Source organism: Gopherus flavomarginatus, chromosome 5, assembly GCF_025201925.1.
Source record: "Gopherus flavomarginatus isolate rGopFla2 chromosome 5, rGopFla2.mat.asm, whole genome shotgun sequence".
Taxonomy (NCBI): Eukaryota; Metazoa; Chordata; order Testudines; family Testudinidae; genus Gopherus; species Gopherus flavomarginatus.
Genome location: NC_066621.1, coordinates 21,971,080 through 22,042,221, shown reverse-complemented (window position 1 = coordinate 22,042,221; position 71,142 = coordinate 21,971,080). Strand labels below are relative to the sequence as shown.

At 50.0% G+C, this 71,142-nt stretch overlaps 1 protein-coding gene across 2 annotated transcripts; it reads left to right on the top strand.

The window, feature by feature from the left end:
• The first annotated feature begins 38,744 nt into the window (after window positions 1-38,744).
• On the top strand, window positions 38,745-59,900 carry CSF1 (colony stimulating factor 1). Of its 2 annotated transcripts, none has more exons than XM_050956241.1 (9): window positions 38,745-39,047; window positions 42,479-42,607; window positions 48,196-48,258; window positions 49,562-49,741; window positions 50,942-51,119; window positions 52,784-53,961; window positions 54,728-54,783; window positions 55,093-55,148; window positions 56,674-59,900. In XM_050956241.1, exons 1-8 carry the CDS (start codon window positions 38,973-38,975, stop codon window positions 55,145-55,147), a joined length of 1,914 nt encoding a protein of 637 aa, XP_050812198.1. In that variant the 5' UTR covers window positions 38,745-38,972; the 3' UTR covers window position 55,148; window positions 56,674-59,900. The 2 variants fall into 2 exon arrangements, with proteins under 2 accessions (XP_050812198.1, XP_050812199.1); XM_050956242.1 differs by having other exon boundaries at window positions 38,898-39,047; window positions 53,828-53,961.
• Window positions 59,901-71,142: the final 11,242 nt, after the last annotated feature.

Below are 71,142 nucleotides of genomic sequence, written 5' to 3'. Positions count from 1 at the left end.
CCCTGCCAGCGTTTCCCCCGCCACCAAACAGCTGTTCACCGGCGCAAGGGAGGGGGAGGAATGAGGCTGCACCACGCTCACTGTTCAGGGGAGGAGGTGGAGAAGAAGCGGGGGTGGGGTCTTGAGGAAGGGGATGGAATCAGGGCATACCCCCTCCAGCCCCCTGCTGTGAGCTGCTCAGGGATGGGAGCAGCCCCACAATCCCAGCCCTCTGCCTGGACCCCTTCATCCCCCTCACACACCTCCATGACCCCAGCCCACACCCCCATCCCCCTGCCTTAACTCCTGCACCCCCTCACATCCCCAGCCCTCTGTCCTGACCCCTGCATCCCCTCGCACCCCCCAGTCCCCTGCCCTGACTCCTGCACCCCCTCACATACGCCCAACCCCCTGCCCTGACTCCTTCACCCCACATACACACGCAGCCCCTGCCCTGACTCCTGCACCTCCCATACCCCCCCAACCCCTGCCCTGACTCCAGCATCCCCCCCACATCCCCACCCCCACCCTGAGCACCAAACAGGAGCTCCTGCACACACACTCCACATTCCCCCCTGCACCCCTTGCACCAAATGGGAACTGACCCAGGTAAGTACTCCACAACCAAACTTCCTGCCCCAGCCCTGAGCCCCCTCCTTCCCCCTAGTTCCTGGCCAGACCCTGCATCCCAACCCCCATTCTGCTCCTGCACCCCCCTCACATCCCCCACCCCCTGCCCTGACTCCTGCACACACACCTCCCCACACACACCCACAACCCCAGCCCTGACTCCTGTGGAGCCAGTCAAAAATGAAAAGTACATTTCATGGGTCATTCAGAAAAAAACAGTCATTTTTATAAATTGTTTTATATGAAAAATATCTAAAGTTCCATTTTTTGACTGAAAACATTTATTCTGTTTTTTTGTTTTTGAAGGTGTTTGCTTTATTTTTCTCCATTTTTTCTTCACTTCCAAAAAATGCCCTTTTTGACCAAAGAGTAATAGCAATAGGCTTGGATGGACAGTTTTTGACCAGCTCTAGTGTAGGGATTTGAAGCCCAGGCATTGCAGACCCGGAAACCCAAACTGAAACTGACCCTGCACTTCTTCAAAACCCTAAAGCATCAGGAGCCTTGTGAGTGACGAGAAACCACAACAGTCATTGAAACTGAGCCATGTCACTAAGAAGCTTTAGTACAACAGCTGGTCAGGAACTTTAAAAAAATTTTTTTTTTTTTTTTTGTTGGAACATTGTCAGTTCCTTGAAACTGAAACTTTTCACAGGAATGTACCAGTTTTGATGAGAAGTTCACGGCTTCAGGGTGGAATTTCTGGACAGACAGTGAACCCACCTGTGTGTAGCCAGATGGTTAAGATGCTCATCTGCAGAGATGTATGTTCAACTCTTGCCGTAGTGAATATTTAATTATTTCTACAAAGTGGAACAGCTCCAACAGGAGAGTTTGAGAGCGCCTCACCCCCTATAGCATGGCGTCATTGGAGGCGCTCACCTGGGATGAGCAGATGCAAGGCCCTGCTTCAATTCTGATAGAGCAGGGATTTGAACCTGGGTTTCCTATCGCCCTGGTGAGTGCTCTAACCTCTAGGCAATTGGCTGTTCAGGGGTTTGTGCTGTTTTTTTTCCCCCACCAAAAAATAACCTGAAAAAGTCTGTTTCATCCCACTGTGAAACAGGAACATTTTCACAGGATGGGAAAACCATTTCTCACCCAGCTGTGTGGCCTAGTGGATAAAGCATTGGATTGGAACTTAGAATCCAAGTCTCCTATTCCCTGGTCTGCTGGGTGACCTTGGACAAATCATTTCCCTGCTGTATGCCTCAGTTTCCCCATCTGTAAAATGGGGATAATGCCTGTTCCCTCCTTTGTAAAGCTCTAGCTGAGTTATGCATGGACAGGACATCACAGGAAACTATGCAGAAGAGTCATATGGTCATTGGGTTGTCACGCAATCAACTCTATAAGTAGCTTGAAAAGTACATATGTGATATTTATAGCCCAGCTGTGTGATAACAGCTCTATCTCCTGTCTGTTTGCATCCATAAACAGAGAATATGGGAGAAAGGTTTTAACAGCTTCAGGGTCTGATGAGTGACCATACTACTAGTAAGTAGCAAAGTGATGATAATAACAGCTTGATGTTACACTATCATGTGGTTGGTTTATACAACATGTGTGACAGAGAAACTATTTTAGAAATGGTTTAAAATCTCTCACTAGCATTATTTTTCTTCTTCCTCCTCCTGTAAAACAAGTTTCCCTGACTTCCATGGGCTGGATCCTCAGCTAGCACAGATGGGCATAGCTCCATTAACTTCAGTGTACCTACACCAACATGTGCAATCTGAGATCCAGATCTGTCTTTAGCCCTGATGGTTTACCAGATTTTAAGCTATAATCTGGTTGCTGTTCCAGGACTGAATATTACCTAGTATGCACCTCAGACCAGTGAAACTTTGGGGGGAAACTGCACATTTTTGTGGGGAGGGAAGTAGGTTTGCTGAGAGGCTTGGAATGTTGGGGGTAGTCCCAGCAGAGCGAGGATAGTGGGCAGAGTACAGGTGAAGTTGCTAAAGGTGGATGATAAAGGCAGGTGATTATATGGATATCGTTTCCACAACATGTGTAGATTAACCACACCTGCACATATCCCTCTTGTTAGAGCTCATCGGAAAATGGAATTTTCTGTTCCACAAGAAATGCCAACATTTTGAATGAAACGTCAAAAATCCTCTATTTCTTGTGCAATGAAAATTCCAAACAAATTTCAATTTGGGGTTATCAGAATGTTTAGACAATGTCAAAATATTTTGTTTAGATAATGTCATAATATTTGGTTTTGATAAGGTAAAAATGCTTTGCTTGCATAGTATCAAAACTCTGTAATATAATGACCAGTGCTCCTGGCTACTACAATAATTATAAAATAACAATGATTTATTTTATATATCAGAAAAATGTATCTGTAGATACAATATTAAAATTTGATATTTTAAAGTTATGTGAAAGTCAAGAGGAAATGAACCAACATAATATCAAAACAAAACATTTTACCTCGTTGAAACAAAATATTTCACTGTTACCAAAACAAGAGTCAAAATGATGCATTTAGCCTTTTCCCCATCCAATTTTGTTCAAATGGACATGTTCCCATGAAATGTCTCGTTTTCAGCTAAATTGCATTTTCTGTCAGAAATTTTGTGACCAGCTCTGTGCATTCCAGCAAATCCCGGTTAACTGAACCTGCTAATCAAATCAGGGTGAGTCGCCATCCTGAACATCAGAGTTCGCCACATGTAACTCCCATGCTTATGCAAAAGTTCCTGAAACTGTCGAGCTGATTGGCTTGCAATTAGGGTGACCAGATGTCCCGATTTTATAGGGACAGTCCCGATTTTGGGGTCTTTTTCTCACATAGGCACCTATTACCTGCCCCCTCCTATCCCGATTTTTGACACTTGCTATCTGGTAAGCCTACTTGCAATGGATGTAAACAGAGAGGGTTAATTGAATTCAATGGATTTACACCAGGGCTGAATTTTGCCTAGAGACCGAAATTCACCCCAGGCCTACGGACAACACAAATTGTGTGCAACAATGAAATCCCACTTAATCTTAGATTCCAGGGGGACCCTTGTGTTGGCTCTCTGCACTGGAAGGGTTCCTCCCAGAGAGAGTGGTTTAGATGGGATTATGCCACACACATTAGTGCCACAAATGTGGCAGAACTCACTGCGCCTTGGTTGGAATATGCCAGCCATGAGCCTATGACATCTGATGCCCTACCCCTGGGAGTGTGTGCGCAAATGGATGTTGGATTAATAGATCCATCCAGTTTTTAAACCAGAGAACTTCATGCAGATATTCCTGTACTGAGCCTATAACTAGAAAAGATCTTTTAGAAAGGGATCTAGGCTCCATGTAACGACTGCAAGTGACGGCGCGTCCAGCACGTCTAGCGAAATTGTTCCAATAGTTAACAACACTCCTTGTTAAATGTTGTGCCTATAGGCTTTGGATAGGCTTATGGCTTGGAAATTAATCATTTACTCCTGGTTTTGGCACATCCACAGCTGTAAATTTCACTTCCATGGAAAAGGGTAACTACAGGACGCAGCCTGCCTTGTGGGTCCAGTGTGTGACCATGTGTCTGTGTTATGATTCATTGGGCTGGGAATGTAGAAGATGTTGAGTCCTGGCCCTAGGGAAAGATCACACTTTATCCTGAGTCAGTGGGGGTGAGTGTGTGTTGCTCAAGGGACAGACAGTGTGCCTGAGTGTGAATGAGGTTTTCATTCTGTGTGTGTATATTTATTTGTATCAATGTGGCTGTGGCCACATGCACAATCTCTGCACCTGTGTGCATGTGTCTCCTGTTGTGCATGTGCGGTGCCCATCCATGAGTCTATCTGTCAATCTGCTTTTGCAGCCCAGTTGTTGTTAACTTCCCCCCAGCCCCTGCTCCTGGGCGGCAGGCATGAGCTCTGAGTTACTTGGGGGAACACATGCTGCATTATGAATATCTGGTGGGGCTCTTTGGCCTGGTTCTAGCATGCAGAATGCAAGGGTCTGACCCACAGTAAGTAGCTTTGGAGTCGAATGCAAGCAATCAGATGTTCTCTGGCCTGGGCTCTGCAGTATGGTGGTCAATGGGATAGAGGCTGAATCCGGAACAAGAAGGGATGCTACCTACCACACACTTCCCTTGAGCTTCAGAATCAGAGACACTCATACCAGTCAGTCTTTGCTTATGCCAGCCCATCAGGGCAAGAATCCGAGTGGAATTCTAGGGAAGGTTCAGGGATGGGGAATGGCCAGGCAAGGTGAGTCCAGGACAGGGGTGAGGGGAATGCTCAGGGGTTTGGACAAGATGGGGTGGGAAGGGGCTAGGACAGTGGTTCTCAACCTTTCCAGACGACTGTATCCCTTTCAGGAGTCTGATTTGTCTTGCTTAGCCCCAATTTTCACCTTACAAAATTGGACACAAAAATACAAACATGTCACAGCCTTCTATTACTGGGAAACTGCTTCCTTTCTCAGTTGGTTTGTATGATATTGTAGTTTGTACTCACTTTTGCTAGTGTTTTTCATGTAGCCTGTTGTAAAACTAGGCAAATATCTAGATGAGTTGATGTACCCCTTCTCCCACCTCCCGAAGCCGTCTGTATACCCCCAAGGGTACATGTACCCCTGGTTGAGAACCACTGGGCTAGGATGCTGTGGGACAGCATTGGCCTTCTGCTTCTCTTGCTTACCCCTTTACTGTTACAAGTGTGGCTGGGTAACAGGATATTCTATTACATCACCTACAATGGTGATGTTTGGGGCGTCATTGCCTTCTTCTAGACCATGGTGTAGGCTGCTCTTACAAGGAGCAGTCCCTCAACACAGCTCCCTGGCTGGTGGTAGCAGTGGGATCCACAGCAGGCATGTCTCTGGTACATTTCACATATATGTTTGCTTCACTCAGGGAATTTCGTGCCCTGAGCTGAGCCTTCAAGGAACCTGCCAGTTGCAATTGCCAAGGGGGAAGCTTGCTTTCTCCAGTACCACCATAGGGAGAGGAAGCAGCCAGAAAGGAAACCACAGGCAGTTTCTATAGAGTTTTATTAACCTGGCACATGCGACAGGGCTTCTGTTTCCTGGTTGCCCCGACCAACTGCTGAGTCTCTGTGATTGCAAGGTCTGCTGATGATTCTTGGGGCTGGATAATGGGAGGACATGGGGTGGGGTCAAGGAGGGTACCAGGGCTATGAATGCCATATGGTGTGACAAGAAGGGGAGTCAACCACTTCAAGGCCAGAGGGCCTGGGGCTGGTCAGCCCTGTTCTGAAACAGAGCCCCTTTAAGAACAGGTGACTAGGCCTGATAGAGGGGATAATCAGACCCAGCTGGGAAGGGGTCAGGTCTGATGAGCATCTGATTCTTATAAATGCCAAAAGATGTCAGCTGAGGGGGCCAGCTACAGGAAATAGGCTGGCAGGGTACAGCTCCTGAATGGTTTTATCTGGAGGTTTGCTGAAGATGTTTGTTCATGGAGATGGGATGTATTGTGTTAATCGGGAGCAGGTTCCTAACAGGATTTGTAACTCTGAAGTCACAGGCAGGGTGTGGATGGCCAACAGCATGGGGTGCAGCTGTTGCTTCTATTGGCTGGTGTTAGACCATGACTGGGAGTAGGGGGAGCAAAGGGGCCTTGCTTGACACCATGTTGTTTACAGGCTGCAGGTTGGGGCCAGGTGCTGGGGCAAAGGAGAGAGGAACTAATATGTGAAGAGAAAGGGAACCACATTACCTGATGTAACTTAGAGAAGGCTGGATCGCCATCTGTCTTAAGTGGTTTAGATACATGTTGGCAGGGGTTTAGACTAGATGGCCCTGCTAGTCCCTTCTAACCCTACGATTCTATTACGTGAAGGTGTCCACATGAGAACAGCCAGACTGGGGTAGATCAATGGTCCATCTAGCCCAGTATCCTGTCTTCACTACCTCTGAAACGTCTGGCACCAGTCACTGTGGGAACAGAACAGAGCAATTCTCGAGCAATCCAACCCCTGTCTTCTAGTCCCAGCTGCTGGTAGTCAGAGGCTTAAGGACACCAAGAGCTTGGGGTTGCATCCCTGTCCATCTTGGCTAATAGCCACTGATGGACCTATCCTCCATGAACTTAGCTAATTCTTTTTTTTTTAACCCAGTTATAATTTTGGCCTTCTCAACAACCCCGGCACTGAGTTCTGCGGGATGACTGTGTGTTGTGTGAAGTACTTCCTTGTATTGCTTTTTAAATCTGCTGCCCATTAATTGCATCAGGAAACCCCTAGTTCTTGTGTTACACGATGGAGAAAATAACCCTTCCCTAGTCACGTTCTCCACACCAGTCATAATTTTATAGACTTCTATCGTATCCCCCCTGAGCTGCCACAAAACAGCTGGACACGCACCAATGGACTTAATGCAAAGACAAAGTAGAGGGAGGAGACAATGGGCTCCAATTGTCAGTGTGTGTAGCGTGGTCTCTTCGCCACGGACTATAGGGGAGCTGGTGCTATAGCAACTCATGCTTTTATCTTGGGAGATCCAAGGTTCACTCCCTGCCAATGACCAAGATGCCTATCATCATGCAGTCCTTACTCAGGAATGCCTCCTGATGACCTCAGCCCTGGTTTTGCCCAAATAAGAACTTCAGGCTTTGGTTCCTCCCTTGTGTGTGTGTGTGGGGGGGAGTAATACATGCCTGATGGAAGAAAAGACTGAAGCTTTAATTTGGGGGAAATGACTTCAAGCCCTGCTTCTTCCCCCTACTTAAGCAATGATAACCTTGCTGCAAGGCATTGGGGGATTTACTGCCGCCCTGGAGGAAGTGACTAATTCTAATGATGTGTCATTATACCCTGGGAGAGGTCCCCCATTTTGGCCACTGAGAACTATTTTTAAGTAATTTCCCTATTCCTTTCTGCGTGGGGCATGTGATTAATAGAATCCAAGGCCAGAAGGGACCAGTGTGATCAGCTAGTTTGACCTCTTGTATAGCACAGGGCATAGAAGTTCCCCAAAATAATTCCTAGAGCGGAGCTTTTGGGAAAATATTTGGCCTTCATAGGCACCAACTTCTGCTGGTGCCAGTGGGTGCTCGACCCGCCCTGACCCTGGCCCTGCCCCAGCTCCACTGATGCCTTACCTCCGCCCCGCTCTAAACGCCGCCTCTTTCCCACCTCTCCTGAGCATGCCACGTTCCCGCTCCTCTCTCCTCCCTCCCGGAATTTGCTATGCTGCCAAATAGCTGTTTGGTAGCTGCAAGCACTGGGAGGTAGGTGGAGGAGTGGGGATGTAGCACGCTCTAGGGTGGGGAGGAGGAGAAAGAGAAGGAGGTGGTGGGGTGAGGGGAGCTTGGCTGCTGGTTGGTGCAGAGCACCTACTAATTTTTTCCCCTTGGGTGCTCCTGCTCTGGAGCATCCACAGAGTCAATGCCTATGCTACCCTTTATGTTAAAATTGTCACTGATGGAGAATCTGCCACAGCCCTTGGGAAATTGTTTGAATGATTAAAAATTTACACCTTATTTTCAGTCCAAGTTTGTTTAGCTTCAACTTCCAGCCATTGGATCAAGTTACACTTGTCTCTGAAGAGCCCGTTATTAAATATTTGTTCCCCATGTAGGTGCTTGTAGACGGTAAACAAATCACCCCTTAACTGTCTCTGTATTAAGCTAACCAGGTTGACTTTCTTGAGTCTATTAGTGTAAGGAATGTTGTTAATCCTTTAATCATTCGTGTGGCTTTTCTCTGACCCCTCTCCAATTTATCAACAGCCTTGTTGAATTGTGGGCACCAGACCTGGACACAGAATTCCAGCAGTGGTCACATTAAATTCATACATCCCTGCATGAGTGATGAAGGCGGACCTTTCTTTGGCGGGTTCATCTAGCAGTACTTGCCAGTACCCCTTGGTTAAGTCTATTGTAGAGATGAACTGGGCACGTCCCAATTTCTCCAATAGCTCATCGGTGCGTGGCATTGGTCGGGATGAGTTACAGCATTTAGCTTACGGTAGTTCACGCAAAAGCATATTTCCCCATCTGGTTTGGGTACTAGAACCACTGGAGATGCCCATGCGCTGTTAGAGGGGCGGATTATACCCATCTGTAGCATGTTTTAGATCTCCCGTTCTATAGCAGCTTGGGCATGAGGAGACACTCGGTAGGGTGGGGTTCTAATTGGGTGAGCATTACCTGTATCAATGGAGTGGTATGCCCGTTCAGTCCATCCTGGGGTGGCTGAGAATATTTGGGCGAAGCTAGTGCACAGCTCCTTGATCTGTTGCCATTGCAGATGTTCCAGGGTTGTGGAGCGGTTCACCTCTTCCATGCCACTGTCACTATTTCCTTCGTAGTAGACACCTTCAGGCCACTCAGCGTCATCTCCTCCCTGGCTTGCAAACTGACAAACCTTTAAATCTCTGGAATAAAAGGGCTTGAGAGAATTAACATGGTACCCTTTAGGGTTGAGATGGGAAATGCTATGAGATAGTTAACAGCTCCCAGGTGCTCTTGGACCGTGAATGGCCCTTCCCATGACGCCTCCATCTTATGGGCCTGTTGCGCCTTCAAGACCATAACCTGATCTCCTACTTTGAAGGAACGCTCTCTGATATGTTTATCATACCAGGCCTTTTCTCTTCCTGAGCATCCTTTAAGTTTTCTTTAGCAAGGGCTAAAGAGTGTCGGAGGGTGCTTTGTAGGTTGCTTACAAAGTCTAGAATGTTAGTTCCTGGAGAAGGCGTAAACTCCTCCCATTGCTGCTTCACCAACTGTAATGGCCCCTTAACCTTGTGGCCATAAACAAGTTCGAATGGTGAAACCCTAAACTGGGATGTGGTACAGCCCTGTAGGCAAAAAGCAACTGCTGCAACACTAGGTCCCAATCATTGGAGTGTTCATTTATGAATTTACGTATCATGGCCCCCAAAGTTCCATTAAACCTCTCCACCAGGCCATTGGTTTGATGGTGGTATGGGATGGCAACCGAGTGATTCACCCTATGAGCTTCCCACAGATTTTTAATGGTCCCTGCCAGGAAATTAGTTCCCAAATGTGTAAGGATGTTGGAGGGCCAACCTACCCTGGCAAAAAAGGTCTGCTAAGTCTTAGCCCTGGTGTTGCTTAGAGCTACTGCTTCCGGTCATCGGGTAGCAAAATCCATGAAAGTCAGTATGTACTGCTTTCCTCTGGGGGTCTTTTTTGGGAAAGGACCCAGAATATCCACAGCTACTCGCTGAAATGGGACCTCAATTATGGGGAGTGGCTGGAGAGGGGCTTTGACCTGGTCTTGGGGCTTTCCCACTCTTTGGCACACCTCATAAGACCAGACATAATTAGCAACGTCCTTGCTCATCCCCTCCCAGTGGAAGGACTTCCCCAACCTGTCTTTGGTTCTGTTCATCCCAGAATGGCCACTGGGATGATCATGGGCTAAGCGTAAGAGCTTTACCCAGTACTTAATTGGAACTACCAACTGTTTCTGAGGATGCCAGTCTTCCTAGTGTCCACCAGAAAGAGTCTCCTTGTATAAAAGTCCTTGTTCTACAACAAACTGGGATCGGTTAGAAGAGCTGAGAGGCGGTGGGGTGCTCCGTGCCGCCGCCCAAGCTTTCTGAAGGCTGTCATCTGCTTCCTGCTCAGCCTGGAACTGTTCCCTTGAGGTTGGAGACACCAGTTCCTCCTTAGACTGTGGACTTGGGCTTAGTCCCTCAGGAAGCGATGTAGGTGCTGGGGTTGTTTTCGTTGATGGTGAACCGCTTTCCGCTGGTGCACTATGTGATATTTCAGGCTCAGGCTGAGCCTCTTGGGTAGGGTTGTCTGCTGCCTCTGCCAGTTCAGGCCCGCTGGTGCCCTCTGGCGTTGGGGTTGGAGATGGGTTTGCAAGCGCTGGCGTCAGTGCTGGCAATGGTTCTGGTGCTGGTTGCTTTTCCAGTTCCGGTTCGGGGACTGGATGCACTATGATGGTTGCAGTCGTTGGCAGGGGATCCAGGTCCACCACCTCTGTCTGGGTCTCTGGTAACACAGACGGGGCCCTTGTGGACAGCTCAGGAACAGGGATGGGTCTGGAAGCTTGCCTGGCTTGGCTGCATGTAACCATCCCCACCCTCTTGGCCAGCTTCACCTGGTTGGTCAAATCTTCCCCCAGTAGCATGGGGATGGGATAATTGTCATAGACTTCAAAAGTCCACATTGCTGACCAGCCGTTGTACTGGACAGGCAGTTCAGCTGTAGGCAAGTTTACAGATTTTGACATGAATGAGTGAATTGTCACTTGGGCCTCTGGGTTGATGAATTTGGGGTCCACTAAGGATTGGTGGATAGCTGACACTTGTGCCCCCATGTCTCTCCACGCGATAACCTTCTTTCCGCCCACTCTCAAGGTTTCCCTTCGCTCCGGGGGGTATTTGAAAGGCATCTGGGCCTTAGGATCCTTGATGTGATGGTGGTGTAATGAACTGTACTCGGTTGGCGTTCTTGGGGCAGTTGGCCTTTATATGTCCCAGTTCATTACATTTAAAACATCGCCCAACTGACTGGTCACTGGGCCGAAGTGGGTTGCTGGAGACTGGGGAGGTGGGACAATAGGGTGTCTGGGGCTTTCCTTGGGTTGTAGGTGGGGTCTTGGGTTGCCCCCAGAGGTAGGGTTTATTTTCGGCTTGCCCCCTGTGATATTCGCTCCTCTTTCTAGTAGTTTTTTTCTTTTCTGCCACTTCCACCCATCTGGCTCCAATCTCCCCCGCCTCTGTTACAGTTTTGGGCTTCCCATCTAGGATGTACCTTTCTATTTCCTCACGAACACCCTCTAAGAACTGTTCCATTTGCATTAGGAGGGACAGCTTTTCCAGAGAGTTAGCATTTGCTCCTGATATCCAGGCATCCCAATTCTTTCCAATGTGGTAGGCGTGTCGGGTAAATGACACATCTGGTTTTCACCTTAGGGCTCTGAACCGCTGACAGACATGCTCAGGTGTTAGCCCCATTCTGATTCTGGCCTTGGTTTGAAAAAGTTTATAATCATTCATGTTTTCCCTAAGCATTTCAGCCGCCGCCTCTGCTAAGGTTCCACTGAACTGTGGCCTCAGCTCTATCATGTACTGGTCTGTAGGGATGTTGTACCATGGCAGGTCCTTTCAAATTTTTCTAAGAAGGCCTCAGTATCATCACCTGCCTTGTAGGTGTGGAATTTTCTGGGATGGGAAACAGTACCTGGAGAAGGGTTGTTAAGGTTGGCTGGTACATCCAGCTTAACCATTGCTAATTCCAGGGCCTGCTGGTGGGCCTCCCTCTGGAGCTCCAAAGCCCTCCAGTGGTCAGCCTCTTTGGCTTTTTCTTCTCTTTCTCTCATCTCCATCTCTTCTTCTTTCATCTCTATCTCTTTCTGTTTTATCTCCGTAGTTCTCCTGTGGTCAGCCTCTTTGGCTTTCTCTTCTGCGTCCAGCCTAGCCATTTCTAGTTTGTTAGTTGCTCCACTGGTACTCATTTTTCTGCTTTCTTGTGCTGGCCACACTCTGCTCTGCAGCTCACTGAAACCTGAGATGTACTCCGCTCAGGGCTGCTTGGTTAACAGCGATTTTCTAACTAGCTATACCCTAGAGGTAGAAAGAAAGAAAACAATTCAACTTGTAAATTCCTTTTTGCTGTCTGCTTGCTCACAGCTTGAAGCCTCCTCTTAACAAAGACTCTTGTTAAAAAACTTAACCTCTGCCCTTAGGCTGCTTTCCAAACAGCTAGAAAGGAGAGAAAAAAATCCTACTGGCTTTTGGTTCCTAAAAAATCTCAAACCGCTGCTCACCATGTCAAGGTTTCTTTCCCCAGTTTGAATTTTAGAGTACAAAAAGTAGGGACCTGCCTGAACACTTCTAAGCTTAATTACTAGCTTAGATCTAGTACACTGCCACCAGCCAGAATTTAGTGTCTGGCACACTTTGTTCCCCCAAAACCTTCCCTGGGGAACAGAGATCCAAACCCCTTGGATCTTAAAACAAGGAGGAATTAACCATCCTCCCTCCTTTCCCCCACCAATCCCTGGTGAGTTCAGACCCAATCCCTTGGATCTTAAAACAAGGAGAAATTAACCATCCTCCCTCCTTTCCCCCCAGACTTTCCCCTCCCTGGGTTGCCTTGAGAGGCTTCACACAGATCCAAACTCCTTGGATCTTAAAACAAGGAGGAATTAACCATCCCCCCTCCTTTCCTCCCACCAATCCCTGGTGAGTTCAGACCCAATCCCTTGGATCTTAAAACAAGGAAAAATCAATCAGGTTCTTAAAAAGAAAGCTTTTAATTAAAGAAAGAAAAGGTAAAAATTATCTCTGTAAAATCAGGAAGGAAAATGCTTTACAGGGTACTTAGATTTATATAGCCCAGAGGAAACCCCCTCTAGCCTCAGGTTCAGAGTTACAGCAAACAGAGGTAAAAATCCTTCCAGCAAAAAGAAACATTTACAAGTTGAGAAAACAAAAATAAGACTAATTCGCCTTGCCTGGCTATTACTTACAATTTTGAAACATGAAAGACTGATTCAGAAAGATTTGGAGAGCCTGGGTGTATGTCTAGTCCCTCTTAGTCCCAAGAGCGAACAACGAACAAAACAAAAAGCACAAACAAAGACTTCCCTCCACCAAGATTTGAAAGTATCTTGTCCCCCTATTGGTCCTCTGGTCAGGTGTCAGCCAGGTTTACTGAGCTTCTTAACCCTTTACAGGTAAAAGAGAAATTAACCCTTAACCATCTGTTTATGATAGTACCTAAGGACTGCATTAGCCCTTTCGGCCAGAGCATCACACTGGAAGCTCATGTTCAGCTGATTATCCACCATAACCCCCAGTTTTTTTTCCCCAGAGTCACTGCTTCCCAAGATGGAGTCCTCCACCCTGTATCTATGGCCTACATTCTTTGTGCCTAGATGTCCACATTTACATTTAGCTGTATTGAAAAGCATATTGTTTACTTGTGGCTGATTTACCAAGTGATCCTGAACTGTCCTTTTCATTATTTACCCCTCGCTCGATTTTTGTGTCTTCTGCAAACTTTATCAGTGATGATCTTACGTTTTCTTTCAGGTCATGGATAAAAATATTAAGTAGCATAGGACAAAGAGACGATCCTTGCAGGACCCCACTGGGAACACCCCCACTCAATGATGATTCCCTGTTTTACAATTATATTTCGAGACCTACCAGCCAATTTTTAATCCATTTAATATGTGCTATGTTAATTTTATATCATCCTAATTTGTAATAAAAAAGACATGTAGTACCAAGTCAAACACCTTACAGAAGTCTAAATATATTTACATCGGTACTATTGCCTTTATCAACGAAACTTGTAATCTCATAAAAATATTAAATTAATCTATTTTCCACAAACCCATGTTGATTTGCACTGATTACATTACCCCCTCCACCTTAATTCTTTATTAATCAACTCCCATATCAGCCCTTCCATTATCTTGCCCAGAATTGATGTCAGACGGACAGGCCTATAATTACCCAGAACATCTCATTTATCTTTCAGAAATATTGGCACAACATTACCTTTCTTCCAGTCTCCTGGAACTTACCCAGTGTTCCAAGACTTACTGAAAATCAGCACTAAGGGTATGTCTACACTACCCCCTGGATTGGCGGGTAGTGATCGATCTATTGGGGATCGATGTATCGTGTCTCCTCTAGACTCCACCAGGGTGAGAGGTGGAAGTGGAGTTGACAGTGGAGTGGCAGCCTTTGATCCAGCGCTGCAAGGACGTGAAGTAAGTCAATCTAAGTTGATCTAAGATACGTCAACTTCAGCTATTCTCATAGCTAAAGTTGCGTATCTTAGATCGATTCTCTCCCTCCCCGCCCCCAACATACACCAGGCCTTACAGTCCAGTGAGCTCCCAAGCCAGCTCTTTCAAAACTCTTGGATGCAAGTTATCTGGACTGGCTGATTTTTAAAATGTCTAACTTTAATAACTGGTATTTAACATCCTCCTGAGCTACTAGTGGAGTGGAAAGAGTGTTATCATCATTACATGTGATATGATATAACTATTTTTTCCCCAGATTCAGAACAGAGATATTTGTTGAATGTTTCTGCCTGTTCTGCATTATTACTGGTAATTCTAACATGTCCATACACTAATGGACCAATATCACTGTTAGGATTCTTTTTATTCCTTACACATTTTAAAAAAAAAATACTCCTTATTGTCCTCAGCTCTGCTGGCCTTAGATTTCTCCTTGTGTCCCTTTACTTCCCTTATCAATATTCTACAGGTTTTAGCTTCTGATTTAATCAGTGGCAGAACTAGAATGAAGCCTCTGATCCTCCTGGCTCCTAGTTCAATGCTTAACTCATTAATGTGTGTTGCATCTTGACAGAGATGGGCCAAATTCTGCTCTGTGTGATGCCAGTGCAACTCCACTGCTGTAAATGAGAAGAGAATTTGGTCTAAGTGTATATAAGCTGCACTTCTTGCTGTAACATGGTCTGTCTTCTCAGTTACCCCGTAGTCAAATTCAGTCTCCAACCCGTTGCACCAGTGTAGGAATCGGCTGCAAGCAGATTAACCTGTAAAATGCCAATACCCAACATTAGACCTTGCACAGTCAAGGAAATGGTGTTGTCAGACCATTCTGCAAACACAACAGAGCAAAGCCAGCTCCCAGTTGTGTCATGGAAGGAACCATTTATTCTGTAGAGAAATGCCAGGACCCCAACCCCTTTTCTGTGCTCTGGGCAGCAGGCAGATGCTGGAAGAGTCCCTGGTGCTGCCTGACCTGGACAATAGCCTTGACCCTGAGATTTTGGCATCTCCTTTGAGGGCTGTAATGGAGTCTCTCAGCTAACCTTACTCTGACTTAAATCTGTTCCAGGCCCTGGCAAAGAAGGATTCTGATTATGCATCAGGTTCCTTTGAGCTCCTATCTGGTGCAGCAGATTGTGCACCAATACAAGTCCAGATTTCCTCTCCCTCATCGCTGCTGTCATCACATGAGGGGGAGGCTTTCTTCCCTCCTTGTACTGACTCCCTCAGGGTCACCATGGAGACACACAATGAGGAACCCTCATGACCGGATGTTTATTGCACAGTGCCCATTTAGAAATCTAAGCAGGACGGCTACAGGGTCGTAGATGACAAATGAGTTCCACTGTGTTGCAGCATTGTGTGGTATTTTGAACCATGACATTGCATTGATGTGTGCGGAAATTATGTTACTGTGATGCAGTGCGAATCTAATCTCATCTAGATATCATCCCCGTAGACATCCCCCTACCACGCTATGGATTATTTAGCACCAGTCCCCGTGACAGCTAACATAGTACCTGCGTGGTGATACTACATTATCGTCAAGTAATGACTACCATGACATGAGACACCTCATCCTAGTGTCAGACTGCCTCCTGAGTCTACCTCATAACAGCTCAAGGCCCAGAATAAATCCAAGAGTCATTAACAGCCCTGCAAGATGAGTTTGGGGGAAAATATGAAATAGTCATGACAGCGAGGACTGTCCCATGCAGCTTTATGATGGGTGGACATCTTTACGTATATGCGGAGACTGATCAGGTGTTTTGTTTTGCAGTGTCCAGTGTTTGAATTGCTATTGTTGGGAGGTGATATTGATAATAATAATTGATATTATTGGGACGCGATACATCGATCCCCAATAGATCTATCACTGCCTGCCAATCCAGGAGGTAGTGTAGACATACCCTTAGTGCTGATTTTCAGTAAGTCTTGGAACACTGGGTAAGTTCCAGGAGACTGGAAGAAAGGTAATGTTGTGCCAATATTTCTGAAAGATAAATGAGATATTCTGGGTAATTATAGGCCTGTGCCCGGGGCCAGGTGCATGTCCCTGGCCCCGGGCATGTAGGCAGAGTTTGCTTACGAGAAGTTAGTTCTGTAGGGTGGGATCTTCAAAAGAGCCAACTTGGCTTTGGTGCACATGTTCCGTTGACTTTTTTTTTTAATGGGATTCATGCTCCGAAGTCACTTAGGTGGTTTTTGAAGATCTACCCCTTGAAGCCAACTCAGGGACTTGCCTCAACTTCAGTGGGCTCTGGATCAGGCTTTGCAGTAGTATATCCTCTCTGCTAAACATCATGCTCCTCTGGCCATCACAGCAACTGCCCATATGTCCCAACTATGACTTTCCATACATCCAAGTGGCATTGCCCAGCTTACATTCCCCCAGGGCCAACCCAGCATGAGAAAAGCAGAGAGGAGAAGGGTGCTGACAGGGCCGGCTCCAGGCACCAGCATTCCAAGCTGGTGCTTGGAGTGGCAATCTGCAAGGGGCGGCAGTCCCTGTTGTTTTGCCCCCAAGCAGCACACCGAATTGCCGCCGCGGAATTGCCGCAGCGGCTTCAGCTAAATGTAGAAGCTGCCACCGAATTGCCGCCACCGCCAAAACGCGCCTGCTGCCCTAAGGGCACACGGACTGCCCCCGCCGGCGGCGGCAGCAATTCAGCACGCTGCTTGGGGTGGCGAAAACTGTAGAGCTGGCCCTGGGTGCTGAGGATAGAAACCCAAATTGCCTTCCAAGAATGGAAGGAGTCTGAGCCCACATGGCCCTCTGTGGAATGCTCAGCGCACTAAGACCCTCATCCAAAGCCCATGGAAGTGTCTCCATGGACGTCACTAGGTTTTGGGTGAAGCCCTTAGCTATTCCAATAAGAGGTGCCTTTGAGAGTTTGGATCAGCTTTGCTTCAGGAATCAAACAATTTCAATAGCGAATGGACAAAATCTTGCCACTCTCCACTTAGCCAGAGCAATTCCCAAGGGATCTCTGTTCATCACGCCATTAACAACAAAACATGAAATCCACTGGGGCAGAGCCAGCATGCTGCTAGTTTTATGAGGTGAATCTAGGCCAAGTGTCATGAAAAATAATAATTTTAAGAGGCTTATTCACTGGTCCTTCAGTCTGATGAATCTACTGTCGAGGATCCAAAACACTGGACCACAAAATATAAAAATTGAGTCATAAACAGACAGAATCTATGATCACAGCCATATTAGAACAGAGTTAGCCCTTTAAATGATCTAGTTAAACAAGGAGCAGGCAAGATTAGCTTGCTCTCCCTCTGCAATTTATCATCCCACACATTGGAGATATGAACGGTGGGGAATAGTCCATGTTCACCTTAATTTTCTCTGCATTTAAATGGACACGTGATTTTCTTTCCAAGTGTGGCTTCCAGTGTCCTCATGGTTACTGAAGGACACTGGGAGCCAAGCTAGTTACAGTTCTTGGCTGTTCACTGCCTCACTTCAGGACCTTGGATAAATCAGTCCCCTGCCTCAGCATCTCCAGCTGTAAAACAGAGATGATATTTCTCTGTTTCACCTGGATTTTGTGATCATTACAGCATGGGCCAAAGTGAGCTCTCGGTGACACGGTATAAATCAGGAACGATCCCAGGGAAGAGAACCAAAAGCATTGGAATTGTATCCTGGCGGCATGTGATTGTGCGGCAAGGATTACATGGGAGCTTTCTTTTTTGGTTGCTGCCTTTTACTGGAGTGGAGCCAGAAAGCCTTGCTAAGGCCATTGAGTGTCTCGTGTCGCTCAGCTGGCCTCCCCACTAGGGCCCTTTCTCTGTGCGTGGCCCACTAAGCAAAATCCTTCCCTCCAGGTTTGTTCTGGTCCTTTTGCCTGCCCAGCAGCTGTTTAAACCTGGGCCAGCAGAGTGACAGGCGTGTTTGGGCTGGAAAGGCTCTTTTAGAACCGATCCTGTACAGCAGGGGTCGGCAACCTAGGGCACACGTGCCAAAGGTGGCACACGAGCCGATTTTGCCTGGCATGTAGCTGCCGGCCGGGGTCCCGGACGCCAGCCCTGCTTGGTGTCCTGCCAGCCTGGGGTTCTGTTCACTCAGCCAGCAGGAGGCTTTTTGATTGTTGAAATATGGTAACCCTAAGCAAGGGAGGAGCCGGGGGGGCACATGGGGGCTGGTGCCCGCGTACATCCACTGCAGCCCGCAGGAGCTCCCTGGGGGGCTCAGGCCCGCAGCCTGGGCAGGAGGTGCGGGGAGGGGGGGCACGGCTGCTCTCTGCTAGCGGCGCTGCAGCCTTTGCAGGGCTGCTGACCCCCTGTACCACGCTGGCTCCTCCATGGCTGGGGTTCGCTGCTGCCGCAAGTGGGATGCTCTGGCTCTCCAGTGCCTCCGGAAGGCGGCTCCTCTCTGCTGAGCTGCTGCAGCAGCCCAAGCCTGGCAAAGCCAGTGAGTGGACTCAGGGCAGGGGCCACTGGGATGGGGTGGGGAGGGCTCGCGGGGGGGCTGTGCACCCTCCAGGGGAGTTCAGGGGTTGGGGGGGGAACCTGGACTGGGGAGCAGCCCCTGGGCATGGCTGGCCCCTGGGGTCTATAAAGGCTCATTGGGATTTGCCCCTCAATGAACCGATGTGTGTGTGGGTGGAGGGGGGAGGACAAGGTGGAAGTTTTGCCTAGGGCGCAAAATATCCTTACACCTGCCCTGCCCTAGGGGGTGCGCGCACCCCACGTTAAGAACCACTGCACTAAACTGATAAGATCTGCATTTTAATTTAATGTGAAATGAAACTTCTTAAACATTTTAAAAAAACTTGTTTACTTTACATACAACAATAGTTTATAGATTTATAGAGAGAGACCTTCTAAAAACATTAAAATATATTACCGGCCTGCGAAACCTTACAGCAAAGTGAATAAATGAAGACTCGGCACAGCACTTCTGAAAGGTTGCCGACCCCTGGTGTAGAGGAACAAGGAGCGGGGTCAGGTTGGCGTCAGGAACAGAGAAAGGGAAAGAGAAAGTGTCAGTCTGGGAAATCTACAGTGAGGGAAGAGCCCGGGGCCGAGGGGATGTGATTGTGCTGGACTGGCCAGGCCCACATGTAGCGAAATCCTTTGCCAAGAGAGTGCATTGGCTTAGAACAAATCCAGGCATGGGGCCCGCTCTGTGGTCTGAAAAGAGGGAGGTACGTAAAGATGGCACAGAGCCTGTCACTTTCCCCTAGTGGGGAGCCAGGGGATTTTCCTCCTGGAGGTGTTGGGGAAGGCTAAGGGGATGATACTCACAGCTCAACACTTTGGCCCAGATCCTCAAAGGTCTGTATTGAGTCCCCAGAAGGTCACGTGCTAAGATCCAGAATGCCGGGGTCTGAGAGGCTTGCCTGGAAAGCACTGCTGTTCACGCAACTAAGAGCAGGGGTAGAACCAGCCAGTCAGCTGGCTCTGTGCATGCACACATGATATGCACTGAGGTGGATAACTCACTTGCAGCTGCTCACCCACGTTGGGCTGAGTGTAATCCGTGCATCTCTGTAGTGAAGCCAGGCTCTTGGACCCAGATCCCAGCTGCCTAATATCTTTCTGGGACCTGGGCCGTAGCGTGTCTACCCTTCTGAGGTTCTATCAGGCTCAGGATGGGAGTCCTCACACTCCCTCCTGAGTCTGTCTCAGCTCAGGCAAGAACATATAGCAATAACCCACCACTGGGCTAACCATCCCCCACAGTAGGCTCGCTGCTGAATAAGAACATAAGAACGCTCTCCGCTGCTCGGAGCAAGCGGGGGATCTCTCCGCATCTCCTGGTTGCTGAGCGAGGAGATGGGCCTCCCATGATAACGGCTGCCTCTGATGAACGCCGGGCTCCCCCAGACAAAGTAGGCTGCTCTGCCCCTGCAGCTGCTTGGGCCATGCTTGGAATTCCAGGCAAGCATCCATTTCATTTCAGTGCCAGCCAGGCAGGGCTGCTGGGGAGGGGAGGAATCAGGGATTTTTCTCCTGCAATCTCTGAAGCATGGGTTGTTGTTTTTTGTTTGGGGCTTCCCCAGGGCACCCCCCTGCTCTGGGCAGGCGGCTTTCAGAGGAACCAGATGGGAGACATTGTCTCCCTGGGGGACTTTTTTCATCCAGCTTCGCCCTAAACTGTGGTGGATTTTGGTTTTTGTTTTTTTTCCCCAAGATCTGAGCACCAGGAAGGTCTGCCCCCACCTTCTTCCTGGCTATCCCCTGGAGGAGGGTTTTCCCACATGGGGTGCACATCACCCTAGTGTGGAGAAGCTACACCAGGCTTTCCTGGCCCTTTAAGCCTTGTGGTGGTGGTGTCCAAACGGGCTGCTCAGGGCACCTTTGCGCCCTCCTAGCCTGCAGACGCCAGCATTCTAGCTTACAAGGCTGAAGCAGGACTGACAAGCTGGGTGCGGGGGACATGGAGGAGCCAGTACAAATTACCGGGGCCCGGGGGTCCAGAAGGGGGCCCGGGGCCCATCTTCGCCCCCCTCGTCGGCCCTGTTTAGCTAGTCCGCCCTTGCTGGTGGGCCTGAAAGAAAAATGTTCATCAGGGCCCGAACCCACTCTTGATAGCCCTGGGGTGAAGGATGGTCTTGTGGATAGGACGTTAGCCCAGGAGCCTCTAGTTCAGTTTGCTGCTCTGCTGCAGTCCTCCTGTGTCATCTTGGGCAAGTCCTTCAGCCTCCCCGGACCTCAGGATCCCATCTGTACAATGGGGCTAAGACAACTACCCCACTTCCTGGAGCTGTGTGGAAGGATAAACATGGTAAGGACTGAGCTGCTTGGATACTCCAGGGGCAGATAACTATCCTAGATAGGGCAGGGGACGCTGCCCTGGGTTCTGAGCTTCACTGCCCCTACGCTTCTGCTGTGTGACTTGGGCTCCCAGGTGCTTTGGTACCACTGCTGATCAAGCCAAACAACGGGGGCTTTTTGTAGCTGTTTGTGCAAGTCTCTGCAGTCAGAATGAGCAGCACTTTGCAGCCCACGCGACTTTGTTTTAAATCCTCCAGCGTTGAGTCAGAAGCAGTCGAAATCTCTACGGATCCATTGGGCGACTTCATCATCTGTTTATGTAGAAACTGGTGGATTTCCACTGTTCTCTGCTTAGAACTTGTTTCAGACAAGTATTGACATCTAGCTGCTATTCCCTGCTTTTTGCCCAGGTCAGTATCTGTCTCTGGCCGTGCACACCCCTCGATGGACCAATCCAGTGTAGGTACATAGTATGGCCCCCAGTACCATGGTAGAGAATGTGGTGAAGAAGAGTCAGTGTGAGAGATGAACTGAACTGCTTAACAGCTGAAAATGCTGTCAACTAGTGTGTGAGCAGAGCACCTAGGGAAGAGAGGACAGCTCTGAGCTCTTCCAAAGAGGCTGGAATAGCCCAGTATTGTAAAATTTAATACCTGCAAGGGGGGTGGGTGGAGTGGGGTGAGAGTTCTGGAGGAGAAATCACAGGTGACGGAGAACACTAATACTTAGCACTTATGTAGTACTCTTCATCAAAGGATCTTAAAGCCCTTTAAAGAGGAGGATTGGTATTGTTCACTCTATGCTGAAGATGGGGAAACTGAGGCACAAGGGGATGACAGGACAGATAACCTGTATGATGGATCTGAGATTATGTTGACTTCAGTGGAGTTATACTAGAGCTATCTTGGAGTAACTGACATCACATCCTGCTCCTTTGTGTCACGCTGAGCAAGGTCCCACAAGGAGTCAGTGGTCGAGTCGGGAATCGACCCTGGATCTCCTCACAACCCAGCCAGTGTACTGATCACCAGGTGCGATGCAGAGCAGGGGACTGAAGGATCACCTTTGGGGACCAGAGACCTAGGAAGGGCCAAAATGACGTTCATGCAAGGGAGTGAAACTGACCACAGTGCAGAAGAACAGCACAGGGCCATGTATCACTTGTGCCCTCAAAGTAAGAGTTAAGTAGCGCCTAGGTTGTGTCAGTCTCCCTTCTGGAGAGCAGCTGTTGGGATGTCTGTGCCCAGCAGCTCCCCTCTCTTTCCCCCAAACTGGATCTGACCAGTTTTCCAAAGGTCTCTCTTGAGGCCCATCAATGACACGGTCTCTGGGATCTTTCTCCAAAATGGCTTGTGCTGTTTACATGGAAGAGTCTGGGCTAGCTCCATTTCCTGGCAACATCATCCCTCTCTTTCTCTATGGGGAGGGAGGGGAGTTAGAGAGGTAGTGTGTGGTCATCTCCTGGAGGAGGGTTAGACACTAGTGGTGCTCTGTGAAGGCTGCCCTAGTTGATGGCAAAGTGCTAACTAATCACAGGCCAGAACCAAACTCTGGATCTGGATTCCAAACCCAGATCCAAATCTTGCTGCTCCCCCATCTCATTAAGGGGACAATCCAAAGCTGTGTATCTCAGTGTAATGCCTCCCCTCCCCCATGGCAGGTTGTAAGACCTCTCTGAGCTAAAGGAACAACTTCCTTTACTAAAAGAGTAACAGCAGTAGGCTGTTATCCTACACACTTGAATTCAGCTCTGTGTAGCAGGGTGGTCACCCACTCCTTCCTGGAAGGGCTTAAAACAGCCCTGGGAGAGGGCTGTGGCAGGGGAAAAGCTGGGCTGATTGGGGGAAAACAGCCTCAGCTATGGCCACACCCCAGATAGACCCAGCTGGCCCTACAGAGACCAGGGAAGCCAGGAGCAAATACTCTCTCTCTCTGCCTTTAGAGGGAGAAGGGCCTGGCTGCTAGGGAGTGTACCTGGGTACCTAAGGTGGAGCGGGGGAGCTCTGGCCTGGAAACCCCCCAGGCTGCAGGCCTAGGGTAAGGTCAACTGGGTACTGGGGTTGCAAAGGGGCAGCCCATGGGTAAGCAGAGGCAGCAGGTCCAAACCCCTTTGCCTGTGATGAGTGGCTGATACACTGCAGCCTGCCCCCGTGAACGGGGGCTAAGTGATGACTGGCAATAGCCAAGACTGAGGTGAAGTGGGGATAGTGGGTAGGGGTTCCCCTGGGAGGGGGAGACCCAGAACTGTGGGTTTACTGCCAGGGGGCAGCACCCCAGATAACAGGGCACTGGGTCCTGGAAGGGACACGGGGGGCAGCGGTAAGGCAGATCACCAGCCTGCAGGGGGTGCTCCAGGATGCTGGAAGAGCTAATTCCCATGGACGACCAGCAGGAGGCGCCGCAGTGGTGAGTCCACACGTTTACACTCTGCCACTGAATTGCCTTGTGCCCTGGCACAAGCCTCTTTCCCCTATCTGTGCCTTGGTTTCCCCATTGGTTCCACAGGGATAATGATACCCACTTCCACAAAGCCCAGTGAGACCTCTGACTGGGAAGCACGATAGAAGGGCAAGGTGTTATCAAGACATCATGGAGACTTTTCTCTAACACAAGCAGAAGTTACAGGGCCCGGTGCAGGAATCTCTGGGTGAGGTTCCCCAGCCTGTGTTAGAGGAGACTGGACTAGATGGTCCGAATGGTCCCTCCTGGTTCTAGAATCTATGAATCCTCTCCGTGGGTCAGTCATTAGACATGGACATGAATCCTTCATGACAGATGTGTTGCACAGATGCCCCTGAAGCATTAGGGGTGGGGCAGTACAGAGTCCGGATCTGGCCCATTGTGGGAGCCCTTGGGTTGTCGGGCACAACAGGAGCCTCCCAACCGGACCGTGGGAAGTGAAGGGCCCTGTGGCCTGGTTTCGGGCCCAGACTGAGGGTGGGGGTGTGGACAGGCTTGTGCCAAGCTCCATAGTCACTGCTCTGTTCATGGCACTGGCTGCAGGTGGCTGATGTAAACAGCCTTCTTTGCAGATAAACAACCAGCCCGTGGAGGATGAGGAGAAACAGCACCTCTTTGTTTGTGCTGTTCTCTGAACTGGCTTCATCCCATCCCTGCCCCAGAAGCCTGCTTTGGGCCTTCACCCATAGTCCCAGCCTGTTTAACCAGGAGGCCCAACCTTGGGGCAAACAGCAGCCTCTCCTTGAGTCAGACTGGAGGGACCAGCTGGGAAATGGGGTTCATGGAGGGCAAAAGGGCTGGAGTCATCGGCAGGGTTAAATGCGCACAAGGGAGGAATGGTGAGCAGAGAACCCCACTGCTCAAGAGGGACCCAGCAGGCTGTGCATGGGTGAATAGGTTTTCTCCCCATCTGCCAGCTAGCAGCCAGACCCTGGAGGGAATTTAACCCATGGAGAGCTTCCCTGCCTGAGGGCCACATGCACCATCTGTATGTGACCTTCTATAACAGGGAGGGCTCAAACCGGGAGCCTTGTGAACTTGCTAGCAACAGAGCAATCCCCTTGCCCACTGCTGAGCTTTCTGGACCCTTGCTCAGTTTCTCTTTGCATCCCAGGTTCACCGGGTTCTAGTTTTATTTTACAGAGATGGGATCAAGAGCCGAACAGGACTGAAGCTGGGCAGAGTTTGGATCAGGATCCCCTTGGGCCCGTCCCGTGGGCTCCAGCCATGTGTTGCTGGTGTGTTTCCAGCGCTGCACAGTGAAACGTATCCTGCCCACAAGCAGCTGCGCCAGCTGCCATGACACTCTGCCTGGTGAAATCTGCTCGCATTCGCCACTGCTTTGTGCCGATGTCATTGTTTCCTGGAGAGCATCCAGCTGTGTTACTCCATGCTACTGACGCCTCTGCAGGTTCCCTTTGACACAAAGTCATGCTTCTCCGTTCACATCTTCCCCCACCCCTCAATACCACTCACAATACTGCACATGCTGGACTATGTGGTGCTACACCTGCTCCTAGCCTGCCCAAGATCCCTCCTGGCCCTCATTCCCCAGGATTGGGCACAACTGCCACCTGTCCCACAAAAAAACAGCCTAGTCCTGCTGCTTTGATCCCGTTAGTGGCTGGGATGTTGGTGGAAGATGCTGCATAGACAGACTGACAAATGCTATCCTCAGATTAAATGCACATACCTCTGTACTGCCCCCAGTCAGTTAGAGATTGGGTGGGCCCTAAAATGAGTGAGTTTATACCCCTTCCCAGCCTCTAGGCTATTACTGAAAATTTACTGTTGTGACTCTGGATGTTCATATTATTCACATAAATGTCCAGTCCTTTTTTGGAATCCTGCTAAATTCTTGGCCACATCGATGTCTTGTGGCAGTTAGTTCCGCAGGTGAACCTTTTGTCTGATAGGCCCGTATCCCTATGTAAAAAAGGCTGTGCACTGATAAATGGTTTGCCTGAACAGAAGGACAGCTCAACTGCATCTCGCAGCATCCAAAAATCTGAGGGCCAAATCTAGCCCTGGTGTAAACAGGAGTAACTCCCTGGGCTCAAACATCTGCTTTCACCACAGCTAGACTTGGCCCATGATCTCTGTGAGGATCTGGGCAACTTCTTAAATGTTTGGCCCCTTGTCAGGGTCCCACAGAGTATTTTCTAAAGGCAGCTACGGTGATGGAGAGCACAGTGTAGGCTGCATTTGACCAGTATCGCTGAGGAGAATAAGGCTGAGAATATATTATTGCCCTTATGTGAATCCATGGTATGCCCACATCTCGAATACTGTGTACAGATGTGGTCTCCTCACCTCAAAAAAGATATTCTAGCACTAGAAAAGGTTCAGAAAAGGGCAACTAAAATGATTAGGGGTTTGGAGAGGGTCCCATATGAGGAAAGATTAAAGAGGCTAGGCCTCTTCAGTTTGGAAAAGAGGAGACTAAGGGGGGATATGATAGAGGTATATAAAATCATGAGTGATGTTGAGAAAGTGGATAAAGAAAAGTTATTTACTTATTCCCATAATACAAGAACTAGAGGTCACCAAATGAAATTAATAGGTAGCAGGTTTAAAATAAATAAAAGGAAGTTCTTCTCCACACAGCACACAGTCAACTTGTGGAACTCCTTACCTGAGGAGGTTGTGAAGGCTGGGACTATAACAATGTTTAAAAGGGAACTGAATAAATTCATGGTAGCTAAGTCCATAAATGGCTATTAGCCAGGAAGGGTAAAAAATAGTGTCCCTAGCCTCTGCTGGTCAGAGGATGGAGATGGATGGCAGGAGAGAGATCACTTGATCATTGCCTGTTAGCTTCACTCCCTCTGGGGTACCTGGCATTGGCCACTGTCAGTAGACAGATACTGGGCTAGATGGACCTTTGGTCTGACCCAGTACGGCCGTTCTTATGTTCTTATGACAGTCTAGAATTCGGACCTCTGGAGCCCTGGCAGCAGGCTGGGGACAGGGAGTGACAGCACAGTCTCTTCTGTTGGGCCAGCTTTTGTCTCACGGTGACCTATTGGGTCTGAGTGAATTGGGCAGAAATGGGGGAGCTCTGCCCCAAACTATTGGGGCTGAGGGATTTTGTGAGAGCTGTGATGGAGGAGCTGCCCCCTCCTCCTCCCCTCACCTCACATCCTCTTGGGTCTGCAGGATCCACCCCAGGCTCTGAGCAGGGAGCTGCTGCCCATCCTGTGAGGATTAGAATGAAGACATTAGGAAAAACTTCCTGTCAAGGTGGTTAAGCACTGGAATAAATTGCCTGGGGAGGCTGTGGAATCTTCATCACTGGAGATTTTTAAGAGCAGGTTGGACAAACACCTGTCAGGGATGATCTAGATAATACTTAGTCCTGCCATGAGTACAGGGGACTGGACTAGATGATCTCCTGAGGTCCCTTGCAGTTCTATGAGGGGTCGAGATCATGAGCAAGGAGCTGCACCCCACCTACTGGGCTCGATCCATGGCCGTTATCCCTTGCACACCAGTGGTAGGCTTTCATGTGACTCTGCAGCTGATCCCTAGGCTCAGCGAGGGGCTGGCGGAAGGAGTGCATTCCGCAGCCTTGACAGGACTGCCTGCCCGTGGGAGGGTCCAGGCCGGCCAGCCGGCAGCCAAGCATGACTCAGCGGTAACGCCTTTGCAGAATGGCAGGAGGAGTGATGAGTGTGCCGGCTTTGCAGAGACCCTCTGCCCAGTCCCCTGATTGCCGCTCTGTCGTCATCCTGCAGTCGGGGCTGAGGGAAAGTGCTGGGTCACTGTTGGCTGGGGAGGACGCATGGTCCCTGTCAAGTTTGGGACATTGTCTGGGAGAAAGGGGAAGGGACACCCCAGCAGCAGACGACATTAGGAGCCTCCTGCCGGATGCCTGTTTAGGAGGCGGCTTTTCCTGTTTGATAAGCCAAATATTTATCCTCTTGCCCCATCACTCTGTCCTGCCCCAACAGTCTCTCCCAGCACACTGGGGATGGTCCCTGAGAGTACTAGTGGGAGAGGAGAGGAGAGGCAGGGCTGGGCTACATTGGCTATAAAGAGCTGCTGGACTCAGACAGAACCTGTGGTTCTCTCTAGCTGCCAGCCTGTTCTGCCTACTGTCACCACACCAGGGCCTCCTTAAGTCCTGGTCTGGGCTCAGCAGCCCTGGGATGTGCATGGTGACTTTACTATAGGCCTGAGTCCTGAGCCACAAGTGACTGTGGGTGCTTCCATTCTGGGGCAGGGGCCCACCTTGAGACACCTTAAGGGGGCCCAGTTTTCAGAAAGTGCTGAGCACCCGCCACCTGAAAATGTCTTTAAATCATGAGTTCCTAACGCAAACCTTGTCCCTGAACCAAATGACTGCTCAGATCTGAGCCCGTTTCCAAACATCTCTGCTGCCCCTTTGTCTCAAAGGGGCAGAACCAGAACCCTGGATCCAAAGTCTCCTGGACTCCCACATGGTTTGCATCTGGCTCTGATCTGCTGTGAGGTGGGTCCTATTTATAGCTCTCCAGATCTGGCACTCCCCGCGGGATTCAGACAACACAATGGGAAGCTGATCAGCCATGCAGTGGGAAAGTCCCTGTGGCTCTAGAGCAGGGGGAGGGGGTTGTTGTGAAGTAGCAGTGGGTTCCCACTTTTCTGGGTGCTCTCTGCATTGGGAGCTCTTCCCTAGATGAAGGCTCCCTGCTATGCCACCTTGCATGCTTGGCAGTAGGGAAGGGTGCCAGAAGGAAAGGTCAGGAGGCCCTGTGCTGTGCTGTTAACCATCTCATCTCTGAGGAACTCCTCCTGCTGCTGCATGATGTTGGAACAGACAGCTGGCAGAGCTCCCCATGTTGGTGGATTCACATCAATCTGGTGCAAACGTTCCTGCCAGCAGGAGCCAGTGGTTCAGATGCTTGTGGAATGTCAAAGCGGCCATGGATGTGGAATTGTCTGCAGGTCCAAGTGCAATGAGCTTAGATGGAGGAAACCATAGGAGCTGGGCTATTGGCATTTGCAGTCTGAGTCCCAGGCAAGCAGGTGGGTAATGCAAACCACTCCTCGTGAATATCCACTTGAACCTGCAGACAATTCCACACTCATGCCTGCTTCACCATTCTGTGAGCATCTGAGCCATCGATTTCTGCTAGACAGGAAGATTTGACTGATCTGAATGCCCCAGCACAGGGAGCCCTGCTGGCTACACTCATCCAATCAGGGAGAAGATGCAAAACTATGTGACTTAGCTGGCCAGTGTCTGCAAAACAACAGAGCTTGACTATTGGTGATCGATCCATGGAATAAAGATTTGAGGAGGCAGCCATGCATTAAATTGCAGCCATGAGTGAATTGGAGGAAATTGCAGCCAGACCATGGATATCCTGCCAGAGAGGAAAGAAACTATATTCAGTGGATTCGTTAGCCATTGCCATTAATAAATTCATGTCTAATCCTGATTAACCTGGATCCATGAGGAGCAGAGAGGCCTTGGTACAGCTCATCAAAGCCTCCACTGAGCCCTGGAGGAAGGAGGATTCTAGGGAGGTATTTTCCCCTCTGCTACACAGCACAGTGCCAAGGAACTGCTGTCATTGAGATACAACAGACAGGAACCTGCAGCACCAAGACATGACTTCATCCCTCTATTATCAGGCTCCTAGCATTCTAGGAGGGGATTTCCAGCTGGTGGGACATGTGACTATTCAGTGGGCTGTGGAAGTTACCTCTGGCTCTGCCTATCTTGTTTCTGGAGACCTCTCTTTACCAACTCCCCTCTTGCACAGTCACCTCTCATCAAGGGTTTGTTTTTCCATGAATACATAATCCACTTTCTCCCAGCTCCGGAGAGAGACACACACAAACTCCTTTCCGCTGGAACACCTCTTCTAGCTTGAGCTTGCTCACGCCTTCCTTGGTTTTGTGAATGTGTTGGCTTGTCACCAGCTGTTTACAGCAGAGATGCCATGACTGACAGATCTGAGAGATAAGAAAGGACCAAACTGACTTGTCTGATTTCAAATAATGGCTCTCTTTTGCCCTCGCTGTAATGAATCATCAAGGAAGGAAATTAACTAAAATCTCAGACACTTTCTCTCTAAAAATAGTCTACTCTGAGAAAGGCTGGGCTGGTTTTCAGGGATACGAATTCCTGAGATGAAGTTCAATGCTGATTGTTCCCGGTCTGAGACAATGCAAGGGCTGAGCAGCCAGGCATCACACCTATCCTGAAGAGAAACTGGAATCTCTTCCCCCAGCTCATTCTTCATCCGATGTGGATCTGCTTGCAGCTTTCCACCAAGAATCCAGCCTGTCAGGTTATTTTAATGCTGCACATAATGCTCCCCAAAGACTGAAGCTGTTCAAATGTAACTACAGAGAAAGGTATGCAATTGACCCTGGAGCTGGACCAACTTCTCTCTGCATTCACATTAGTGTTAATGAGGAGTGTATCCCCCCTGGAGTCAATGGGGACTCAGGGCGCTGAGCACCTCCAAAAATCAAGCCACTCAAGGCTTGGACCAAAGCCATTTGAAGTGAATGGCTGACCAATGGGAGGCAGTGTGATGTAGTGGTTAGGGCACTGGCTTGTGAGATAGGAGACATGAGTTCTATTCCTGGCTCTCCCTCTGACCTGGGGCAAGTCATAAGAATGGCCCTACTGGGTCACACCAAAGGTCCATCTATCCCAGTATCCTGTCTTCTGACAGCAGCCAATGCCACATGCATCAGAGGGAAGGAACCTCATGCTCACATTGCACATCTGACAGAGATCTTCCATTTTGCATATATGCCTTTGCACACCCAGCTCCATGACTATGCACTGGTTAAATCTATTCCCTGGGGCCCTCTGACCCTTGGGAGGGACAGGTCCAGCTGTGCACGGGTTTCCATGGGAGCTCTAACTCCGTTTCCTGCCAGAGGATATCAAAGAAGTGGTGGATGGAAGAGGGTTCATTTGAAAACCAGAAGGTGCTACATGCCTGAAGAATACTTACTTCAAAGGGCTTTGGATCAGGCCTTGTGTGAGCACAGCATAGGGGAAGGTCCATATCTTGTGCATATAGACTAAGAGAGAACTCACTCTTTCTCCCAGCTTCACTGATGCCTCCCCAGGAAAGCCAGCGGATGGGGAACTGTGCTGGCAAATTGAATCATACTAAAGGCCAAGCTGCAGTGTGAAGTTGCATGTTCAGATGATGCTGAATTCTGGGAGGAGAGGGAAGGGTTGAAGAGGAATGCCCAGAGCTCAGTTGCAAAGCCATTGGCTTCAACCTCAGTACTGACAGAAAGCCGGGCAAGCACAACAAACCCCACGTCCTTTGGACAGTCACTGGACAGGGAGCTGCAGAGCCGGTGAAGGGCCCTAGCCTAGACAATGAAGGGCAGGCAATTGAGGAGCTCCAGGAATGTCAGAGTAAACATAGCCAGTGAGGGAGGCAATGCCCTGGTGGGATTGTGCTCCTGGTATAAATCAGTGTCACTTCAGTGCGAAGCGTTATTCTCATCCAATCAGGGATCACAAACGTGCCATATGTGCTCGGTGTTCCGGCAAAACTATCCCACGCCGATCAGCGGTTGACGATTGAATGCTCACATAAACTGCCCACACGTAGCCTATAACCACAAACGCTCTGTGGCAAGTCTCCAGCAAATATCACGTACGGCAAATAAACACACGACACTCCCATACTGCCACTGCGGGAGGTAAGTATTATCATCAGCCCCGTTTTACAGATGAGGAACGCAGCGCACGGGGTCTTGCCTAAGGACCCTCCCCCATGTGAGTCAGAGGTGAGATGAAGCCCAAGGTCTCCTGACTCCTAGTCTTATGTTCTAACCATTAGACCAGGCTGTTTCCTAGAAATGTGAATGAGGATCCTTCTGCATTTCCGATGACTGAATTTGAACTGGCCTACGTCATTCACACTGTGAAGATGCCGCCCTATAGTAAGACATTCGCCATGGCCCATGAACGTGAGGTATTACAGAACACTGACATGTCATATACACAAACCACATTTTTATTGCTATGAGTTTCATTTCCTCTCCTCGGGGTTCCTGCCCATGGTCGCAGAGACTGATTTTGTGTTTTCTTAATATTCCCACTACCAGTCCGAGAGGAAGTACAAACATATATGCAAATACAAAGCGGGAGGTATTTATAGAAAGGAGCCTAAATCCTAGGTTTGGAGCCAGATTCTGATCTGGAAATGAACTTTGTGGCTGGTCAGCTCCCCTCACCATGAAATTTAGGGAAGTTCAAATCCCAGTCTGCCCTGCAGCTCAAGGTGAGCTCCTCAGACGAATGTCAATTTTATGATCATTAGTAATAACTCAGGAACATTTGGTACCCAGTACTCAGCTGCTTCTCCATCAGCTACTCCCCTGGGCCTTCCTGAAATGGTTAACGTGTTGACATTTTTACATCTGATGTGGATGGGAGAAGACGATCAGGAGTCGGTTTGTGCAGGTTGGCAGATCCTAGAGCAAACCCAGAAGTGCCAGCCAGAAGAATAGCGTTGGCTTCTCTTCAGTGAGTCGTATGAGCCCGCAGGTGGATGATCAGATATAACACAGTGCAGGGACTTCCTCCACTTTGCCCTAAATAGCCTGCAGCACAATGAATACACAACAGGTAGCTCACCACATGACTTTGGATGTGAGTCTTCCAGCCACTTAAAAGGAAACAACTTGGAGAAATTAAAGAAATAGGGCCAGATCCTCAGAAAAAGTCAGCTTCATTCGGTGGAAACATGGGCAAATGAGTCCACAAGACTAGCATGAGCATGTAGGGACAAAATGAGAAAGGCTAAGGCACAAAAGGAGTTACCCCTAGCAAGGGGCACAAAAGGCAATCAGAAGAGATTATATAAAAACAGTAGGAACAAGAGAATGATGAAGGAAAGTGGAGATCCTCTACTTAGCAGAGAAGGAAACCTAATAACAGATGAGATCTAGAAGGCTGAGATGTTTAATGCCTATTTTGCTTGTTTTCACTGACCAGATACTTGACACAATTCAAACAAACAAGGGGGAAGGAATGCAATATTTGGATGTATTCAAGTGGCAGAGGCTGATGAAATTCCTCTTCGAGGAACCACCTGAAGCAATCTCAGAACTGTTGGCGATTGTCTTCAAGAACTTATGAGGGATGGGAGAGAACTGGAGAAGGGCAAACATAGAAACTATCTGTAAAAAGGGGAACAAAGCAGACCTAGGGAATTAGTCAGCCCAGCTCTGATACCTGGAAAGATATTGAAACAAACTGTTAAACAATCAATTTGTAAGCACCTAGAGGATTACAGGGTTATAAGTACTAGCCAATATGGATTTGTCAAGAACAAATCATGTCAAACCAACCTAATTCCCTTCCTTGTGGATGGCGGGACGGAAGCGGTAGATGTGATGTATTTTGCTTTTAGTAAGGTTTTTGACACAGTCCCACGTGATGTTCTCATAAGCAAACTAGGGAAATGCAGTCTAGATTAAATTACTATAAGGCAGGGGTGCAAAACTGATTGCAAGACTGTACTCAAAGAGCAGCTATCAATGGGTTTGCTGTCAAACTGGGAGGATGTATCCTGAAGGGTTTCACAGGGGTCTGTCCTGGGTCTGGTATTATGCAATGTTTTCATTAATGATTCCAGTACTGGAGAGGAGAGCATGCTTATAACATTTGCAGGTGCCACTAAGCTGGGAGGCTTACTAGCACTTTGGAGGAGAGGGTTAGAATTCGAAACAACCTTGACAAAGGATCTGAAATCAACAAGATGAAAGTCAATAAAAACAAGTGAAACGGACTGCACTGAGGACAAAAAAAAATCAAATGTGCAAATATAAAATGAGGGATAATGGGCTGGGCAGGAGTACTGCAAAAAAAGGATTCGGGGGTTACTGTAGGTCACTAATTGAACGAATCAACAATGTGATGCAGTTGCAAGAAGGGCTGCTATCCTAGTGTGTGTTAACAGAAGCGTTGTATGTAGAACACAGGAGATTATTGTCCAGCTCTAGTTGGCACTAGTGAGGCCTCAGCTGGAGTATTGTGTGTAGTTTCAGACAGCAGACTTTAAGAAAGATGTAGACACATTGGAGAGAGATCAGAGGAGAGCAACAAGATAAACATTTTAGAAAACCTGACTTATGAGGCAGGGGAAATGGGCACATTCAGTGTTGAGAAAAGAAGTCTGAAGGGGGACTCAGGGCTGTTGTAAAGAGGACAGTGATCAATTGTTCTCTTGAAGGTAGGCCAAGAAGTAATGGGCTCAGTGCCGTAACAAGGGTGAGGTGAGTGAGGCACTTGCCTTGGGTGCGCAAAGCGGAGGGGCGCAGCTCTACTGTGATTGGCGGCGCTTCGGTGGCACTTCTTCAGCGCCGCCACTTCTTCGGCAGCGGATCCTTCTCTCCAAGAGGGACTCGGAGACTTGCTGCCGAAAAATGAATGAAGTGGCGATGGCAGTTCAGCGGCAGGTCCTTCCCTGCAACAGGGACTCAGGGACCTGCCGCCAAAGTGCCTCGGAGACCCGTGGTGGGGCATCCTCCCCCCCGCCGAATTACCACCAAAGCGGGACCCGCCACCAAAGTGCAGCCGGGTCTTCGCTGGTAATTTGGTGGCGGGGGACCCCTGCCGCGGGTCTCCGGGGCACTTCAGCAGCACGTCCTGGAACGGAAGGGCCACCCGCCGCCAAAGACCCGGCTGCACTTCGGCGACGGGTCCCGATTCAGTGGTAATTCTCTGGTGGAGGGTCCTTCCGCCTTGGGGCGAAAGGATCCCCTGCCAGAAAAGACTGAGAGCAGAGGAAGCTCGGGCGGCCTGGACCCCACAAGAGTTTTCCGGGGCCCCCGGAGCGAGTGAAGGACCCCACTCCAGGGGCCCCGAAAAACTCTCATGCGGGCCCCTGTGGGGCCCGGGGCAAATTGCCCCTCTTGCCCCCCCCCCCGGGCGGCCCTGCATGACCCCAGCTGAGGCTCTGGTTCCTAGGTTGTACAAATAGTTCCCTTTCTCTAGCCTTTGGACACCACCCCTACCACTACCACTCTGCCACTTCCTTGGTGTCAGCTGAGTTCTGTCCCTATGATGTTACCCTGTGAATCAAAGAAAACACATGTGATCAGATTACTGAATGGAAAAACTTGACCTTCTGGTTTGGGGGGTTTTCCCTGTCATCGTTTCTATTTTTAATATAATAACACTGAGCCCCGAAGATGAATTTATCCAGAATCTCTCTGAGTCAGCCTGGGGCAGTTGTTAAAACCAGTGTTCATGCCAAGTGTCGGGGGTCATGGAACCAACCCAAATACACCCCAAGTCTCACACAGTTCTGCCTTCCAATTCTAGCCCTGGGAACGAAACAACACATGGGAATAACATGCATGTATAATGTATATGTATGTGGATGCATGCCCACGAACACAGGTCCACATTCATTGTGCACATAGAAGTACAGGAATCTACATTTTCACACTGACATGCTCACACCTTTGCATGCCTTATCCATGTTTACACATACAATACACACACACAAGCACGGTCCCACACAGATGCAAATGAACACAGATGAACAATGCACATGCAGATGCCCTGGCACACGCACAGACATATGGAGATACACAGACATTCCTTGTGTACGCAGCCGTTGATAGGCGTCAGCACATATGCACCTATAGACACATATCACACCCGTAGACATAGCTGCGCGTAGATACACAAACACATCGGCTTGCACACCCACATACATAGATGCCCGTGATCAGATACACACATACTTGAACAAATTTAATAGAAGCTGGGAATGGGCAATATGAGGTGGATCACTCGATGATTACCTGTTCTAGCCATTCCCTCTGGGGCACCTGGCATTGGCCACTGTCAGAAGACAGGATATGGGCTAGATGGTCCTTTGGTCTGAGGCAGTATGGCCATTCTTATGTACTATCAGTATGACAAGGGAATATTATAAGCAGACACATTAATTTCCCTAAAGTACTCATCAGACCTTTAATTATTTAAATCTCCAGTCATTTTCAAGATCCAATTTGAAGCTAACTCCTGTCTTTGTTCTTGGCCTAATACAGTTTCCTCAAAGCATGTGGTTTATGGGAAATCTTGGGCAATGCAGTTAATTTCTCCCCTCTCAGGCAGTGAGAGTCAATAAAGTCAGTTTCACTTTTTCGTATGGTCCATTCCATTTTGTGGTATTCACGACTCTTTGAGCTGCAAGTCAGCAAAGATATTTCCTTCCTTACAAACAGCTGTTTCCCACAAGCTTTTTAAAGAACAGAATAATAGAAAGATGGTTTCTATTGTTCTTAAAAACCACCTGTGTGTTAAACCAGATTTGGTCTGACAGGTGACAATGTTCCTCTACTACTTGAGCAAGTCTCTGCCCTAGGACTGTAACAGCGGGTTTCTGTGATATTTGTGCATGATGTCATAGATCCATGCTCACTGATATTTCCTACATATCCTATGCACTTTCCAATCCGGACACATGCTCTCACACCCACACCTGCCAAACAGACATGATCATTCACATGCACATTGCACACACATGTACACACATACATATATGCACACGTCTCTCACACACAGACACATGCAAACTCATAGACGTATGCCTATACTTGTGCCAATGCAGTATTTTTGGACTGAAACTGACCTGTGCTCACTAAGGGTATGGCTACATGGCAAAAAATCCAAACCCCAGCAGTGAGTCTCAGGGTATGTCTACATCTACAATTTTGCAGCGCTGGTTGTTACAACTGTATTAGTACAGCTGTATAGGGCCAGCGCTGCAGAGTGGCCACACTTACAGCAACCAGCGCTGCAAGTGGTGTTAGATGTGGCCACACTGCAGCGCTGTTGGGCGGCTTCAAGGGGGGTTCGGGGAACGCAAGAGCAAACCGGGGAAGGAGACCAGCTTCGCCGCGGTTTGCTCTCGCGTTCCCTGAACCCCCCTGCAAACCGCAGGGAAGGAGACCTGCTTGCACGGGGGTTCGGGGAACGCGAGAGCAAACCGGGGAAGGAGACCAGCTTCGCTGCGGTTTGCTCTCGCGTTCCCCGAACCCCCCTGCAAACCGCAGGGAAGGAGACCTGCTTGCTCGGGGGTTCGGGGAACGTGAGAGCAAACCGCGGCGAAGCTGGTCTCCTTCCCCGGTTTGCTCTCGCGTTCCCCGAACCCCCCTGCAAACCGCAGGGAAGGAGACCTGCTTGTTTGGGGAACGCGAGAGCAAACCGGGGAAGGAGACCAGCTTCGCTGCGGTTTGCTCTCGCGTTCCCCGAACCACCCAGCAAACCGCAGGGAAGGAGACCTGCTTGCTCGAGGTTCGGGGAACGCGAGAGCAAACCGGGGAAGGAGACCTGCTTGATTACCAGAGGCTTCCTCAGGTATGCTGGGATACCTGCTTATTCCACGAAGGTCAAGAAAAGCGCTGGTAAGTGTCTACACTTGATTACCAGCGCTGGATCACCAGCGCTGGATCCTCTACACCCGAGACAAAACGGGAGTATGGCCAGCGCTGCAAACAGGGAGTTGCAGCGCTGGTGATGCCCTGCAGATGTGTACACCTCCTAAGTTGCAGCGCTGTAACCCCCTCACCAGCGCTGCAACTTTGTGATGTAGACAAGCCCTCAGAGCCCAGGTCAACTGTCTCAGGCTCACACAATGGGGCTAATGATAGCAGTGTAGATGTCCCTGCTCTGAAACCCAGCAAGAGGTGAGAGGTCTCAAAGCCCAGGCTGCAGCCCATATGGGAACATCTATAAGCTGTTTTTTAGCCCTGTAGCCCGAATCAGTTGATTTTTTTTTTAAATTTGCCGTGTGCAGATGAATCTGAAAACAAGCCCTAGACTTCAAATGTTGGCTGGCAGAGTAATGTTGGCCACCGGTGTGACGTTTTGATGGCATTTTTATATAGACCATAGCCCTAGTCTAGACACTGTTGTAACGGCATAAAAGAGTTTTCCCCAGTACAGTAGAACCTTAGAGTTACGAACACCAGAGTTATAAACTGACCAGTCAACCACACACCTCATTGGGAACCAGGAGTACACGCTTAGGCAGCAGCAGAGATAAAAAGGGGGGAGGTGGGGAGGAAGGGGAATATAGTACAGTCTTGGGTTACCAGTGTGTTAAATGTAAACTACTGCAAAAACAAGGGAAAGCTGCATTTTGCTTTGGCACAGTGACATTTCAAAGCTGTATTACATCAATGTTCAGTTGTGAACTTTTGAGGGAACCACCAGAACATTTTGTTCAGAGCTGTGAAGGTTTCAGAGTCACGAACAACCTCCACTCCCCAGGTGCTGGTAACTCTGAAATTCTACAGGATAGCTTATTTCCTCTGGGGAAGTGGGGCGAGCTATAGGGACCAAAGCCCTCTTCTGCTGGTACAAACTACAGCTACACTATGCCCCTAACCCCTGCACCCCGCTTCCTGTGCCCACGTGGGGAAAGTGACATGGATGCACAGAGCAGCTGGCCTTGCTGCTCCTCCCCCATCCACACCCCCTACTGTTCCTCCATGTCCCCCTAGGGACTGTGAGGGGGGAGCAACACCAGCTTAACTCTCCCTGCATCCAGGTCACTTTCCTCACCTGGGCTGTGTAAGGGGAGGGCAGGAGAGCAGCAGCTCCTGATGCCTTCCAGCACAGCCCAGGTGGGGAAAGTGACCTGGATGCCCGGAGCGCTTGGTGTCGCTCCTCGCTCCCCCCATCACAGTTCACTACAGAGCCATAGAGGAACATTAAGGGAGGGAGGGCATGAGTAGTATCTGTGCATCACCTCCACCTCATGTTCCTCTGCCAGGAGGAAGCAGGGAGAAATCAGCCCCCATCCCCCATGCAGCGCTCCCCTGCCAGCCGGGAGCAGTTTCTGACTCTACATCCTTGCCCCCTGGGCGGTCGCCCCAGTGGCCCATCCCCTAAGGCCAGCCCTGCCGGGGTAGGGTGACCAGATGGCCTGATTTTATAAGGACAGTCCTGACATTTGCGGCTTTGTCTTGTATAGGCACCTATTACCCCCCACTGCCTGTCCCGATTTTTCCCACTTCCTATGCTGGGGGCACATTTCACTCCAGATAGCAGCATGGCTCAGCTGGCTTCAGGCCCTGCTCCTCGCCTGCACTGCATGGGGAAAAGCAGCCTCCAGGCTCCGCTTGGGGAGGGGCAGGGAATTCCTACCAGGCGGGGAACGCCCCCAGGGTGTGGGGGGCAGCGGGGGAGGAGTATGAGGCACGCTGCAAGGTAAAGCAGCTCGCCCTTCCAGTCCCGTTTCGGCCCCCACGAGCGGAAGCAATAGCCCAGGCCTGGGAGCACGCTGCCAAAGCTGGCCCGCGGCCAAGGTGATTTCCCATAAACCACATGCTCGGGAGAGGCAGTATAAGGGCCGAGCCCAGGAGAAGGGAGGCAGGAGACAGCCACCTCCTTCCCTCCGCGCTGCGCGAAGTGCAACTTCCTCCCAGCTCCCCGGGGCAGCCACGATGACTGCAGCGCCCCGCGCCAAGGAGGTGGAAGCCCCGCGGGCGGCGATCCCCATGCCCCGGCTCAGCCCCAAGGTAGGGGCGCTGTGCGCGCAAGGGACCCGCTGCCCGGCTCCGCGGCGAGGCGTCCGCGCTGGGAGATCCGGGCTGCAGCTGGCGGCTGCACGTGTTGCTTTTCTGCGCTCCCTGCTCTGCCTTCGCGGCTGCTTCTCCCCCCCTGGCTCTGGGGCTGGCTCGCCGCGCTCTCTGCGCGCCCCTCCGCCCGCCCGGCTGCGCTCCCGCGGCGCCTCCTGTCATTCGGCCGCGCTTCGCTGACAGTCCCGGCGCAGCTACGCAGCCTGCGAAAAGCCTGGGATGCACCAAGGGCGTTAGGCGCCTCGCTCCAGTCCGCCAAGGTATTGAAGCGCCTAAGTCCCTTTGTGACGCCCGCCTCATCGTGTGCTGCTGTTAGGAGCGATTCTGGTTCTTTGGTCCCGTTTTGGTTTTGTGAGGATGGTCCTGGCTGGCTGAGTGCAATCCTGCAGGAGCAAACTCAGACCAGCTCTCTCTGCCTTTGCCTGGCACTCCTTCTTTTTGCCCTTTTCTTGCTCCTTCGCTCTGCTGGGCATTGCCTTTGGATGGAGACAACAGGTCCTCTCCTGCCTGCGCTCTCCTTGTTGCACTGTGTGCTGGCAGGGCAGGGGCTTGAAGCGAGGTTGGGGCAAATTTTTCTCTGTGCCTTGTTTTGTAAAGTGCAACAGGGATTAAGCCAAGACAGAGCTCTTCGTACCAGGGAGAGGGAGCGGGTGCGCGCAGGGGCATGCCCAGGGCTGGGAAGACTGTGCAGTGCTTTTTGTCACCTGTCTGGGAAGCTTGTCATGGCCTTGGCCTCACAAGGAGCTTGAGGATGGTTTGGAGAGAACTCATCCCAGAGGACTGTGTTTGACCCCTTTGAGTGGGCTGCTTGCCTGGGATCCCCTCAGCCTATTGGAACGTAACACTAAAGACCAAGTCTATCTAGCTAACTACCTGTCCCTGGATACTGTCCTAGGATACTGATTCATCAAATGATCTAGCTAGCTAGATCAGAATACTAAGATCTAGGACGATTGATAGGTAGCTAACTAGAACGGTGTACTAAATGTCTGTCTGTCGGTCTGTTTATCTATGCTCTTAGGTCTTCATAGTCTGATCAGTCTAGACTGGTATATTAAAATCTAGGAGGATCAATAAGTAGTTAGCTAGCTAGATAAGTATATTAAGATCTAGTAGGACAGTTAGCAAGATAGGATACTGATCGGTCAATTGATCTGTCTATCTAGCTAACTCTCTTCCTAGATCGTAATGTATTTAGCTAGCTACCAATCCATCCTCCTAGATCTTAGTATATTGATCTAGCTAGTTAGCTAGCTAGATTGATTAATCGGTATTCTAAGATCTAGGAGGATAGTTAGCTAGACAAATATATCTTAATATTCTCAGCTGCCTACCTAGATCATAGATCAATCAGTATACTATGATCTGTCTCTCTATCTATCCCCATACACCACATCAACCTATCCCCGTACACCACATCTCTCTCTCTCTCATTATTATTATACAGTGCATAGATTGGATGGCTATTTTCCACTTATCTCATTTACCCATCCATTTGTATCCCATTGGTTTCAAGGGAGTCACATTAGGGTTGCCCTGTGTTTTCCCTGTAGCCCTTGGAAGTTGGACTGCCTGGCTGAGGAATCTTCTGCCATGTCCTTCAAGAGCATGGCCAGGATCACTCCTGACAGCATGTGGATCACAGTGCAGGAGGTCCCGTGCCCTGCTTGGAGAAGGCATTGCTATACTGTTCTGGGCCTGTTCCTAAGCCCACTGGAGTTAATGGAAGGGTCCATGGGTCCAGCTCCCTGAAAACATTGGAGTTCTAGGGTGGGAGGTTACAGCTAGTGCCATAGGACCATAAGAACGGACTTTTAGCCCTGGATCCTGTGTCAAACTGTGAAACACACCAGCTGCTTCAGAGGAAGGTGCAAGGGACCCTCCAATCCTGGGTTAACCTTCCCCTGGGAATGTTTCCTCCTGACTCCAGTCAGTTTGAGGGTGGTTGTGCCATGTAGCAGGCAGGTTTATAGAACCTTCCCAGCCTCTTGGTTATTTCTTTAGCATTTGCCTTTGTGAGTCTGGGTGTTCTCATTATCCACATAAATGTCCAGTCCCTTTTGGAATCCTGCTAAGATTCTGGCCTCTCTGCTACATTGTGGCAGTGAGTTCCATAGGCTAACTGCATAGTGTGTAACAGAGTTCATGGAGTTAACGCCTACCCTCAGTTTACACGGAGAGACATGACTCAGTGATGGGGCAATGTGAAAGGAGGGGCAAAGAGAAGCTCAAGGCTGGGGCAGAGGGGCAATGAGGAGTCCTGGAAAGGGAAGACACATTTGCAGCTGGCTCTGAGGTGGATGGATTTGAGGAGGTCAGTGAATTAAGATTCTTCTCAGGAGAGGAGAAAGGGAAGGGAGAGACTGCAGGGACAGTGAGAGCTGGAGGGGTGGTGGGAAAGAGAGAGTTGGAGGAGACGAGACGGGGTGCAGAAGAGGTTGGAGGAGGGAAGAAGAAGGGGCTGCAATTGTTGGGAGGTGGAGCATGAGAGGGGGGTGAGAAAAGGAGCCTGAGGATGCAAAGAGCAATGGAGGGAGAGGGAAGTGATGGATAAGTGATGGGGCGATGGAGACAGGACGAGATAGCGACTGGTGGAGGCATAGGTGGTGTAGGCGCGGTTTCCTGCTCTGCATGGAGGGGTTGTACACACTTGCGTCTGTCAGCAGCCTGGCTCTGAGAGAGCAGCTCAGCTGGCCCCGGGAGAGCAGGGCTGGGGAATTCCCAGCAGGGGTTGCTCAGCTGACCTGCTCCTTAAATAACAGCAGACTTGGAGGGGGAGAGAGCGGGGAGGGGAGAAGTATTCACAGACTGAACGCTTGGGTGCCCACTAAGAAGGATTCGTGGCCCGAGCTCCTGTCACAGCAACTTGGGCAGATCAGTGCAGCTTTTAGCCTTCCAGTGAAGTGCCACACAATCCCCGTCTACCACGTCATGCCCGCAGCGCCCATGTCTCTTAGCCATCTCTGCATTGCTAATGGTGCTAACTCCAGAGGGAGAAAAGGATTTGTATGGCAGAAAGACAGACAAACCAGGCAGTTCCTTGGGACATGCCATAGATCAGGAATCCATAGGGCTCTCCATGGGGCCTGGCAGCATCATTCTAAGTCCACTGACTGGCACAACGAGATCCACAGCAAAGGCTTCAGAGTAGCAGCCGTGTTAGTCTGTATCCGCAAAAAGAACAGGAATGCTTGTGGCACCTTAGAAACTAACACATTTATTTGAGCATGCGCTTTCGAAGGCAAGGGGATAGCCACAGGAAACAGTGCTGGGATACTGCCCTGGAGCCTGCTAGCCATAGGGGCAGCAGGGAGCCCAGGGACATGGATTCTCTGATGGCAGGTGTTCCTGACAACTTCTCCCTTCCTCAGGCATGCCCGGTCTCCTGCACCCTGCTGACTTTCTTCTTCCTCGCCGCCTGCAGCATCTGTGAAACGGAGCAGAAAGGCTACTGTGAGAATATCATCACCAAAAAGCACCTGGATAAGCTGCAGGAGCTGGTGAGTATCATGCCCAGCTAGCATGGCTGGTGGAATGGGATCTAGAACATTAGGGGGTGAGGCTGGGGCCTGGTCCTTGCCAGGTGTCCATGCAAGGTGAATGCGTGGTGTCCTTCAGGTCCACACTCGACAAGATCAATGCCTCTGCCAGGTGAGAATGGTACCTGCTGAATTTGATGTCTGAGCCAGGTAGTCATGCCATAGACTCTAGAGTGACTAGTGGGCCAGATTAGCTGAGACTGCAGATCTGACCAGCCCCTGCCCCAGATGAGAGCAGTATTTGTGCCCCACATGAATGAGACCGATGATAGGCCATCCAGAAGCAAAGCACCCACACAGAGCAAAAATTCCAGGGGAGAGACCTATCAAAACAAAGGGGGAGGTGGGCAGTGGTGATAGCTGCGGGAAGCAGAGTCTCCTGGACGGCCTCTCTGCTCACCGGCATAGATTGGGATTTGCTGTTAGTGAGCATTAGCTCCAGTGTAGAGGATGGGCTGGATCACTGGGATGGGGATGTGAGCCCGCAGTCACTGGCAGGGAAGGAGTGAGGATGGAAGAGAAAGGGAAGGCGAATGTGGGAGAGATTGCAGAAGTAAGGAAAGAGAAGGATAGACAGGAGACAGATGTAGATATCTTCCCATCTGTCATCATCTGGAGGATAGAGAAAAGGTTGGAGTGGGGTAGGAATGCCTTTCTACCTGCATAAAACCCTACTGACACAGTTTGCAGGGTTATGGGTTGTGTGCAGGTGCATTCCAAGCTGTGCTGATTGCAGGCTGGTCTTTTAAGTCTGGGATCTCCTGTAGCCCCAGCCTCATATTCCTCTCTTCTGCATTGGAAGGGAGAGGGAGACTTTCTAGCCCTTCCTTGAAATGAACCCTGGCTCAGTCCGGATTGCGAACCTCGTGAGCATTTAGGAGGAGGATGGAGCACTTGAGATCTGCAGCTGCCGAAGGGTTAACCTTGGGAATCTGGCAGTCCCCTAGCAGGATTAGTTGCAAGGGGACTGACCCAGGAACCTTCCTGGTCTTCCAGTACTGGGAAGAATTCCCCAGCCTTGTTTCTTGCACAGCTGCTGCACAGGTTAATGGCTGAATACTGGTGGATGCTGACAGGGCGTCAGCGGCAGAAGGCAAGTACAGAGAGGGCACACGGGGCCACTCAGGGTTTGGCAGGCACGGTTTTTTCTCCTTGGATCACAAATGATTTGTGAGCGGATCCAGCTGATTCGGGGTCAGAAATCAAAGGAAGTTCCTGCGATGTCTCCAGCTCCCCCTCCTGATTCTCCCTGACTGCTGCAGTGGATGTCCTTAAATTAAGTTAAAAATTATTTAGACAAATTAGATGTCTTCAAGTCACCAGGGCCTGATGAAATGCTTCCGAAAATACTCAAGGAGCTGACTGAGGAAATATCTGAGCCATTAGCAATTATCTTTGAAAAGTCATGGAAGATGGGAGAGATTCCAGAAGACTGGAAAAGGGCAAATATAGGGCTTGTCTACATCAGAAAGTTGCAGCGCTGGTGAGGGAGTTACAGCGCTGCAACTTAGGAGGTGTACACATCTGCAGGGCACCACCAGCGCTGCAACTCCCTGTTTGCAGCGCTGGCCGTACTCCCGTTTTGTCTCGGGTGTAGAGGATCCAGCGCTGGTGATCCAGCGCTGGTAATCAAATATAGACACTTACCAGCGCTTTTCTTGACCTCCGTGGAATAAGCAGGTATCCCAGCATACCTGAGGAAGCCTCTGGTAATCAAGCTGGTCTCCTTCCCCGGTTTGCTCTCGCGTTCCCCGAACCCCGAGCAAGCAGGTCTCCTTCCCTGAGGTTTGCTGGGTGGTTCCGGGAACGCGAGAGCAAACCGGGAAAGGAGACCAGCTTCGCCGCGGTTTGCTCTCGCGTTCCCCGAACCCCGAGCAAGCAGGTCTCCTTCCCTGAGGTTTGCTGGGTGGTTCCGGGAACGCGAGAGCAAACCGGGAAAGGAGACCAGCTTCGCCGCGGTTTTCTCTCGCGTTCCCCGAACCCCGAGCAAGCAGGCTCCTTCCCTGAGGTTTGCTGGGTGGTTCCGGGAACGAGAGAGCAAACCGGGAAAGGAGACCAGCTTCGCCGCGGTTTGCTCTCGCGTTTCCCGGAACCACCCTGCAAACCGCAGGGAAGGAGACCTGCTTGTTCGGGGAACGCGAGAGCAAACCGCGGCGAAGCTGGTCTCCTTTCCCGGGTTTGCTCTCGCGTTCCCCGAACCACCCAGCAAACCGCAGGGAAGGAGACCTGCTTGTTCGGGGGTTCGGGGAACGAGAGAGCAAACCGGGAAAGGAGACCAGCTTCGCCGCGGTTTGCTCTCGCGTTCCCCGAACCCCGAGCAAGCAGGCTCCTTCCCTGAGGTTTGCTGGGTGGTTCCGGGAACGAGAGAGCAAACCGGGAAAGGAGACCAGCTTCGCCGCGGTTTGCTCTCGCGGTCCCCGAACCTCCCTTGAAGCCGCCCAACAGCGCTGCAGTGTGGCCACATCTAACACCACTTGCAGCGCTGGTTGCTGTAAGTGTGGCCACTCTGCAGCGCTGGCCCTATACAGCTGTACTAATACAGCTGTAACAACCAGCGCTGCAAAATTTTAGATGTAGACATGGCCATAGTGCCCATCTATACGAAGGGAAATAAGGACAACCTGGGGAATTACAGACCAGTCAGCTTAACTTCTGTATCCGGAAAGATAATGGAGAAAATAATTAAGCAATCAATTTGCAAACACCTAGAAGATGATAAGGTGATAAATAGCAGTCAGCACGGCTTTGTCAAGAACAAATCATGTCAAATCAACCTGATAGCTTTCTTTGACAGGGTAACAAGACTTGTGGCTAGGGAGGAAGCAGTAGACGTGGTATATCTCGACTTTAGTAAAGCTTTTGATAATGTCTTACATGACCTTCTCATACACAAACCAGGGAAATGCAATCTAGGTGCAAAACTGGGTTGGATGCAAAACTGGTTGGAAAAACCTTCCTAGAGAGTAGTTTTCAGTGGTTTACAGTCATGCTGGAAGGGCATATCAAGTGGGGTCCTGGAAGGATCAGTTCTGGGTCAGGTTCTGTTCAATATCTTTCATCAATGATTTAGATAATGGCATAGAGAGCACGCTGATAAAGTTTGTGGATGATAGCAAGCTGGGATAGGTTGCAAGTGCTTTGGAGGATGGTATTAAAATTCAAAATGATCTGGACAAACTGGAGAAATGGTCTGAAGTAAATAGAATGGAATTCAATAAGGACAAATGCAAAGTACTCCACTTAGGAAGAAACAATCAACTGCACACATACAAAATGGGAAATGACTGCCTAGGAACGGGTACTGCCGAAAGGGATCTGGGGGTCATAGTGGATCATAAGCTAAATATGAGTCAACAGGTTAACACTCTTGCAAAAAACGCAAACATCATTCTGGGATGTATTTGCATGAGTCTTGTAAGCAAGACACAAGAAGTAATTTTTCTGCTCTACTCCACGCTGATTAGGCCTCAACTGGAGTATTGTATCCAGTTCTGGGTGCCACATTTCAGAAAAGATGTGGCCAAATTGAAAAAAGTCCAGAGAAGAGCAACAAAAATGATTAAAGGTCTAGAAAACATAAGCTGTGAGGGAAGATTGAAAAGATTGGGTTTGTTTATTCTGGCAAAGAGAAGACTGAGAGGGGACATGAGAAAAGTTTTCAAGTACATAAAAGGTTGTTACAAGGAGAAGGGAGAAGAATTGTTGTTAATCCCTGAGGATAGGACAAGAAGCAATGGGCTTAAATTGCATCAAGGGTGGTTTAGGTTGGACATTAGGAAAAACTTCCTAATTGCCAGGGTGGTTAAGCACTGGAATAAATTGCCTAGGGAGATTGTGGAATCTCTGTCATAGGAGATTTTTAAGAGCAGGTTGGACAAACACCTGTCAGGGATGGTCTAGATAATACTTAGTCCTGCCTTGAGTGCAGGAAACTGGACTAGATGACCTCTCCAGGTCCCTTCCAGTGCTATGATTCTGTGTCCTTATTAATTAGCCAGGGTCCTGTTTAGATCTCACTTACACTGTCATCACTTTATGAGGTTAGTCCCGAGTCACACCAGGGGGAGTGAGAGGAGAATCAGACCCCGTGGAGTTACTCCAGATTGACACATGGGTGAGTGACCGGGCAATCAGGCTACCGCCGTGCAAATACTGCGCTAATGATCCCCATGCAGCACTACCCCTTTAAGCACTTTTATACTGTGCCAGGAAGCCAGGCTGTGAATTCAACTGTTGTGCCCCCAGGCGAACATTCGGTCACTAATCCAGTTGTTGCTGTCCCAGCTCTGACAGAGTCCAAAGTCGAATGTTCCCTTGGTTGAATGGCTGCCACTGTCCTCATTGCTTTGGGCACAAAGGTCAGAGTTGGGAGCGTGAAATCAACTCGAAGATAGCTGGGCTGGTCAAAGGATTTCCCTCCTGTGTTCTCCGGCCTGCTGCAGCGATCACAGCTGCACACCCCCTCCCTGGCCCACCTCAGCCAGCTCTACTCTGTATCTCATAACTGTTTGCTAGCAACTGCCTCACTACAGGCCCAGTGGATAATGAAACAATTGTTCCCAATAATACACACTCTCCTGGCAGCCCTGTTTCTTCCTAGCCTGGATCGCAGACTCGGAGTCGTTCCCGTACTCCCCGGAGGAGAGCTTTTCGTCCTAAAAGTGAAAACCTCTGCCGGTCAGAGCCTTTTCAGATGCAGTTGCTGTTGCACTCAGCTCCCCTGCAAAGTTATTCTGCAAAGCACTGAGTCAGCGTGTGAAGAGCCAGGGGCAGCGGGGTCGATTTTTATGGCCTTTTGCTTTCCTCTGACAAGGCAGATCCTGGCCCCCTGATGAAGAAGGACGACTGCCTCTCGTTTGTTTGGCCGAGGATTGGGAATGCTCATAGCCTCATCAGGGCTACGCCTCTCCACAGAACTGCCTGTTCCTTCATTATATCTGTTTACCCTTCGGACCTCCAGTGAATTGCATGGAATAACATCATGTCACAGTTATATTGTACCTTCCAGCAACAAGGATCCAAAGCATGTTACAAAAATCCCTGCATCCACTCCTATAATGCAGCGGTGTATGGGGAGATGAGCCGCAGCTGAGTGACATGGAGGAGAACATTTTGGCCAGGACAGTAGGGCAAATTCCTCTGTGACGAGAGACTCTGTAATGACGAGTGTGTCTGCAGAGCAGAGGGGGGGAACTGGTTTTAAAACCTGGATGGAAAAATGATAGATTGCGTGGAAGAATGTATTTAGTATGTGTTAGAATGATAGATGCTGAGATGAATCTCTAGTCCCAGGAAGTGAACCTATAATGCTAGGGAACCTTGTACAGAGACCCTTCCTGTAGTGCTAACAGCCCCCTGGTTATAGCCCTTGCATGGTGCCCTGCCCTGATCCTATCCAGAGCAGCTGGGTTCCTCCTGCTCTGCTGAGTTTCCTCTCTGCAGGCCCTAGAGGCTGGTGTGATTATCAGGTGCCTGCTTAGAGGGAAGCCACAGCCTGGCTGGATTCCTGTTAAAAGGCTGCAGTGTGACATTGTGCTTCTTGTTTGCAGATTGACTCCCAGATGCTGATGTCCTGCCACATCTCCTTTGAGTTCATTGATAAGCAGGAATTGGTGAGTGGGCTTTGTCTGACCACCTGCTAGCCTGAGCCAAGCAATTCCTCAGGATGGCAGAGTATGTGCATTAGCCCCCGTGGATGGGAGGAGCTAAATCCAGAGGGGAGTCTCAGCAGCCTGGAGAGAAAGGAGGGGCCTGTAGCCTTCAGAGAGATGGGCTTGATTTCCATCGTGGCCACAGACTGCTTCTGTGATTTTGGGAAACTCATTTAATCGCTCTGTGCCTCAGTTTCCCTTCTGCAAAATGGTGGTTGGTAATTCTTCCTTAAGGAAGGAAGCTGTTTGAGTCTCTTACTGTTTGTATGTTCAGTACTTAGCATGATAGGGCTCCGATCCTGCTGGGCCCCTGAAGATACCATTGTAATACAAATAAGACTATTTCTGGGGTAATTTATACCTTTCAGCATGGAAATGATACTGCGTTAGGCTCCCTGAGATACACTTCAGCAAGGTGTAACTGACATCCTTTATACATCACCTCTGAATTTGGGCTGGGCGGGGGAGGGAGGAAAGCCAGCATAGCTTACATACGAAGGGCCAGATTTTCTGAGTGCTCAGAATGTTGCGTCATTTTAGAGCTATCTTTGAACATGGCAGGGACTGGGGGGAAGGGGTCTCCCTGGGCTGGATGCTGAAGAGTGTCTCTGGATACATGTACCCCAGTTTGTAAAGCAGGGCCGCCCAGAGTGGGAGGGCAAGAGGGGCAATTTGCCCCAGGCTCCGGGCTCTGCAGGGGCCCCCATGAGTTTTTTGGGGCCCCTGGAGCGGGGTCCTTCACTCGCTCCAGGGGGCCCGGAAAACTCTTGCGGGGCCGGGCCCTGGAGCTTCTTCCGCTCCTGGTCTTTGCCGGCGGGGGGGTCCTTCCCAGGACCCCCCACCAGTGAATTACCGCTGAAACGGGACCTGCTGCTGAAGTGCAACCCGGTCTTTCGCGGTAATTCAGCGGCAGGGGGCCCTTCCGTTCCGGGACCCACTGCCGAAGTGCCCCGAAGACCCACGGCGGGGGCCCCCTGCCGCCAAACAGGGTCAGCTCTAGACATTTCGCAGCGCAGGGGGCACCCTGCCGCTTGCCAGTCCCGCGGCTCTGGTAGACCTCCCGCAGGCATGCCTGCAGATGCTCCACCGGAGCCGCGGGACCAGCGGACCCTCCGCAGGCACACCTGCGGGAGGTCCACCGGAGCCGCCTGCCGCCGACAGCCCCAGGCCCCCAGAATCCTCTGGGCGGCCCTGTTGTAAAGTGCAGTGGGCAGTGCAGCAGTTCTGTCTTGCAGCCAATAACCTGTCCGCTTTTGCGTCCCAGGGTGACCGCATCTGCTATGTCAAAGCGGCTTTCCCTCGGCTGGAGGACATCCTTGACAAAATGAAATTCAAGAAGAACTCAGATAATTTTAACAAGACAAAAGACGTGCAAAACATGTACAAGAAAATCGATGAGAATGAAGTTCCATGCATTGACGCCCAGGATGATCACGAGCGCGAGGTACATTCTGGGAGCCAGCTGCAGATCCCTAGGCTAATGAGCACAGGGGCGAGAGGAGGGCATGCAGCCCTCAGTGGAATGGGGCGGTTTGGTTCAGGCTGGTCCCTGCTGCACTAGGAAGCTGGGTGGACGTCCCTACTGGGAAGAGACTAACTCCCAGAGCACTGAGGGTGACCACATGGACTCTGGAGGGTGGCCCCTGTGGATGAGCAGGGGGTTGGACTAGATGACCTCCTGAGGTCTCTTCCAACCCTAATCTTCTATAATTCTATGAAGGAGTTCCACACTGTGTCCCAATATGTGACCAGTGGTTGCTGTTGGCTGGGAATGATCATTAACCACACACTGGGCTCATTAAAGCTGGAACTGGGGTCAGAGAGTCCCAGCCTGGCAGATGAAAGAGCAGAGCAGGAAGCGCAAAGCTGGGAATATTCCCAGCCTCCCTGGTAAGAGCCTCCCCTGTGAAAATAGCAGGGCAAGAGTCCAAGAGCCTCAGGGGTTCTCGAGAGACTCCCAGAGCCACACCGGTGTGTGGGGGAAATTCTGAGCAGTTTGGAGCGGGAGCGATGGAAGACTTGCTTTGGGTGACCCAGGGCACAGGCTAATTCTCAGCCTGCGCAAACACAAGGAATTACGGGACTTTGCTGTGCAGCCCTCAGGTGTATCAGACTCTGCTCCCAGCAGGGGACAGTGACTTTGGCTGGGAGCTCCGCTGTGGACTGCTCTAGGCCAGAGTCATCCAAAGGGCCCAGGCACCAACGGGGTCACCATCCAAGCTCAGTCTTCTCCCTAATGCTTTTCTGCCTGCATTTGGTCCTGCCAAGAGCACCTGGAATCCTAGCCTGGGTGTAAATGGGCCTGATCCAGTTCTCACTGGTGGAAGTGACAAATCTCCCACTGACTTCAACGGGAGTAGGATCACACTGAGTGGGCCCGATCCTGATCTCACTGGGGTGACACGGGAAGACTCCCATTGATTTCAATGAGAATGGGATCAGACCCAGTGGTCCTGATCTTGCCCTCAGATCATGTTTACACCGAGTAGTTTCACTGATTGCCATAGAGCTGCAAGGGGAGAGTCAGACCCTGTGCGGTACCTGGTGCTCCTAGAGGTTTGGCAGTCGTAGGATGAGGGAGAGTTCGACACAGTTTCTGCTCTCTGGGTTGTCTCCTGGCTCCTGAGTCCTGCTCTCTGCTTAGCTCTCCCAGGCCTGCTCCAGGGAGTTCTCCATGCCTCCTGAGAAGATGCTACAGCTGGTGAAGGATTTCTTTCAAGAAATTATGGATCTTTTAGACAAAAATGTGGATTTCAAACGTGATTGCAGCAAAACCTACCAGAAGTGCTCTGATGCCCCGAAAAAGGAACCGCCATCTCCAGGTGAGAAACTAGGACAACTGGTCTCCTTGGGCCCCCTCCTCTTGAGCTGCATCATCTAATGCCAGCCAGGGCAGTGATTCACATGCCTGATCGTTGTGGAGATTTCTACCATTACGAGACTGCAGCTTTTACACAGGAGCATGCTTGTGTGCATGCGAGCGTTTGTCCCTGTGAATGGGTGTGTATATTGTTTGTGGCGTCACGCCGGGGGGTGTATATGTTGGTATGCTCACCTGCATCTGCACTTACCTGTGTGTGTATATCTGCATTTCCCTGTGCATGCATGTATTTGTGTGTGTGTGTATGTACTGGGCAGGTTTGCATTTGTGTGACTGCTAATGAGGGAGAAAGCTCCAAATGGGTCAGAGCACAGGTGCTGGAACTAGGGGGGCTGCCGCACCCCCTGGCTTGAAGTGGTGTCCATTAAATCCAGGGTTGACAGTTCAGTTCAATGGCTCTCAGCACCCCCACTGTACAAATTGTTCCAGCGCCCCTGGGTCAGAGAGAGGCCCCCAGATTGGGAAGTTGGTTTGGAAGTGGTGGTCTCACTCTTGGCTCCGAGAAGAGGGCTGGATGGCTCTCTGGCACTGTGGGTTTGGCTGTCGTTCTGCAAATACTGCAACCTCGTTTGCGGTATTTCTGCCTCTAGCTGAAACCAGGAAGTTCAGAGGCAGGAGTAGAAATTAGTAACGTGAAAGAAGCTCCAGGAAAACTTTAAACCTGACTCTGGCTGGGCTGCAGGTTTGGGGCCTAGTCGTTTATCTGCAGCGGCTCGTCTGGGAGTAAGGACGGACTTGTGGCTTGGGCACAGCTCTGGGAGGCAGGCTCCTGGCTGCTTTCTGCCACCGACACACTGGCCAAGTCGCATTCCCGCCCCTTGCCTCGGTTTTCCCATCTGTACAGTGGAGAAAATCATCTTGGCCTCCGGCTACTTGGCTACGACTGGGGGGGGGGGAACTTTGTAAAGGCAGAATGGAAGATGCAGTGCTATTTTCTGTCCCTGTGGGCTACCTGTGTCCGGGTCCATGTTGCATGTGATATGTTTGCATGCACACCAAGAAGAAGCTCCCATCTGTCCTCCCCACAAGTAGGATCTGTCCTGTGTCTTGTGACTGAGATGAGGGGACACGGTGAAACTAACACTCCTCTCCCGCTGATCCTGTTGCTTGTGCAGCTGCTGCTGGTGATGACACGAGCCTCAGACCCTCCGCTGCCTCTGGACAAGGGCCCGCCGCCATGTGGACACTGCCTTGCTCATGCACACTAACAATCCCAGCCCCGATCTCCATGCACCGGCCCTCCACCACCACCACTCCCTCTGTCCCCTGGCCTGCTGTCTGCGCACCTTCCGAATCCCTTCCGTCTCACTAATTGCTTCCACTCCCCAGCTCCCGGGCTGCTCTCTGTGTGTTGCTCGGGGGTCTGCATTTTACAGCCTCTCTGGGCAGCTCACACCCTCTCTTTGCTCTGCCTGCCGCTGTCCTCATTCTGAACTCTCTCTATTTCACTTCGCCCTTGTTTCAGTGACTCTGGCACCAGCCCACCCAAGCTAAGGCTGGGTCCTGGGGCAGGGCGGGGGAAGGGGAAAAGCCTAAAGGTTGTTCCCTGCTCTTCCTGGAGGCTGGTTACTCTATGGCCTTTCTCTCTCTCTCTGGTTCTTTCAGGTGTGGTGACGGACCGTGACTGCAACTGTCCATCCCCAAGCTCCCCTCGTGAGGGACCCCCAGCCTCTCCCCGCCCAGCCTTGACCACCAAGCCCTTCCCTTCCACTGTACCCCACCTGGGCAGCAAGGAGGCTGCTGCCAGCACCCGCCTGGCACACAGCCAGCCTGGTGCCACGCAAACCCCAGTCAAGTTAGACAGCAGCGCTAAGCCCAGGGTATCCAGGAGCATGCATAGAGGCCTGGTTGCTATGGAGATCCAGGGGGTCTGGGCTGGCATCTCTGCCAGTGTGTCCTCACCACCAGCAGAACTGAAGCTAGCATCAGCATCACAGGGATCTGGTAGTGGGTCCATCAGCACCAAACCGCTCCTGGACCTAACCGAACCTCCCAGCCAGGAGCCCCCTAGCACTGAGGACATCTTCACCTCCCCTCCCAGCCTCCCAGCCTCTGGTGGAGAGACACTACGGAGGGAAGAGATCCATCCCACCGGGACAGAGACTGAGCGAATCCAACCATGGCCGACTGGGCTCAGAAAGTTCCTCCACATGCCTGGTTTACCAGACCCATCCCCTAGCGCGAAGCAGACCCAACCACAGGCAGAAGAAGACATCACCCAAGCCACCTGGACATTCTCAGCAGCAAACCCAAGCACCCACCGGATGGATCCCAGCAGTACCGATGCCGTGTCCAGCCCAGCTCTGACATCCAAGGCAGCGGAGGCCTCAGGAGCAGACCCCGGTGGCCGATTGGTGACCCCCCTGCCCAGTGAGCTGTGGCCGAGCCCCTCTCTGGGCTCCAAGGAGCCCATCTCTGTAGTGCAACACCGGTTCTCCAGGATGGCTGCTACCACTGACAGATCCCCTGCCCCAGAGACACTCCCCGGGAGGAGTCCTCTGCACGCAGCAGGGCAGGGCAAAGCCCCAGACACGCAGCGCACCACGGAGCTCCGAGGAAAGAGAACAGGGGGGCTGCCCAGGTTCAGAGAGCCCGACGACAGCCTGGCAGGGCCCATCCCTGACCTTAACATCCTTCCTCCGAACACAGAGCAGCGCAGGAAGAAGGTGCAGCCCAAGGAGACCCAGCAGGAGGTGATGTCCTATGTGCTGGTGGCAATCCTGGCGATCGTGGCGATCCTGCTAGCCGTCGGAGGCCTCCTCTTCTACAAGCATAAATCCAGGGTAAGCACCTCACCAAGCCACCCCCACTGGGGGCATGTTGGCTAGTCCCAGAAGCTCCTGGGGTGGGCAGGGGGTGTCTTGCAGGCAGGGCTGTCTAGTTGGTTAAAGACACATCATCTCCCAGCCCCTTCCTGTCAACCAAGTCGGTGTGGGCACCTGGGGAAAACCCCGCCCCACCCAAGCACTGAGACAGCATCTCAAGTGATTAGAGCAGGAGGTTGGGAGTCAGGAGGCCTGGGTTCTGTTCGCAGCTCTGTGAGGTGGCCTTGGACAAATCACTCTCCCCCCCACAAAAAAATCCATGCCTCAGTTTCCCCACTGTAAATTTCCTTGCAGGGCACACTCATCAGGGACTGCAAAGTACTGGAGGGGCTCAGGTGGAAGGGTAGGGTGTGGGGAGAGCAGTTCTTGTAACTGGGAACGTCCCATCCCCCTGCTCCATAGGAGTGTGTTTGGGGCTATGACTGCAGTGAGGGATGGGCCTGGGGTGGGGGATGTCTGAGGTGGGGAAGAGACTCCAGTCCCAGCAGCCTCCTCCCATGGGAGAGCCTGTCTGTTCGCACCTCCCCCTAGGGCTCTGGCTAACACTGGGTACTCTGCCCCCCAGGGCTCTGGCATCTTGGGGCACTGCTCACTGCAGGGAAAAGGAGGTAGAAAGGGCCTAGGAGCTTCCCCCGCTCATGGAGGGAGTTCCCTGCTGCCAGCACAAACCCCTACCTAGGCTCCCAACCAGTCCAAGACTGATCCTTCTATTTCCCCCACACAGACCCAGGAGAGACGGCTGCAGCAGAGAGGGAATGTCCTAGAAGAGCAGGAGGGAAGGTAAGAGACTGTGGAGAGGCTGCGACCTAGGGCTGCAAAACTGGGGTTTCTCCTCCTCTGGGTCTCAGAGGGCTTTGCAGCCTCTTCTCTGGCATGCAGTGTCCTATCCCTCTGGCCTCCCACCTTGGAGCGCTTGGCCCAAGAGCCTGCTGCAGACCCAGCCCCTGCATGGCCAATGAGTTGCTGCCTGGCAGTGAGGGGCACCAGGCATCTCCCTGTGCAGCACAGATGGGCATCACCAGCTGAACCTTCTTCCCACATTCAGCCCCTGGCATTGGTTGAACCCCTGGATATTGCTTCTCTTTGCAGACCGCTGAATGGAGTGGAGGAGCCTCTGGAGCTACGGGTGCACGGCGAGCTATGAGGTAAGGTGCCCCACTTTATCCGGACGACAGCCCCCTTCTAAATCAGGCCCCTCTCCTGCAGCCCGGCACAGTGGGGGTTCGGAATGGCTTATGCAGACTCTGGGGTTAATATTCAGCCAGGCACTGAGCACAAGGCTGCCAGCTTATTGCTTGGCAGCTTAAGCACCTGGAAATTGATTCCAGGTTTCCTAGTTGTTGTGCAAGGCCCTTGGCAACGGGGAATTTAATTGTCCCTATCTGGTTCCTGTCTAGGACCCACATTCAGCACTGGCATAATTGAGCGGAACACCATTAACCTGGATCAGGGCTGGCAGTGGTGGGTCAGGCTTCTGCCAGCCAGGGATGTGTTCAGCTGTAAAGGGCAGTTCTGCTCTGAAAAGTGGCTTTGAAATTGTCCTCTCCCTACTCTGCAAATATGCTCCTGGGGGCATCTGAGTCAGTGCTGAGTTCCTGCTCAGGTCACTCCTGGTAGCCCTGCAGAGCCAGGCTGGCTACAGGAGAAGGGTCAGGAGTCCGGTTCCATTTGCCCTTCAGGGCCAGCCTGGCTATGGGAGAAGGGTCTGGAGTCTGTTCCCATTTGCCCTTCAGGGCCAGCCCGGCTATGAGAGAAAGGTCAGGAGTCTGGTCCCATTTGCCCTTCAGGGCCAGCCCGGCTATGGGAGAAGGGTCAGGAGTCTGGTCCCATTTGCCCTTCAGGGCCAGCCTGGCTATGGGAGAAGGGTCAGGAGTCTGGTCCCATTTGCCCTTCAGGGCCAGCCTGGCTATGGGAGAAGGGTCAGGAGTCTGGTCCCATTTGCCCTTCAGGGCCAGCCTGGCTATGGGAGAAGGGTCTGGACTCTGGAGTCTATTCCTTGCTGTGTATTGGCAGATCTGGTTATTAAGTGCCAATGCCATTCGGTGACCCATCTGCAAACCCACTGCTGGAAATGGGGCTGCACGAGGGTCACCTAATTTGGCCTGTAAAACCTTTCTGACCGGTGATGTGCAAGTCCCAGTGGGACTCTCAGATCCCCGGGGAGGGGAATCACCTTTTTCCTTGTCGACTGGGCAGGTTTGTTTTGGCATGACTGACTCTAAACACAGGGTCACGTGATGCTGGTTTTGCAGAGCCAACTGCACTTGACACCCCCTCTTAGACAAACCCAACAACCCATAACCCTTGGAGAGATGCTGATCCCCTGAGCACCTTGTTCTGTGGGCAGGTTTCTTCCTACCCAGCTGTCTACTTTTAGCTATTCTAGTTTCAGTTTAGTGCAACCCAGCATGAAGTGTCTGTGAGCCAGGTAAACAACCCCACCTGCCAAAAGGCTCCACTTCTGCAAGTTGAGGAAGCTGGGAGCCTCTGGCATAAACACTGAATATCAGTGAGCCCAACCGCTCCCTCCTGGGTAAACATTTAAGCCTGACTGGGCATGCAACTGCTTCCTGCGCTCAGGAGAATCTCAGCCCCGCATCAGCCGTCCTTCCAAGTCTCCCTGGAGCAGCCCATGTCACTGCGCTGATTTCACTCTCCTTTCATTTCCAGCTGGGCCTTTTCTGTCCCAGGAAGAGCAGTGGCTTCGAACCCTCCCTCTTGTGTGGGATCTCGGCCGCATCTGGAGGAGAATGTACAGCCGCTGGACCCCTCCTCTGTCATCCCCAGTGTCAACGACCGTCCCTTGCTCTCTCTCTCTCTTCCTCTCTGCAAGGTCGGGAGAGACTGAAAGATCTGGAAATGGATGCTGTTTATTCTTGGCACTGGAGCCCGGGTTCCACGCTGCCCCACGCCCCGGCCAATCCCACCCCTTGCTCTCTAGCTACTGGCAAGCCAGAGCAGCCTGCAGGATCACCCACTGCCACCAGGATGGACAAAGTTTGGCTCTGATGAAGGGAGATAAACAGTCCTGGGAATCACGTTGTCTGAACCTCTGCAGCCTGGAAAGGGTTAGGTGGACTCTGCAGCGAGTTAGAATGGCCTGATATTGGCTCCTTCAGGGGCTGGCTGTGACTGCCGTGGAGGGCTTGGCGAGAAGGGGCATGCCTGGGCAGGAATGAGAGGACTCTGCTGAGCCAGCCAGGTTGTCGTTGCTCCCTGCCTGCTCTGGGTTGGAGTTGGATGCAGGAGGGCTGGGGACTGCGGTCTGGGGTCTCTTTCTTCCCGCTTAGACCAGCTCCGTCTCGTGATGCGGCAGAGGGGATCAGCTGCTTTTCGTATAGGCTGCCACCTGGCCGCGGGCCGAGTCTGCCTCTAACCCCACACCCCCTGCCTCTCACTCTGTCTGCCTCAGTACAGTGGGCTTTGGAATGATACCCCTTTGTGTGATCATCAGACGGTCCCTTTCAGGAGTCGTTTTTAACTACATCCACGAGCCAGTGCCGGTCCCCTCCATGCCACGAGGCTGCTGTGTCTGGCTGTCTGGCCCCTCCTCCCCCCATGCCCTTCACCAGATGCCTATTGGCTCAGCATATTGACTCTGGGATCGGTCTCTGACCTTTGGAGTTCCGACCCCTGCAAAGTATGTCCCTGTCCTCTCTCCAGTCTGCCCCTCCATCCCCCTGCACTCCAGTGAGAGGTCGAGGCCCTGCAAAGAGAGGAAGGGGCACCCTGACTTCTAGGGGACCCTGCTCCCTCCCATACCCAGGACATGCTGCAGAGTGGGGAATAGGGGTACAAATTGGGGTCCCAGGTCCCAGCTCCCGAAGGGAAATAAAACCTCTGCACTGTGAATTTTAACTCTCTCCTGCTTCCCCCGGAGCAGTAGGGGCTGGCTGGTGTTTGGGTTAGTCCCTACCGCTCCCTTCCCCGACTCTCAGCTGGCCGTCCATGCTTCTTGTGCCTTCTGTCTATCATTCCATCCTCCTCCCCCCGTTCCCTGTCCAGGCATTCTGCTTGGCATGATGTTGCTGATGACCCTGAGCTGGCCTCAGGTTGGGAGAACTGCCTTTATGCATTAACGTATTGGAGGAATCTCCTTCTCCTGTAAAGTATTATATTGGAGGGAGTGGGTGTGACCGGCGGTGGGAACTGCAGGCAGTGGGTCACGGCCGGTGGGCAGTGTTCTAATGCAAGCTGGCCTTGTGTTTCGGACTGGATGTTTATGATTGTGCTTTAAGAGACTGAATAGGTCTTGTGCTGTCGAGGACTTTTTATCCCGTAACATGGGTGCAACAGACCAACGGGCCTTTGATCCTGTGTGTATATCTCAGTAGGGTCATGTGAGATGGAACTCATTTAGCGAATTACGTTGATTGGAGATCATGATGCCCCCTGGAAGTGACAGCCCTGTGCTAGCTGGTGCGGTCCATCTATATAGCTCCGGTCAGGAAGTGGGACACTGACCAATTTCAAGCTGATCGCAGCTAGGCTCATCCCTGACTTTAGTCACCTCCTGGCTCAGCTGTTAAAATGCTGGGGAGCTTTGCCAGCCTTCCGTGCTGTCCCCATTGTGCCACAGAGGCTCAGAGAGGTTCGGACCTGTACTGAGCTGAGAGCAGATCACACAGCGAGTCAGCGTCCGGACCCAGCACAGGTCCCACAACTCCCAAGTGCTCGAGCTGGTCCAGTGGGCCACTGGAGCTCCCATTGCGCTGTTGACATGCCCCCTTCCTAATCTTGGCAGCCCAGTCTGCAGAGGGCTCCAGATGACCTTGGTTACCTCTGCTCCCCGGGAGGGGGCTGTGCCACCCACCTTTTCCATCCCCTGCACTGGTGGCCCGTCCCGTTCAGACATTAACCCCGTTTGACCACACAGACCTTACATTTGCCTCCAGCCTCTCTCTGATCTTCGCTGTCCCCTCCAGGACCCTCCATCACTGGGTAGAAGGCGTTACTCTTCCAGCTGATCTGCGCCCTCCCTTCACTCCATCTGACCTCTCCCCCTCAACAGCACCATTGTCTTTCGCCTGCTGCGGGCCTGCTCTGCATCATGTGGCAGAAGAGCCCACATTGGGGCCGATCCCCAGCTGGAGTAATTCAACAGAGTTCCCATTGCCTTCAGCGCTTTATGCCAGCTGAGGATCTGGCCCATGACATCAGACTTAGCTGACACTCAGCATCTGAGCTGATTCTAGGGCCAAATGCTGAGCAGGTGTAAATCAGTCTAACTGTGGAACTCGGCTGATGGGGATGTCTCTGCTTTCAGCGATAAATGTTTTATTTTTTTAAACGGTGGGAGAAAACCTATTTAAACTCGATATTTTTAAATGATTAATATTTTTCTTTAAGTATATTTATTAAGTCCAATGGCACATTCCACTTCCAGTGCGGCGTGTGAGTGTGATGAGATATACACACAGCTCAGGTGTCAAGGGCACAGACAGTCTGCTTCGGATCTCACGTACTCCTGTGCAAACCAGGAGTCATTCCACTGATTTCAGTGGAGTCAGATTGATTGTAAATAGGATCAGCATCATGCCTGTAAGTCCATCTGCTCATCAGCCGACCAGATCTTGGTGTGGCATCAGCCAACGTATCTCTATGGCATGCAGTGGATCTGCACTGATTTACACCAACTGAGCATGTGGGGCTAACAATACAGGGTCTGACTCTGTCTACCAGAACTATGCACCTGCCATGTCATGTTATTCCACATATATTAGCCGATGGGAGAGAAGCTCCCAACAAAGGGAGTTGTTGTTTTTATTCCAACTGTTTGTCTCTAGTTTTTTTATACGTCGAAATTGTGAATTATTTTATACAAAGTCATTTAATAAATAATGTCTATTTAAAAAAAACAAATAGAAAACACCTTTTGTATTTAACAGTAATAATAATAATAATAATAAACGGACGTGTGGCACTTTGTAACTCTTGGGTAGTGGACTTGTGCTTGCTGGTCATTGGAGCGCTCACCTTGCTCTCAGCCGTTGATTTAGTTGGTGTTGGTCCTGCTCTGAGCAGGGGATTGGACTAGATGACCGTCCCTTCCAATCCTGATATTCTATGAAGGGAAGCCGCACGTCGGGCTCAGGAGTGAAGCATTCAGCTCACGTTGTTACCAGGTCAGCCAAGCGACTTAGGTTTGCGTCGATGGCCAGCTCTGTGGAGCTGGAGCTGGAGCTGGAGGGGATGATGGAGAAAACCATCCTCTAAAGGACCTTCAGCAATAGGAGTGGCTTTGGATTCCCATGATGACTAGACTTAGGAAAGACTTACTTCCAGCTCCCAAAGGCAAGGCTCTGCAAAAACACAGAACTAGTGCAGTGGGGTAGTTCCACGCCTGAGCCTCCTAAATACTAACACAATCCAAAACATTACAATAACAACGGAAATCTTCCAGGCTAAAGAACATGAGTCAGGATTTAAGGCAATTTTACTAACTATTTGAGATCGGGGGAGACAACGTCAGGGTAGATTACCCCATATCTGCTACTGCGGGGTTCTGACACCTTCCCCTGAAGCAGCTGATGCTACTCACAGTTATGGAGACTAGGGTTACTAGACAGCACATGTGAAAAATCAGGACGGGGGTTGGGAGTAATAGGAGCCTATATACGAAAAAGACCCCAAAATCGGGACTGTCCCTATAAAATTGGGACATCTGGTCACCCTAATGGAGACAGAATACTGGGCTAGCTGGAACTTGGGTCTGATCCAGTCTGACAATTCCTGTGTTGCTATAGGAGCTTAGATACTCCATGCTTTCAAACAATCTTATATAGATAGGCCAATCAATATACTAAGATCTAGGAGGATATCTAGATAGATAGATGGAGAGGTACATAGCTATATCAGTATATTAAGATCTAGGAGGATATCTAGATAGGTGGATAGGTAAGTTGATAGATAGATCATACTAGGAGCTGTGATGTGGTGTCTGGACAGAGATGGAGACAGTGATACAATAATGATGGTACACCAGGGCCTCAGTTACCATAGTTCCTGGAGGATCAGCAACCTTTCTACAGCCAGCACCTGCAGCTCCTCATCAGTCTTCAAAGGATGGATGTACATTACGAGTTGTTCAACCAGTGTGAGCTCCAGAAAGCAGCCTTCCTAGTTATGCAGTGCCAAGAGGAGAGGAATTAAAAATGCAGAGTGCCTGGAGCAGAGTGAGAACCAATCAGATGCTGGGGCTGATAGTGCTTCTCTCTGGTAGTTTTATGGGGCTTCAAAGGTTGTGTCTTTGATGAAGTGCTTTGATGGCCCTTTAAGAGAGATGGCAGAGGTTCTCCGCTAACTTTGCTCTCTTCCTGTTTACATGCCTCAGGAGCTCAACAAACTGAGATTAGGAGGACGGGATTAGGCTTCCCAAACTGGGCCACTTGCCTATCAAATCTGATGTCCTGGCTCAGACCACAGCCTGTACTTGATGTTTCACTGGCAGCTAAACTTTGCCAGCCCTCATCCTGCATTTAGGGCCCAATCCTGCTCCCACTGAACTCAAAGGGAGCTGGATCGGACTTTTAGAGCAACTGGGCCATGATGATCACCAGGAGGGGATAGAGTTAAAACTCTTCTTGACCTGTAGAGGTGACCAGCTTGTGCCCGGGAGCATGAGATTCCATTTCCCTTTTTGTGCTTTTAAGAGGCAGGCTCATTTTTTCATGCTAAGATAACGAAGTCCACTCACCAGTAAGTGACTCAGTGATTTCCTGTGACAGTGAGGTCAGTTTCACTCTGTGTCGCATGAAGAGCTATTTCCGTTTGCCAGTGCGAAGTTTGATAAGTCAGTGCTTGTTCTGCTGCTATGGTACAAAGCAAAAAAAAAGATTGATTCAGCCTCCAGCATGTTTCGTACTTAAAATAAAGTTTCTGCTCTTGCTGTCTGGGTTAGGAAGAGGGATGTTTTATCCTGCTTATTCCACAGAGTTTGCACGTAGAGCGGAACGTTCCCAAAATGCAGGGGATGTTTAGCGCTGGGTGTTTGGTTTGGAGCCCTGGGTGACAAGCAGGACCCAATGACCCTGAGCACCTCCTCCACTTGCACAGGGGCTGTGGGATAGCACTAGAAACTGGCTGTGTCGGGGAACAGAATGAATGGCTTTGGGCAGGTTGGTGTAATGTGGAGGAATAGAGTAGTATCCCTTTAAAGTTTGTGATCCCTCTAGTGATGCTGACTGTGTGTAGGGGGTGGGTGTCCCTGTGTGTGTGAATAGTTAGGGTTTGTCCACACAGGAGGCTATTCTGGATTAGCTATTAGAGTCGTTTTTGTCCAATAGCTGTTGTGGTCAATTTCCCCGTGTAAATAAGGCCTTGGTGACCATGACTATCTGAGCCCCAACCATGCCCCTGTGGTTTTTCTCAGATTGTTCTGTTGTGTGAAAAACACTGGGCCTAACAGCGAGGCTCCACACCCTGGAGCCATGCGGCTGAGCTGCCCCCTAACCTGGAGCGCTTTCTGTTTCCTTCCCTGCTTAGGTTGATTTGTTCTGCTGATTCCACAGGATCGCTTGAGGAAATGACCTTTCTGATGGCCACGGGGTTGCTGGCCCCTTTAAAGGGAATCATGGCCCACCCTATCCACCAGGACCTCAATTGAAGGGAACAAGCTCAACGAGGCAGCTAACTGACTAAGAAGGACCTGGGCCTGTTACAAAGCCATCGGGGTAAGTTGCAGAGAGGTGCTCAGGGGGAGCACCCCTAAGGGAAGGCAGCTGCTGTTGTCCTTGCTGCCAGTGCCTGTTAACCCCTGCAAGCAGACAGGTCAAAGCCTTGACTAGATGGATCCAGCTGGGGAGAAGCTGAGTGATCCAGCTCCCGGAGGAGAGCTGGGGACTCCTTATCTGAGGAGCATGAGTTGATTTAGCTGATGACCCAGCTCCGGGAGGAGGGCTGAGGACCCCTGGTTCAAGAAACTGAGACTGTGAATTATAACCCACCTCCAGCAAGGAGGGCCATGGGCCTCCTGTGAACAGGATGCAGAAGCCTGACAGGAAATCCCCTCAGCTGCGAGAAGGGGAACAGTGTTGAAAGACTCTGGGTGCAAGTGGCTTATTTCTGAACCCTGAGGGAGCTGAGGGTAGGGTTCTTGCAGACTCACACTGTGCCATCAGTGACAATGATTTGGGATGGCCCTATCTTACACTGAGTGTATCTTTTTTTTCCTGCTGAGTCATTCCACCTACTGGTCCCAGGTTTAATGAAAAGTGAGGACTCTCCTGTTCCTTATGAGCTGGGCTTTCTTTAAACAAATTGCAGCAGAATTGTAACCTGGAATCTAAACTGACCAATATGAGGGCTCTGGCCCTTTTGGTTGTGATGCACTTCTTCAAAATGGGACCCTAGTATAACAGAAGCGGTGATGGCTGCCTGAGTCTGCAGGCAGCCTGAGATGATAGCTCTCTGTGACAGGAGTGTGTCTTGTTTCTGTTCACCTCAATGGAATGTTAATCCTGAAGTCTATGATAATGACATCTATTTCACTGATGATCTCTTTAGCAGAACTATCAAGTGAATGTGCTGTCGGGGGTAGTTGAGGTTTCTGGTATTCTGAAGGGGTGCTGTGGGCTAGCCAGCTCCTGTTCCTGGCAGCTCAGGCTTGTGGTGAGGAATCCAAACCTTTGTCCCCTCCAAATTCATAGTCAGCCCCTGGCACCTATCCTCAGTATTGGAACTGGAGATGATGCCTGTCACAGAGTCCCCGGGCGGTGCTCTGGAACTGCTCCCCACAAAGCCAGTCAGGACTTTGGGGAGCCTCCTCTCCCTTCGAGCAGACTGTCTTCAGGGCAAGAAGCTCACACGGCTTCACCTTCCTGGGTCTCTCCTTGGAGCATTCAGCATCCTCTGCCCCTTCTTGCGCTTCCCTCAGCGAGTCCACCTAGGCGGGATCCTGGGGAAGCCAGAGGGTCCTGCACGGACCCCCACTTCACTTCGCAGTCAGACGTGACTCTTAGCCAGTCAGTAAAACAGAGGTTTATTAGATGACCAGGAACACGGTCTAAAACAGAGTTTGTATGTACAGAGAATGGGACCCCTCAGCCCGGTCCGTTCTGGGGTCTAGCAAGCCAGACAACCCCATCTGCCCTCCCTTCCCGTCCCCAGCCAGCTCCCAACTGAGACTCCCTCCAGCCCCTCCTTTCTGGCCTTTGTCTCTTTCCTGGGCCAGGAGGTCACCTGATCTCTTTGTTCACCTTTAGCCATCCCCTTGCAGGGAGGAAGGGCACCAGCTATTTGTTGCCAGGAGACAGAGTGTCGGCCATTTATGCACGCTGGAGACTTAAGAAATGCATAGGGGAAACTGAGGCACCCCCACAGTATTCAGAGGAAACATTAAGAACAGTCGCACTTTGTCACAACACCTCCTTCAGAATACCAGAAACCTCAACTGCCTCTTAGCTACTGAAATCACCTCCCACATGGTCCTTGGGTACAAAAGACTCAACTGTCCCCTGTGCAGCTGCCAAAACCTACAGCTTCCCCCTCCTCCACCCAACAACTCCTATGACACAGCTAGTTTTGCAATACAAAAATTAGGGATGTTGATTAATTGCAGTTAACTCACGCGATTAACTCAAAAAATTAACTGTGATTAAAAAAGTTGATCATGATTAATCGCACTGTGGAACAATAGAATATCAACTGAAATTTATTAAATATTTTTGATGTTTTTCTATATTTTCAAATGTATTGATTTCTATTGCAACACAGAATACAAAGTGTACCCTGTTCACTTTATATTATTATTGTTATGAATATTTGCACTGTAAAAATGATAAACAAGAGAAATAGTATTTTTCAATTCACCTCATACAAGTACTGTAGTGCAATCTCTTAATCGTGAAAGGGTAACTTACAAATGTAGATTTTTTTTTGTTACATAACTGCACTCAAAAACAAAACAATGTAAAACTTTAGCGCCTACAAGTCCACTCAGTCCTACTTCGTATTCAGCCAATTGCTAAGACAAACAAGTTTGCTTACATTGACGGGAGATACTGCTGCCTGCTTCTTATTTGCAATGTCACCTGAAAGTGAGAACAGGTGTTGGCATGGCACTTTTGTAGCTGGCATTGCAAGGTATTTACATGCCATATATGCTAAATATTCATATGCCCCTTCATGCTTCGGCCACCACTCCAGAGGACATGCTCCCACACTGATGGTGCTCGTTAAAAAATAATGTGTTAATTACATTTATGACTGAACTCCTTGGGGGAGAATGGTATGTCTCCTGTTCTGTTTTACCCGCATTCTGCCATATATTTCATGTTATAGCAGTCTTGGATGATGACCCACACATGTTCATTTTAAGAACACTTTCATAGCAGATTTGACAAAATACAAAGAAGGTACCGATGTGAGATTTCTAAGGATAGATACAACACTCAACCCAAGGTTTAAGAATCTGAAGTGCCTTCCAAAATCCAAGAGGGAAAAGGTGTGGAGAATGCTTTCAGACATCTTAAAAGAGCAACACTTTGTGGAAACTACAGAACCCAAAGCACCAAAAAAGAAAAGCAACTTTCTTGGTGGCATCTGACTCAGATGATGAAAATGAACATGTGTCGGTCCTCTCTGCTTTGGATCATTATTGAGCAGAACCTGTCATCAGTATGCATGCATATATTCTGGAGTGGTGGTTGAAGCATGAAGGGACATATGAATCTTTAGCGCATTTGTCATATAAATATCTTGCAATGCCAGCTACAACAGTGCCATGTGAACGCCTGTTCTCACTTTCAGGTGACTTTGTAAACAAGACATGGGCAGCATTATCTCCTGCAAATTGTAACCAAACTTGTTTGTCCGAGCAATTGGATGAAGTAGGACTGAGTGGACTTGTAGGTTCTAAAATTTCACATTGTTTTACTTTTGAATGCAGTTATTTTTGTACATAATTCTACATTTTTAAGTTCAACTTTCGTGATAAAGAGATTGCACTACAGTGTTTGTATTAGGTGAATTGAAAAATGCTTTTTCTTTTGTTTTTTTACAGTGCAAGTATTTGTAATAAAAAATAAATGGAAAGTGAGCATTGTACACTTTGTAGTCTGTGTTGTAGCTGAAATCAATATATTTGAAAATATAGAAAACATCCAAAAATATTTAAATAAACGGTATTCTATTATTGTTTAACAGCACGATTAGTCGCGATTAATTTTTTTAATCACTTGAGAAGCCCTAACAAAAATCAGTGGCATGTTGAAAATATGAGGGCAGTGTGACACCGCGTGGGCCAAATTCACAGCTGGAGTAAATCGACATAAATCCGCTGGCAAAAAGCTGATTCATAAATCTGAAGATCATTATGGTCATCTAGTCTGACCTCCTGCATACAGGGCCGGCTCCAGGCACCAGCATTCCAAGCTGGTGCTTGGGGCGGCAATCTGCAAGGGGCGGCAGTCCCTGTTGTTTTACCCCCAAGCAGCACACCGAATTGCCACCGTGGACAGCGGGGGCAGTCTGTGTGCCCTTAGGGAGGCACACACGTTTCTGCGGTGGCGGCAATTCGGCAGCAGCTTCTATGTTTAGCTGTCCGCGGCGGCTTCAGCTAAACATAGAAGCTGCCGTCAAATTGCTGCAGCCACGGAAACGCACCTGCTGCCCTACGGGCACACGGACTGCCCCCGCTGTCTGCGGCGGCAATTCGGTGCGCTGCTTGGGGCGGCAAAAACTGTAGAGCCAGCCCTGCCTGCATAGTACAGGCCAGTAATTCCTCACTCAGACTGGCTGAGGATCTGGCCTGGTGAGTTCCAAACCCAGGGCTGTGAGTTCAATCCTTGAGGGAGCCATTTGGGGACTGGCCCTGCTTTGAGCAGGGGGTTGGACTAGATGATCTCTTGAGGTTCCTTCCAACCCTAATAATCTATGATTCTATGAAATAAAATCGGTGTTACAAATGATACTGGAGTGACTGTTTGGAGGACTGGGGAGAAAGTGCTGCTTAATCCCAGAGTGCTTGTTTTGTAATGGAAGTCACACAAAAGCTTGGCTATAGCCAAGGCCATTCTGATCATCCATTCAGACCCTTGCCTTAGCACTCAGTGATTCCTCCATCAAGCCCATAACTTGTGATTGAGCTAGAGTGGATCTTTTAGAAAGAGACATGTGCTCTTGAATTAAAGATGTCAAGTGATGGAGAATCCCCACCCCGCAAGCCAATCCAGTGATTTATTACCCACCCACCCCCACCCTGGTCTTTTAAAAATGGGCACCTTTTAATGAATAAACATCCTCTGCTAGCTTGTGTTTTCAGGAGAGAGGGATCGCTTAGTGGTTTGAGCATTGGCCTGCTAAACCCAGGGTTGTGAGTTTAATCCTTGAGGGGGCCATTTAGGGAACTGGGGCAAAAATCTGTTTGGGGATTGGTCCTGCTTTGAGCAGGGGGTTGGACTAGATGACCTCTTGAGTTCCCTTCCAACCCTGATATTCTGTGTTCTTTCCCAGGTGGAGGACCAGTGTTAAAGCTTCGCAGGGGCCATGTCTCATAGCGAATGAAAGAAAATACTCAACATGGGCAAGGTAGGTCATTAATGTGCTGCACAGGATCCTAAGAAGCCAGTTGGTCAGGATGAATTCCTGGAATGTGCAGGAAGTACTGGTTTTTGGGAAGTGATCCTAAATTGCATTCCCAGCAGGCTGTGATGTGCAGGATGGCAGGGACTTCAAGAGCAGCATCAGTTTAGCTGGTTTACAGAACAGCTGGGATTAAAGCCCAGAACTGAAGCTTAAAGAAGTCAATGAAAACTTTCCATTGACTCTGTTGGACTTTGGATTGGGCCCTAAGAACTGGTTAGGATTAGTGGTGCCTATGTCCTGTGGTGGGGTGAATTTCACTCTGGTGGAATTACGGGATAATTAAATGGGTATTTGTGACGGGTTGGATCACATAACCCCCCTTGGGAACTGCCAACTGATGTCCCAAAACTACTTCTGCCTCTGCCTTCCTGTCCCAGCAGCTTAGGACACTAGCACCCTGTCTTGTTGAGCCAGACACACCCGTCTGCTCCAACACAGACCCAAGGTCTGAACCACGTACCCCAAAGCTACAGACTTAACTGAAAGCAACTCACAGAAGTGTTTCTGTCTTTAACACTCAGATGCCCAACTCTCAATGGGGTCTAAACCCAAATAAATCTGTTTTACCTTGTATAAAGCTTATACAGGGTAAACTCATAAATTGTTCACCCTCTATAACACTGATAAAGAGATATGCACAGCTGTTTCCCTCCCCCACCACTCGAGGTATTAATACATACTCTGGCTTAATTAATAAGTAAAAAGTGATTTTATTACATACAAAAAGTAGGATTTAAGTGGTTCCAAGTAATAGCAGACAGAACAAAGTGAATTACCAAGTAAAATAAAATAGAATATGCAAGTCTATGGCTAAGAAACCTGAATACACATAACACCTCACCAGTTCCAGTAAGCTTCCTTTTACAGACTAGTCTGGGTCCAGCAATCACTCATACCCCCTGTAGTTACTGTCCTTTGTTCCAGTTTCTTTCAGGTATCCTTGGGGATGGAGAGGCTCTCTCTTTAGCCAGCTGAAGACAAAATGGAGGGGTCTCCCACAGGCTTAAATAGACTTTCTCTTGTGGGTGGAGACCCCCTCCTCTGTCCTATGCAAAGTCCAGCTCCAAGATGGAGTTTTGGAGTCACGTGGACAAGTCACATGTCCATGCATGACTCAGTTTTTACAGGCAACAGCCATGGATTGCCTGCTACCTTAACAGTCCTCGTGTAGACTTCTTATGTGGATTGGAGTCTCCTAAGAGCTATTGTCCCTTAAGTGCTTCTTGACTGGGCACCTAATTTGCACATTCCTGACCAAATGCTTTACAAAGGCTACTGAGAAATCAAGCCAGTACACAGCCAATATTCATAACTTCGAACACAAAAATGATACATGCATACAAATAGGATGAACATATCCAGTAGATCAGTGTTTCTCAAACTGGGTTTGCCGCTTGCACAGGGAAAGCCCCTGGTGGGCTGGGCCAGTTTGTTACCTGCCCTGTCCGCAGGTCTGGCCGATCGCGGCTCCCACTGGCCGTGGTTCTCTGCTGCAGGCCAATGGGAGCTGCTGGAAATGGCAGCCAGTATGGCCCTCGGCCCACGCCACTTCCAGCAGCTCCCAGTGGCCTGGAGCAGCGAACCGGGGCCAGTGGGAGCCACAATTGGCCCGACCTGCGGACGGAGCAGGTAAACAAACCGGCCCACCCCACCAGGACCTTTCCCTGAACAAGCGGCGACCCCAGTTTGAGAAATACTGCAGTAGATCATAACCTTTGCAGAGATACGTTACATGGCATATGTAGCATAAAACATATTCTAATTATGTCATATATACATTCATAAGCATATTTCCATAAAGCCTTATGGGGTACACCATCACAGTATTAAAACCAGATGAGCTTTCATTGGCTACATTAATTAACCTGTGTAGTTAGATCAACCAATGACCTTAAAAGGGAGAGCAAACCTCATGCTTTATGCCTTTTGTGATTTGCTGGGGAAGGAATAGTTGCCTCTCTGCGCTAAAGTATGGCCCAGTATGTTTAGAGGAGGTTTCACCTGCTATGAAGCACCAGCTGTGAACAGGCATACAGGACTAGGAGGAGCTCTGGTCTTGTCCAGGCTGGCAACTCCTTTAAACAGGAATGGGAAGTGATGCTTTCCAGCTCCTGACTCCTATGGCAATTCATAGGTTCTAAGGCCAGAAGGGACCACTGTCATCATCTAGTCTGACCTGCTGTATAGCACAGGCCAGAGAACTTCACCGATATAATTCCTAGAGCCGATCTTCTGGAATAACTTCCAATCTTGACTTAAACTTTGCCAGTGATGGAGAATCCACAACAACCCTTGGTAAATTGTTCCAGTGGTTAATTACCCTCCCTGTTAACAATTTACACCTTATTTCCAGTCTGAATTTGTCTGGCTTCAGCTTCCAGCCATTGGACCATGTTTTGCCTCTGTCTGCTAGACAGATGAGCCCATCATTAAACCCCATGTAGATACCTACTGACCATAATCAAGTCACCCCAAACCTTCTCTGAGTTAAGCTAAGTGGATCGAGCTCCTGGAGTCTCTCACTAGAAGGCAGGGTTTCTAATCCTTTCATCATCCTTGCAGCTCTGTTCTGAACACTCTCCAGTTTAAATTTGAAGCAGTATTTGTAGAACAAGGGAAGCAGCTGTATAGGAGAATACAATGGGAGTTCCGATATGAGCGTCCAGTCACCTTACTTCCACTTTTATAGGACACAGATCTATAACAGCATCTCCGCCAACTGAAAAAGCAGGAGGGGAAATTCGGAAACAGTCCCTAACTGCTGAGAATAATATAGATTTAGGCACAGTTCCAACTGGCATGAACCTTACTATGAATAATGACTCAGAGTCATCATCTGTAGCATTGTCCAAAGGTTATGTACACGTAAGTCAGGAATTCACAAATGCCAAATTATTAATATTAGAACTGGGGAACTCTGAAAACCAAATAAACCCCAAGAAAAGGTCCTTCAAACCAAAGCACCCCAAAAATGTATAACTCGAGGAGCTTGGTTTATAATGGGTCCAGATTTAAAGTGTTTGTAAACTTATTCCCTGAATATTGGATAATTAACACTCATTATCCTAACTGTTCTAAATGAATTGCACAATATAAAACATATTGGGTCTGGGATGTGGCAAAAAGAGAAATGGTTAAAAAAAATACGGAAAACACTAAACACTGCAATAAAATTGAAAAACACAGGAGCCTCTCTACCCGAAGGGAAAAAAATAAGAAAGACTTTAAAGCAACTGACGCAGTCAGCACACACTGGGGAACAAGGGAAAATAATAAATCAAGAGATGGGCCATTCTGTGATGAAATTAAGTAACTTGTTGGAAAAAAGTAGTCTGAATATTGTTAAAGAAATGAGGGATATGCGCTCAGAATTATCCTGGGGAAAAGTGTGTAGAAAAGCCCAGGAAATCTTGGGAGAACAATGAAAAGATATTTTGAAACAGAGCCAAAAAGGAACGTGGCCCAAAACTCTGAATTGGGCATTATGTTACTATTCTTATATTAAGCATTCCAAGACACCTGAAAGGTGCAAGTGCATCTATGTACCATACACCA

Bases quoted from the DNA above. Each gene is read 5' to 3' on its own strand.
- CSF1 (XM_050956241.1), top strand. From the start codon at position 38,973: ATGACTGCAGCGCCCCGCGCCAAGGAGGTGGAAGCCCCGCGGGCGGCG. The intron at 48,259-49,561 runs GTGAGTGGGCTT...TTTGCGTCCCAG, and splicing joins TCATTGATAAGCAGGAATTG to GGTGACCGCATCTGCTATGT. The intron at 53,962-54,727 runs GTAAGCACCTCA...TCCCCCACACAG, and splicing joins TCTACAAGCATAAATCCAGG to ACCCAGGAGAGACGGCTGCA.